General features: G+C 46.7%; 2 protein-coding genes and 1 long non-coding RNA gene across 7 annotated transcripts; 1 reads left to right on the top strand and 2 right to left on the bottom strand.

Moving 5' to 3' along the window:
• Positions 1-40,670: 40,670 nt before the first annotated feature.
• On the bottom strand, positions 40,671-41,656 carry LOC123096272 (uncharacterized). Its single transcript, XM_044517961.1, has one exon. The coding sequence runs from the start codon at positions 41,434-41,436 to the stop codon at positions 41,203-41,205; it is 234 nt and encodes a 77-aa protein (XP_044373896.1). The 5' UTR covers positions 41,437-41,656; the 3' UTR covers positions 40,671-41,202.
• A 114-nt stretch (positions 41,657-41,770) lies between these two features.
• On the top strand, positions 41,771-44,115 carry LOC123096273 (uncharacterized). Of its 4 annotated transcripts, none has more exons than XR_006446536.1 (4): positions 41,771-42,124; positions 42,206-43,153; positions 43,232-43,285; positions 43,667-44,115. It is a non-coding gene; the product is annotated as an uncharacterized lncRNA (long non-coding RNA). The 4 variants fall into 4 exon arrangements; XR_006446534.1 differs by having other exon boundaries at positions 43,660-44,115; XR_006446535.1 differs by having other exon boundaries at positions 41,791-42,124; positions 42,206-42,364.
• Positions 44,116-46,764: 2,649 nt separating this feature from the next.
• LOC123096271 (protein ZINC INDUCED FACILITATOR-LIKE 1) lies at positions 46,765-64,648 on the bottom strand. Of its 2 annotated transcripts, none has more exons than XM_044517959.1 (17): positions 64,333-64,648; positions 50,942-50,982; positions 50,691-50,751; positions 50,471-50,573; positions 50,278-50,380; positions 50,158-50,211; positions 49,965-50,027; positions 49,835-49,884; positions 49,678-49,753; positions 49,037-49,237; positions 48,668-48,755; positions 48,270-48,355; positions 48,082-48,189; positions 47,785-47,829; positions 47,614-47,702; positions 47,414-47,457; positions 46,765-47,229 (listed from the first exon to the last, which is right to left on the bottom strand). In XM_044517959.1, the coding sequence occupies exons 1-17, from the start codon at positions 64,529-64,531 to the stop codon at positions 47,126-47,128; spliced, it is 1,515 nt and encodes a 504-aa protein (XP_044373894.1). In that variant the 5' UTR covers positions 64,532-64,648; the 3' UTR covers positions 46,765-47,125. The 2 variants fall into 2 exon arrangements, with proteins under 2 accessions (XP_044373894.1, XP_044373895.1); XM_044517960.1 differs by lacking the exon at positions 64,333-64,648 and adding an exon at positions 60,986-61,132.
• Positions 64,649-65,130: the final 482 nt, after the last annotated feature.

Genomic DNA, 65,130 nt, shown 5'->3' with positions numbered 1-65,130 from the left:
CACACACACAATTTCGATGGCTCTCTTCATCGATCTCGCACCCACCCACTTGATCCTCTCTTCGACTCTATCGATAGCTATGACCCCTCCCTCTCTTCTCGTGGATTGCCCGACCCTCTATGTATGATATGGATAGGCCTCCATTTCACACACATTGCATGCAAAATTTTGTTTGAGATGTCATCGACACATATTCCCACAAATAATTCACGAAATCAACCCCCCACCCCACCCCCACCCCAAAACAAAAAACACTCACGAACGCGGTTTGTATCTCTCACACACACCCACGTAGGTGGGGGACGTGCACGAAGAGAAGAGGTGCATGCACGGTGCACGTACTCCCGTCTCTTTCCCAACCACACCCGCGCGGTACACGGTGGAGCTCATTTCGGTACGAAGCCCACGTGGTAATTTGGCACGTGTACTGGTTGTCCACTTGGTGGAGGGAGGATTGTCTACCACGGGTGAACAAACAAATTGCGACTTGACGTGTTATGTTAAAAAAGAGGCAAACCATGTGGGGCCTACCTTAGAGGCAAGGCTCTATACACTGGAGTACTTTTGATGTGTCCCGTCAACTCACAGAACGAGGAGAAGCTTGCTTAGTACGCCGTCTCCCTCGACCACGGGTGCAATGGCTCGCAGGATGAGGTGAAGCTTGCTCCGCCTTACGCCCGCTCCCTCGCCCATGCGCGCGGTGGCTCGCAGGACGAGGAGAAAATTTACTACTCCCTCCATTTACTCCTCGTCCCTACTACCTTGGTTATAGAGATTATATCATATTGTTTGGAATATATATGTCCTTTAGTAGATTTCAATATGAACTACTAGTACATACTCCAAACACTGATGTATATAGACGTATTTTAGAGTGTAGATTCACTCATTTTGCTCCGTATGTAGCACTCTCCCTCGCCCCTCGACCCTCGCCCACGTGGTGGATGTGCAGCAATTCATTCGGTCTCATATAGCCAGAACGATATATACTGCACTACCATTATTGCTCGACTTCCCGAAGAGGCGAAGAGCCAATCGCAAGGTTAATATTTTGGAGATGCCAAGCGCAAGGTTATAGGAGAACGAGTAGTAGGTGCCACGTCATTTATAAATAAAGTTTTTTTTCTTCAGTGGCACGTATGCAATATGATAGGTTCATATGGAGAGAAAAGGAAACCGCTCCACTATATACATAGTCAGGACGGGCCAGCCTACTCGGTTGCTTGTTGGGGTTGCTCTCTTCACACTCTCTCGCCCAAAACGACTGTGGCCACATCTCTAACATCCTGGCGGATCACGTCCGCTTGGGGAAGGGGTGGATTCTTAGTGTAGATGTGGTGGCCGTCATCGACGGTGAAAACCCACTGTCGGCACGTCCCGATCAGGGGTCCCCGCCGTTCTCTCTCACAAAGCCGGTGAGGTTGCCTTCATCCCTTGCTCACTGCCGCGGCGTGGGCAGTTGCCGCCTCCCGCCGCCCTCCTCAAGGTTGTGCTACGTCCCTCAGGTACAACTCCCTTTACAGCCAGCTTGCACCACTGCTCCAGCTGCCCACATCACTCCCTGTGGATATTTCTCTACTTCTTTGCCCCGCACATACCTCTACTGGCTTCTATGTACTGTATTTGTGATGAGTTTATGTCTCATCAACTAGTCCCAGTAATCTTATTCTAATCACGCTTCTTCAATTTCTTTGCCACAGGGATGCTCATCTCGATTTTGGTGAAACTGCACAAAATGATCCGATGGTCAAAAGGTTGCAAACTTCATTTATTAGGAAGCTCGAACGTTGCCAGCAAATTGAAGCCTGGTCAGGGTTCACGGTTCAAGGGCTAGGGACTGCATGGATCGTTTTTCTCTTTAGCTGCCTCTGTTCCAAAATAAGTGTCAACTTTAGTAGTAGTACAACTTTGTACTAAAGTTTGCACAAAGTTGAGACACTTATTTTGGAATGGAGGGAGTACATATTTGCTATGATCTGTCAATCATTGAGATGCAATAGCATGCATGTTAGTCTCCTTTGTATTTGATGAAATGTTGCAACGGGCAACCTTGGACGCAAGATACATGTAACAGAAGCTGGAAGCTTCATAGCATTGTACAAATTTATCTCGCTGATAAATTACAGTACGTACTATACTAGTACTTCCTCCGTTCCTAAATATAAGTCTTTGTAGAGATTTCACCATGAACCACATGCGGATGTATATAGATGCATTTTAAGTGTAGATTCATTCATTTTGTTCCGTATGTAGTGGAATCTCTACAAAGACTTATCTACTAGTAATAGCTAGCCCCCACTACTAGGAATTCTCTATCCTCTCCTTGAGCCACATCATCAAAATTGATGTAGCCGTTAGATGAAGTAAATCAGTCCATAATAGCCGTCTGATCTAGACGTTGAGAGGCTCCGCACTAAGCCACATGCAAGCATGCAGAAATACCGTGGCACATGCATGTGAGTGGGTTTTAAATCACATCAACATGTCTGCATGCAAGCATGCACCGGTAGCATGCATGTAAGTGAGCTTTTAAGTCCCATTAACATGTCAAAAAGAAAAATATAATCCCATTATGCAGTAGGAGTTGGCTGATCTTTTTTCCTTACGTGGGATGATCTAAATAATGATGGGAGTTTATTTAGTTTGGCTACCACATTTGTCATGCGGTTATAGAGTTTTTTTTAGTTCTACGAAATCGATAATTTTGCGCGGAGAGATATACCGCTGTTCCGCGGCAACGCGCGGGGACTCATCTAGTAATATTTAGGAACGGAGGGAGTACTATGCAAAGAGTTAGGTGTCGCACGGTGATAGTGTGAGGTGGGCCATGTAATCACTGAGCCTGCGTGTTTTCACTGCTCTTGCACGCCTCCGCTGTAAGAATGGAGAAAATTGTAATCTAGTAGTAGTACCTCCTTTCGCCGAAAGCGTGGGACATCCAACAGTCCTACCACCTCAGTAATAAAGACCAATGAGCCGTCAAATCACATAGACCCAGCAGTAAGTTGGACGGACTAAGCAACCATCACTCTTGTGCCAGTGAGAGGTCGCGTCCGCTCTGCCCGGGCATGAATGCGGCACCGATTCTTTGGAGCGGCGCTGACCGTTTCGGGCGGGAAGCGCGCGCGGGCGATGGAGGGGCTTTGGGTGGGCCAGGCTGGTCAGGAGCGGGCGTGGCAGCTGAGTGGAGGGACGGACGTGTGGCGCCGGAGTAGCCGCCTCGGCAACCGCATATCATTAATGTGGGCGGCAGATGGACGGACGGACGGCACTTGTGTCGTTTGAAGGCGGAGCAATCGCCTGCACCAGGAAGCGGGGTGGGCGGCGCTGACTGTTTCGAGCGGAAAGCGCGCGCGGGCAAGGAGATGACTTTACTTGGAGAGGATGACAATGGGGACCCACCAGGTCCATAGCCTCACGTACGCAAGTGCCTCCTTATTATATATATAACTATAATTTATTTTGCTTCCTCCTGGTTTCCTGACATCACGGTCCCACACAATTGTCAACCTATGTTGTAGTCAATAAACGAGAGAATTGCACAAGAAGCGGCCGACAGCTGGGACCAAGCAGCTCGAGCAGTATTTGTGTTTTTGAGGTGTGAGCACTGTAGAGTTTTTCGATGTTTAGCCCAGATATTAATTTTTCTCCTCTGAGCAACAACGAAAACATCGCTGCAGGTATTAACTGGGCGGGCTGTGGCCCGTCTAGCCCAGGCCAGATATCCAGCCCAGATATTAATTTTTTCAAGCTGAAAATGGCTAGCCCAGCTATACTTTTTTTTAGGAATACCCAGGCAAGGTCAAATTGTTATTCTCCGCCCCGCTGGGCTGCAAATCTTTCCTAGGAGGGATGCATTAGGCTTAACAAGAAAATGGGCTTTAAGAAATAATAAATGGGATTTAATTATAAAAACTGGGCACTAACTATAAAAAAATGCACCAAACACGTGATTACTTTATAAAATATTATTTTTGGATATTGAAAATTTTAATTTCATTAATTGTTGCGAGCGCAATGTTTCATTGGATTTTTACGTAATATAAATTTATATTGAAATTGTATTTAATCTGACTAGAAATTTCGGGATAAAAATATTTCGGATCCCATCAAAATGTGGGAAATTTTATTGAATTCTGTTTTGAACGGTTGGTTGAAATGGGATGTACTTTTAACAAACTATAAATGGGTTGTAGTAAATTCCATTAGAATTCAAAAATGGGCTACACATTCTTACAAATCTCAAATGGGCTATAAGTTCTCTGCCACACACTTCTGGCCTTACTAAGTTGACGCGTCCCCTAAAAAAACAGAGTTGACGTGTATGCAAGGCTTTGTCAACTTATAGTCAACACACGGTTCTAGCAGCAGTGGTCGTTAGATGTCCATCCAACGGATGCCGTGCTTCTTCTTCAATCTCGGATATTCTAGCTTCACCCGCCCAAAAAATAATTCCTCCCCCTGACATCTGGGGCGCACCGTTTCGGAAGCTGACCTGTGGTCCTACTAAGCTGATCTGCATGCATTCAAAAAAAAGTTGACGTACCAAGGGCTTTGTCCACTTAGTCAATATAAACGATTCTAGCTGCAGTGACCGTACGATGTCCATCCAACGGCCGTCGTGCTTCTTCAACCTTTGGTCTTCTTGCTCCAGCCGCCCAAAGCAGCGCCGGTCGTGCCAGCCTCCCGTGGCCACCTGTGCTGCCGCGGAGGCCTCACCGCCCCCTACTACTCCCACCGCTGGCCAAGCCATCCCTCCACTCACCCACACCCCCTGTTATTCTGCGGTGACGGCAGCCTCACACCGCAGCCGAACCAGTGAACGCTCGTACTCCTCTCCGCGTGGGCATCCACTGCCGCGTCTTACCCGGCTCCGCGTCGTCCCCTTCCTAGGCCTCGCCGTCGTCCACCGCCATGGTGCTCTCGGCGCGGCGTGGTCAATGTGGTCAACGACCGACTTCCATCGGAAGAGTACTGTACGTGGAGAGGCTGACAGCTGGGTCCACGGCAGCCGCAAGGAAGTGCCTCCTTATTACGCGAAAAATAATTATTCCTCCACCTGACAGCGGGGACCCACCGGACGGGCCACCAGTATTTTGCGAAAAAAATCGTTTCCCCCTGACTGCTGGGACCCATCGGACGGGCCACCGTATTTTGCGAAAAAAGTTCCCCCGCTGTCAGCTTGGACCCACCGGAAGTGCCTCCTTATTACGCACACAAAAATGAATACTCCCCCGGCTAGCTGGGACCCACCTTGGTGGGAGGCTGACTTGTGGGCCTACTAAGTTGACGGGGACGAAGGGCTTTGTCAACTTAGTCAATATGAACGATTCTAGCTCCAGTGACCGTACGATGTCCATCCAACGGCCGTAGTGCTTCTTCAACCTCTGGTCTTCTTGCTCCAGCCGCCCAAAGCAGCGCCGGTCGTGCCGCATGCTCCTGCCTCCCATGGCCGGCTGTGCTGCCGCAGAGGCCTCACCACCCCCTACTATTCCCACCGCTGGCCAGGCCCTGCGGCGACGGCAGCCTCACACCGCAGCCGAACCAGTGAACGCTCGTACTCCTCTCCGCGCGGGCTTCCACTGCCGCGTCTTCCCCGGCTCTATGTCGTCCCCTTCCTAGGCCTCGCCGTCGTCCACCGCCGTGGTGCTCTCCGTGCTGCGTGGTCAACGTGGTCAAGGAACGACTTCCACTGGAAGAGTACTGTACGTGGAGAGGCTGACAGCTGGGTCCACGGCCACAGCCCAGTTTTTTTGTGATTTGCCAAGTAAGTCGCTTTGTCAGGACTGTTGGGCTGCAAATCTTTCAAGACGAGGAGAGCTTTCATTCGGCTGGCCGAGAAAATGGCCCATCAGTAATGAGAAATGGGTTGTACATTTTTAAAACACATCAAACCGGCAATTAGTTTCAAATATCTTTTTTTTATTTCAAGATTTTAAATTACATTAATTTTTATGCGTGGAGAATTTGTTGGATTTTATATTGATATACATTTATTTTGAAAATCAGTTTGAATGTGAGTCGAAATTTCGGGATTAAAAACAGTTCGGACCGCACCGAAATATGCAAAATTTCGTATAATTTTTTAACCGTGGCCACAATATGGGCTGTAATGCTAAAAAAAGAATATGGGCTCCAAAAAAACCTTAAGAATTAGCAAATGGGCAGTAAATTATCAGAAATAATGGCAGATGGGCTGTATGCTGTTTTCCACAGATTTGAGGCCTTCCTAAAAAAAGGTTGACGCACAAGCACTGACTGTTGGATGTCCATCCAACGGCCGTCGTGCTTCTTCAATCTCTGCTCTTCCTGCTCCAGCCGCTCAAACAAGCGCCGGCGGGACTGCCTGCTCCCTCCTCCCCGCGGCCGGCTGTGCTGCCGCGCAGGCCTCACCGCCCCACCGTACTCCCATCGCTGGCCCAGCCATCCCTCTACTCACCCACACCTGCTGTTATTCTCCGGCGACGGCAGACGAACCAGTAAACCCTCGTATAGTCGTACTCCCCTCCGCGTGGGAAAAACTGCCGAGTCTTCCCTGCCTCCGTGTCGTCCCCTTCCTAGGCCTCGCCGTCGTCCACCGCCGTGGTGCTCTCGGCGCGGCGTGGTCAATGTGGTCAACGACCGACTTCCATCGAAAGAGTACTGTGCGTGGAGACGCTGACAGCTGGGTCCACGGCCGCAGCAAGGAAGTGCCTCCTTATTATGCGCAAAATAATTATTCCTCCACCTTACAGTGGGGACCCACCGGACGGGCCACCGTATTTCACAAAAAAAACGTTTCCCCCCTGACTGCTGGGACCCACCAGCTACACCTTCGCACGCAAGGAAGTGCCTCCGGGCAAAAAACCGATTTGCCCCCCTGACTGCTGGGACCCACCAGCTACATCTTCGCACGCAAGGAAGTGCCTGACAGTCGGGACCCACCTGGTCGAAGCGTACGTAGCGTTGTCATTCTGGTCGCGAACGTGTACGTACATATATACTGGTGGATGTAGAGGGGCGCACGTGTCGTAGTAGAGGCGCGTACGTGTCGTAGTAGAGGCGCGCACGTAGCATGTACACGTACGTACAGCGGCCAAGGTGCAAGAAAGAAAATACGGCCACGTATGTGTACATAAGGGCGGGGTCTCGAACGCCTACTCGCGCCTACGTACGGCCAGGGCTCGTGTACATGGCTGGGTCGGAACGGAGAAACAACATCGTCATCGTGTTCATGGGGAGGCAACAGAATGCGTCGTGTTCATGGGGAGGCAACGGAATGCGTCGTGTTCATCGGGAGGCAACGGAACGCGTGGGAGCCAACCGGCTGGGTCGGAACGGAATGCGTGGTCGTGTTCATCGGGAGGGCTTGGATGGAACAGGCGATGGAAACGAGGCCTGGCGTACCGCACAACGGAGGAAACGGACCTCCTACGTTCGGAACGGGGTCCTGTTGATCGGGAGGGGTCTGGCGTACCGCAAAACGGAGGAAACGGACCTCCTACGGTCGAAACGGCGGTCCTGTTGATAGGGAAGGGTGTGGCGTACCGCAAAACGGATGAAACGGACCTCCTACGGTCGAAATGGGGGTCCTGTTCATCGGGAGGGGTGTGGCGTACCGCAAAACGGGACTCCACGGGATACTGTTCATCTCCACCGTCAACCTCCTCCAGCCTCCACGGGCTACCGTCGACCTCCTCCAGCCTCCACGGGCTCCTGTTCATCCAGCCTCCACCGCGCGCTACTCCACCGGCTACTGTTCAACCACCCCTCGACCGTCTACTATTCATCCAGCCCTCCACACCACGGGGTCCTGTTCAACCACCCCTCCACGGGCACCCCTCCACCATCTACTGTTCATCCAGCCCTCCACACCACGGGGTCCTGTTCAACCACCCCTCCACGGGCACCCCTCCACCATCTACTATTCATCCAGCCCTCCACCACACCACGGGGTCCTGTTCATCCAGCCCTCCACCACACCACGGGGTCCTGTTCATCCAGAGGCAACGCCACCGCTCACTGTTCATCCAACCCCCCCCCCCGCCCCGCAACGCTCACTGTTCATCCCAGAGGCAGCATCGATTGGCTTCAGTTAGCAGCAGTAGCGAAGGAATCGCTCGATCGGGTTCAGTTAACAGCCATCGATCGATCGCTCGGGTTCAGTTAGAGCCCAACGCCTCGCTCGGGTTTAGTTAGAGCCAACGCCTCGCACACACGCGCGTACGTGTACGAGAGAAACGCGCATCGCTCGGCCCCCGACCTCCCACCGTAATCGGGAACTCCCCGAAATTTTCCTCGCCCTCGCTTCTACCACGGGTTTTTCCGTCATGGACGGCCCAAAGAATGTCATGCAGCTGCGTCTCCGGCCCGCCCAGGACAAAAAGCCCATTTTCTGTCATGATTTTTTGTCATAGAAGTAGGAGCCCACCACATCTATGATGATACCGGGTTTTGTCACAATTATCGTCATAGAAGTGTCATATGTATGACAGGAAATTTTTTCGTTCGGCCCAAAATGTCACGGATGTGTCTTTTTTTGTAGTGATGCTATGGCTATTGCTCACAAGCTTCTTTGCTCTTTCTCTTTTGCTTAAAATCTTATTTTTTTTTGTAAGGCCACTTTTGCACAATGCACAAACCAAGATAGCAATAGTGTATATGCGGGAACAAACTTGTGACACAAGAGATGATATGATGATACCAAGATGATACCAATATGATATGGTATATATGCAATGGAAGGTGTATCGATGATCACTAATGTGCACAAGTAATGTTGCCGGCAATACTCAAATGGCTAGTCTCAATAGGCAAGTGACGCAAAATGGGCTAGAGGTTATCAATGCAATTGCAAGGGTGATATACAATGGTATCGTTGAGGTTACCATCCTTGGCGATGATGAGTGGCGGTGTTCTTGATGTAGATACCAAGATGATGGAGACTCGTCCCTAAGTAGCCGAAACACCTTAAGAAACGGAAAAACCGCGAACTCAAGATCTCCAAAGGCAAATGTCAAATGGTGGTAACGAAAAGCGGTGGTAGTTTTGCACTTGGCAATGCGGAAGTGGAATGATGGGTTATGCGAGTCAATGTTGAAGTTGCCATCCCTAAGTAGCCGAAACACCTTAGGAGACGCAAGCCACAACTCAAACAAGCTCAAACAAAATTTGGTTAAGTTGGGGTGGAAGTGTATGGTGGGTAAGCCTATGCGGAAGTTGGTGGTGGTGGTTGATGAAGAAGCAACCGTCCCTAAGTAGCTGAAACACCTTAGGAGACTCGAATCACTACTCAAGCAACCACATATGCAATGGGGAACAAAATGGGTTAGGTTGCGGAAGTCGGTGGTGGCTATGCGGATGATATGGTGTAAGCCCTGGGCAAAGATGCCAAAGTTCCAAAATTTGATGGAGTCAAATGATGTTGATGGTATTTTTGTGGGAAGGGGGATGTTAAGGGCTTCAAAACGAGCTAAAGAAGGTCAAAATTGGAGTTCGGATGAATTAGTTATGGACAAAACAAAAATCAGCCGAAGGTGATATCTACAGGTTACGGATGTCCGGTCGTCGGACGTCTGGTCGGGCTCGGAAATCCGTAAATTTCGTTATGTTGGCAGGTTCTGGTCGTCTGGTGGATGACGGACGTCCGGTGCTTCGTGGGGGGTCCGTACGTCCGTACAACGTCGGTCGTCCGGTGGGTCGGGGTCAACGCGAGATGCGAGTTTCGGGACGCGATCTTGGGCGGAAAATGGGGATTTGGGGGTCAAAATTGAAGAGATTTCGTGGATGAAAGATGGGGAAAATAGGGGAAATGCTAGATCCACTCGAAACCAAGCAAATCCATGGATCAAAATCAAAAAAAACTTCTTCATACCAACAAATCACAAAAAAAATTGGGGCTATTTTTGGTGGGGATTTTTGAAATTGGGGAAGAACACAACAAAATCAAGCTAGAAAACACAATGGGGGGCTCCGAAATCGTGATCAACGTGGCTCATGAAACCAAGATGATGTAGGGTGGAACCCTATACGGCTGATCTTTCACGAAAGGAGCGGATCCCGCGATGAACACGAAGAACACGAGGGGAAAACACAAGGGAATAACGAGGGAAACACGAGAGAAATCACTCAACCAACAAGAATAGATCACACATGCGCTAGATCCACGAACACAAAGGGGGATACACGATCCAAAGTAAACAAGGGACGATACATAGGTAACCGGTTCTTATCCGTGAGTAGGTCTTGATGGGGCCACCCAAGAGGGGGTCTTGAATCTGCTTGGAAGGATCTTCTCCGAGGAGGCGCGATCTCCGAGGAGAAGGTAACCAAGTGGATGAGCAAAGCTCTCAAAACAAACATGAGCTAATCCTTTGCTGCCCTAACTAGGAGGAGGTGGAGGAGTATATATAGTCTAGTGCCACGAAGGGGTAAGTGAGAGGCGAAGGGGTACATGGGCCTCGGGCCCAATACACTGTGCGCAGACAGGCGTCGGACGTTCGGTGGGTGTCGGACGTCCGGAGGCTCGGGACGGTCCGGACGTCCGGAAGTCTTCGAACTTCCGTAAATAGCGTTCTGTCGCCGTGGCACCAGTTGTCCGGTGGCGCTCGGTCGTCCGGGGCCTGGAGTGTGTCGGACGTCTGGTACTTGCCGGTCGTCCCGCCGCTATAGCTTTCGTCGGCTGGCCCTTCTGGCTGGCTGAGTGCACAGGCGTCGGACGTCCGGTCGTCCGGGGGGTGAAGCTTCCGAGCAGCTCCTTCTCTTGCTCCTCGCGCTTGGTGTACTCGCCGTCTTGTCCATGATCTCCCTCTTGGCTCCTGGTCATGCACAGCACATATGTTTGAGGTAGTAGCCATGTCTCACATGTAGAAAGTGAAGGTTCCGAGAGGAGCGAGTTCACCTTGTGTCCAATGGCGTATGTTCGAGGTCTCGTCATATGTATCCTTGGGGCTTGGAGAGTAGTTGGAGTGTGCATGGGGATGAACATGGGATGCTCCGCATCAGTAGATATACCCATATCTGCTCAAATCTATGAAGGTCAGAAAATAACGATACCAGCCGCGAGCCTTAACACTCATCGGACCGCATACATCGGATGTATTATTTCCAATAAGTCAGTAGCTCGCTCCATTGTTCCGAAGAACGGAGTTTTAGTCATCTTGCCCATGAGGCATGGTTCGCAAGCATCAAATGATTCATAATCAAGTGATTCCAAAAAGCCCATCAGCATGGAGTTTCTTCATGCGCTTTACACCAATATGACCTAAACGGCAGTGCCACAAATAAGTTGCACTATCATTATTAACTTTGCATCTTTTGGCTTCAATATTATGAATATGTGTATCACTACGATCGAGATCCAACAAACTATTTTCATTGCGTGTATTACCATCAAAGGTTTTATTCATGTAAACAGAACAACAATTATTCTATGACTTTAAATGAATAAACGCATTCCAATAAACATGATCAAATCATATTCATGCTCAACGCAAACACCAAATAACATTTATTTAGGTTCAACACTAATCCCGAAAGTATAGGGGGTGTGTGATGATGATCATATCAATCTTGGAACCACTTCCAACACACATCGTCACTTCACCCTTAACTAGTCTCTGTTCATTCTGCAACTCCTGTTTCGAGTTACTACTCTTAACAACTGAACCAGTATCAAATACCGAGGGGGTGTTATAAACACTAGTAAAGTACACATCAATAACATGTATATCAAATATAGCTTTGTTCACTTTGCCATCCTTCTTATCCACCAAGTATCTAGGGAGGGACCTCATGCCTTGACTTTGCAACTGTTGATCTGGAGTACGATCTGCTAGATGATTTTGTCTATCCGCTTGGCATTGGGTGTGTGGTTTTTGCGGATATGGAAAGCAGAGATGCTGCGATTCGGGAGGGACCTCATGCCTTGACCGATGATTCCACGTTCTCTTTAGTCTCGCATGATGAAGGTCTTAATATGCGCATGCCTGCTTTTGAGTATGAAGTTTGGATTATGTTTCTTGCTTTCCCTATGGATTATCAGACAGAGCATTACATTCATAAGGTTGTCTCCAACTTTGGTAAACAGCTTGTGTGGCCGCGCCCAGGACAGAACAAAGCTCGTGTTCTAGTTAAGTGTCTTATTAAGGATGTTGCTGAGGTTCCGCACAGTCTTTTGATGACTTGTGTTGGTTTGCTGCCGGGGCTTGGCCGTTCGTGGTCTGTCCTAGTGTATGTTCTTAATGGCAGAAACACCATCCCCAATCTAGTTGGTACAGAAGAAGCTCCTCCTCTCCTCAATGCATCACCGCACCCGTATCAGCTCCCGTTTTACACTCTTATGCAGCAGGCCAGGCTAGATGAGATGGCTGCACAAGAGGCGCTGAATGAGGCTGCTTGGAATGCCCATGCACAAGAACAGGAACAGGTTCAGGAAAATGGTTGGCGTGCTTGGCCAGTTGTTCCTCCTCCTTATTCAGGTTTCAGTTTCCGAACCTTTTTCCAGTATGATGGGCCATCGCTGATGGATGGTGTTGATCCAGAACATAACATTCATGATAATTTGTCTGATGTCTGGGCGTCTGAGGAGGAAATTGAGGAGGTTGAAGCTCTGGCTGATGGTTTTGTTCTTGGGAACTCACGGGCACGTTCAGCTTTTTTCAGAGCTGGTGGTGGGTCAGTTAATCTCATGGTTGTTCTTGATCAGGATTTTCTGCTTTGGATTGGAGATATGCTCAAACACATGTATACTCGGGCACTTTCTGATGCGCAGTCTGAGCATGTCATGCTTCCTCTCAACCCCTTCAGGGTTATTCAGAATCACCTGAACTCTGTATGCGCAGTGTGGCTGTGAAATATGGTACCTGAGCAGGATTTCATGTCTATGGTCTTTGGTGCATCTTTCCAGTTGGGAGCCAACATTATTCCTCGCAGTCTGCTGCAAGAGGACACACCTGACACTGCTAGGGTGGTTGAGGAGGAGTGGATCCTGGCTGATCGATCTCCTGGACTTAAGGCTATCACGGCACATTTCACTTCTGAACCTGATGATTCTCAGCCAGCCCATGTCGATGTACCTGCTCATGGAACTGCTCTCCAGCAACTTGCGTCTTCGTCCCTCTTTGTGGTCACCAACTCGCGTAATGCTCATGTGCCTCTTGACACCACTGCAGTCAGAAGGAGCACCAGGTCAACAAGTATGATGGCTTCAAAGTCAATCAGGCCAATGACATCAAGCAGACTAGATCGAGGGTGAGATCTCGTGTGATGCCTTCTGTTCAGGCCATCTCCATGGCTGCTGCTCCTACACAGGTGGCCTCTGTTCCTTGCCCGCCTCCTACTTCTATCGAGGAAATCCAACAGGTGGGTGGCCGTTGTGGGATTGCTCCTGAAGATCTTTCTGTGGAAAAGCTGCTGGATGGCCAGCATATGGCTTGCTCTTCGGACGACTGATCTTCTCGGCCGTCATGAATAAATCTTGGAACGTGTTATCATGGAATGTCAGAGGCATTAACTCTGAGAACAAACTTTTGGCCCTTAGAAATGCGATCGATACTAGTGGTTGTTCTATGCTATGTGTCCAGGAAACTAAGCGCGAATCGTTCGATTTAGCTTTTATTAAAACTTTCTGTCCCAAGCGTTTTGATAAGTTTGCGTTTGCACCTTCCATGGGTGCTTCGGGTGGCATATCACAATTTGGAACAGCTCTCTGTTTGTGGGCACGCCGTGGTTTACTGATTCCTTTATTGTGGGTGTTTCTTTTGTTTCAACGCAATCTAATGAGGCTTGGAACTTAGTCAATGTTTATGGCCCTTGCTCTGGCCAGCGTCGGGCGGATTTTAGTTCCTGGCTTTTCGATCTCAATATACCCAGCAATGAAAATTGGTTGTTATTGGGAGACTTCAACTTCATTCGTTCCACAGCTAATAGAAACAAACCTAGTGGTGATGCTGCTGATATGCTCCTGTTCAATGAAATCATTCGTGCACAATCTCTGATGGAGCTCCCTGTCAAGGGCAGATCATATACTTGGAGCAACATGCAGGATGACCCCTTGCTTGAGCAGCTTGATTGGTTCTTCTCGTCATCTAATTGGACTACTGTCTTCCCGAACACGATGGTCTTACCTCTTGGCAAGCCAGTATCTGATCACATCCCGTGTGTTGTAACCATTGAGTCCAAAATCCCCAAGTCCAAGCTCTTCCGATTTGAAAATTACCGGGTCAATCATGAGGGCTTCTCTGACGTAGTTCAACGGTCCTGGTCCAAGCCATGCCATGCTCCCAACTCCGCGGCGCTTATCTGCAAAAAGATGAAAAATCTGCGCTATGAACTTAAGCGTTGGAGTCGAGGGATCTCCAAGCTAAAAATCATGATTCAGAACAGCAACGAAGCTCTCGCTCAGTTGGATCTTCTTGAAGACAAACGTGCTCTATTCATACAGGAAAAGAACCTCAGGCGAATCTTGAAAATGCACCTCAATATGCTGCTGAAATATCAAAATGATTATTGGAGGAAACGATGCACTGTTAGATATTTCAGATTTGCGGATGAAAATACTAAACTCTTTCAATCCCTAGCGACTGAGAGGTTTAGGCAGAATTCGATTACCAATTTAAGGGACGGAGACGTGGTGGTGAGTGATAACATTGGCAAAGAAGGGGTTTTGTACAGCACATATAAGGAACGATTGGGCACCTCCAAGCCAACTACCATGCGCTTCGACCTGCCCCGGATCATCAGACGGATCCCTGGTTTGGAAGAGCTGTCAGTTCCCTTTTCTAAGGAGGAAATTGATGTAGTGATAAAGGAGATGCCGACAGACCGGGCTCCGGGCCCCGATGGTTTTAATGGTTGTTTTCTTAAGAGTTACTGGCAAATTATTAAGGAGGACTTCTACAAGATGTGTCAGGATTTCCATGAGGGCACCCTTGATATCACCAGCATTAGCGAGGGATACATTACCTTGATACCAAAGACCTCATCTCCGGAAACCGCAAATGACTACAAGCCAATAACCTTGCTAAACTGTTGTCTGAAAATTGTCACAAAGATCTTGGCCAATCGTCTGCAGAAAGTTATTCTGAAAATCATACACAGGAACCAGTATGGGTTCATTAAGGGGAGAGCCATCCAAGACTGTCTTGCATGGTCGTTTGAATATATTCACCAATGCCAGAGGTCGTCACGTGAGATTATTTTGCTCAAGCTGGACTTCGCCAAAGCTTTCGACACCATAGAGCACATCCCAATGATGGAGATCATGAGACACATGGGGTTCGATGACAAATGGCTGGGATGGATGGAAACAATCTTTGGATCTGGAGTGTCGTCTGTCCTCCTTAATGGGGTCCCTGGCAGAAAGTTTTAGTGTAAATGTGGGGTGCCTTAAAATTTGTTTCTGTCCGGAAGCGATTCGGACCTGCATTTGTTATAGCTTAAAATTTGTTTCTGCCCGGAATGTCCGTTCGGAATAGGAAGCAAGCCCAACGACGGACTTGGGCCTCTCGGGGAGGACCGAGTCAGTTGTTGGTTTGTCAGCTAGATCCGGCACAGGACAGGGCGACCCCCTCTCTCCACTGATTTTTGTCCTCGCTGATGATCTCCTACAAGCCGCGGTCAATGACACGTATGCTCGTGGGATGCTTGAGCTGCCCATCCCATGCAATCGTGACAGTGACTACTCGGTGGTGCAATCGCGGACGACACCATCCTGGTGATGCCAGCCTGCCCTGATCAAGTTGCCCGCATGAAAACAATCCTTGAGGACTACGCAACATCGGTTGGTCTGAAGATCAACTTTCACAAATCCACCCTCATCCTTATCAATCTTGATCAACAGCGTGCATTGCAACTGGCTCAAGTTCTTGGTTGCTCGGTTGGCTCAATGCCGTTCACCTATCTTGGCCTCCCCATGGGCACGACCAGACCGACATTGCTTGAGCTCATGCCACTTGTGCATGGGGTGGAGAGGAAAATGTCCACGGCTCTGTCTTTGTTGTCCTCTGGGGAAAAGCTCACTCTGGTTAACTCAGCAGTGATGTCGATGTTAATTTATGCCATGTGTACAATCAAACTCCACCCCAAAGTGATTGAGCACCTTGATAAGCTGCGCAGGTACTGTCTTTGGGCGAAGAACTCTGAAGATGGTGTCAAAAACAACTCCCTAGCAGCCTGGGAGTTGGTCTGTAGACCAAAATGCAAAGGTGGGCTTGGGGTCATCTATATAAAGACTCAGAATGTTGCGGTTCTGAAGCATCTGTTTAAGTTTTACAATCACCATGACGTCCCCTGGGTGACTATGGTCTGGGATAATTACTACACGGATAGAGTTCCGCATGCGATGGACCCTGTTGGCTCTTTCTGGTGGCGTGACGTAATGCAGCTCAGTGATATTTTCTGTGGGATCACCAAAGTCACTCTGGGCAATGGATCTTCCTCCCTGTTCTGGAAAGACGTCTGGTTTGACGACCGTGACACATCATTAATGGAGATTTGTCCCAGAGCTTTCTCTTTTTTCTTAAATGAAGATGAGCCAGTTGCAAAAATTCTCACTGCTACGGACCCGAGCTTGATCTTCCACCTGCCGCTGTCCACACAAGCTCGAGAGGAAGTTAGAGAAATCTAGCAAGGAACGATGCATGCGATTCTTGATGAGGGGTGCACTGATGCCTGGGAATGCAACCTTGGTGGGGATTTCTCCTCCAAGCGATATTACGATCATTGCTTCAGAGATACAGCTGCTGATGATGCCTTCCGCTGGCTATGGAAAGCTAAAAGCCCGATCAAATTCAAAATGTTTGGCTGGCTATTGTTTGTTGATCGTCTAAACACTAGGAACATGCTGAGACGCACGCACTTTGTCGTGGCGGGCAACACTTACACTTGCATGCTTTGCCAGAACCCCCCTGAGGAAATGGTGGAACACCTCTTCTTCACTTGCCCGTTCAGCCAACAATGCTGGGCTAAGGTTGGGATGCTCTGGCCAAGCAATGGGAACAGGCTCGCTCTGATGCATGCTGGCAGAGAACACTGGCGGCGACCACTGTTTATGGACATCTTCTTGATGGCTGCATGGAGCTTGTGGAAGGAGAGAAACAATCAACACTTTAGAGGGGTTCCACACTCTTTTGGTTCATGGCTGGCTAGATTCAAAGAGCTTCTGACCCTATTGGTTCATAGTTGTAGGGAGGAGTTGCGTCCTTTCCTAGACTCATACATACAACAATTGTAATACTTGCCTTCGTAGCCTCATAGAGTTTTTGGCCGGGAGGCCACAAAACCCACTTGTAACAATGATGTAACTAGTTTCTTTGTGAGTAATACAAAAGTCAGTGGGAGCCTCTCCCACTGTCGTTGACCCTCAAAAAAAACCAAGTATCTAGGGTAGTTCCACTTCCAGGGACAATTCCCTTTGTAGTAGAAGCACTCAGTTTCAGGCTTGGGTCTAGCTTTGGGTTTCTTCATGGGAGTGGCAACTTGCTTGCCATTCTTCTTGAAGTTCCCTTTCTTTGCCCTTTTACTTGAAACTAGTGGTCTTGTCAACCATCAACACCTGATGCTTTTTCTTGATTTCTACTTTCGCTGATTTCAGCATCGCGAAGAGCTTGGGAATCGTTTTTGTCATCCCTTGCATATTATAGTTCATCACGAAGTTCTAGTAGCTTGGTGATAGTGACTAGAGAATACTATCAATCACTATATTATCTAAAAGATAAACTCCCACTTGATTCAAGTGATTGTAGTACCCAGAAAATCTGAGCACATGCTCACTGGTTGAGCTATTCTCCTCCATCTTGTAGGCAAAGTACTGTCAGAGATCTCATACCTCTCGACACGGGCATGAGTCCGAAACACTAATTTCAACCCTTGGAACATCTTATATGCTCCATGACGTTCAAAACGTTTTTGAAGTCCCGGTTCTAAGCCGTAAAGCATGGTGCACTAAACTATCAAGTAGTCATCATACCGAGCTTTGCCAAACGTTCATAACGTCTGTATCTGCTCCTGCAATAGATCCGTCACCTAGCGGTGCATCAAGGACATGATACTTCTATGCAGCAATGACGATAATGCTCAGATCATGGACCTAGTCTGCATCATCGCTACTATCATTTTTCAACTTATCTTTCTCTAGGAACATATAAAAAATAAATGGGGAGCTACTTCGCAAGCTATTGATCTACAACATAGATATGCAAATACTATCACGACTAAGTTCATGATAAATTAAGGTTCAATTAATCATGTTACTTAAGAACTCCCACTTAGATAGACATCCCTCTAATCATCTAAGTGAGCACGTGATCCAAATCAACTAAACCATGTCCAATCATCACGTGAGATGGAGTAGTTTTCAATGGGGAACATCACTATGTTGATCATATCTACTATATGATTCACGCTCGACCTTTCAGTCTTAGTGTTCCGAGGCCATATCTGCATATGCTAGGCTCATCAAGTTTAACCCGAGTATTCTGCATGTGCAAAACTGGCTTGCACCCGTTGTATGTGAATGTAGAGCTTATCACACCCGATCATCACGTGGTGTCTCAGCACGAAGAACTGTCGCAACGGTGCATACTCAGGGAGAACACTTATACCTTGAAATTTAGTGAGAGATCATCTTATAATGCTATCGCCGAACTAAGCAAAATAAGATGCATAAAGGATAAACATCACATGCAATCAATATAAGTGATATGATATGGCCATCATCATCTTGTGCCTTTGATCTCCATCTCCAAAGCACCGTCATGATCACCATTGTCACCGGCGCGACACCTTGATCTCCATCGTAGCATCGTTGTCGTCTCGCCAACTACTGCTTCTACGACTATCGCTACCGCTTAGTGATGAAGTAAAAACAATTACATGGCGATTGCATTGCATACAATAAAGCGACAACCGTATGGCTCCTGCCAGTTGCCGATAACTCAGTTACAAAACATGATCATCTCATACAATAAAATATAGCATCATGTCTTGACCATATCACATCATAACATGCCCTGCAAAAACAAGTTAGTCGTCCTCTACTTTGTTGTTGCAAGTTTTACGTGGCTGCTACGGGCTTAGCAAGAACCGTTCTTACCTACGCATCAAAAACCACAATGATTTTTCGTCAAGTGTGCTGTTTTAACCTTCAACAAGGACCAGGCGTAGCCACACTCGATTCAACTAAAGTTGGAGAAACAGACACCCACCAGCCACCTGTGTGCGAAGCACGTCGGTAGAACCAGTCTCGCGTAAGCGTACGCGTAATGTCAGTCTGGGCCGCTTCATCCAACAATACCGCCGAATCAAAGTCTGACATGCTGGTAAGCAGTATGACTATTATCGCCCACAACTCTTTGTGTTCTACTCATGCATATAACATATACGCATAGACCTGGCTCGGATGCCACTGTTGGGGAACCCAGTAATTTCAAAAAAAAATTCCTACGATCACTTAAGATCTATCTAGGTGATGCATAGCACTGAGAAGGGAGAGTGTTATCTACGTACCCTCGTAGACCGGAAGCGGAAGCGTTATGACAACGCGTTTGATGTAGTCGTACGTCTTCACGATCCGACCGGTCCTAGCACCGATGGTACGACACCTCCGCGATCTGCACACGTTCAGCTCCGTGACATCCCATGAGCTCTAGATTCAGCTGAGGTCGAGGGAGAGTTTCGTCAGCACGGCGGCGTGATGATGGTGATGATGAAGTTACCGACGCAGGCCTTCGCCCAAGAACTACAACGATATGACCAAGGTGGAAATCTATGAAGGGGGCACCGCACACGGCTAAACGATCAACTTGTGTGTCTATGGGGTGCCCCCCATCCCCGTATAAAAAGGAGTGGAGGAGGGGAGGGCCGGCCCTCTCATGGCGTGATACGTCTCCAACGTATCTATAATTTTTGATTGTTCCATGCTATTATATTATCCATCTAGGATGTTTTATATGCATTTATATGATGTTTTATATGATTTTTGGGACTAACCTATTAACCTAGAGCCCAGTGCCAGTTTCTGTTTTTTCCTTGTTTTTGAGTATCGCAGAAAAGGAATACCAAACGGAGTCCAATTGACGTGCCAATTTTTGATGATTTTTGATGGACCAAAAGAAGCCCCCGAAGTAAAAGAGTTGGGACAGAAGAATCCCGAGTTGTCCAAGAGGGTGGAGGGCGCGCCCTACCACCCTGGGCATGGGCCCCTTGTGGATGACTCAGAGACCCCCCTGATGTGAGACCTATGCCAAAAATTCCTATAAATATAGAATCCTCCAGAAAATAACCTAGATTAGGAGTTCCACTGCCGCAAGCCTTTGTAGCCACCAAAAACCAATCGGGACCCTGTTCCGACACCCTGCCGGAGGGGGGATCCCTCACCGGTGGCCATCTTCATCATCCCGGCGCTCTCCATGACGAGGAGGGAGTAGTTCACCCTCTGGGCTGAGGGTATGTACCAGTAGCTATGTGTTTGATCTCTCTCTCTCTCATGTTCTTGATTTGGCACGATCTTAATGTATCGCGAGCTTTGCTATTACAGTTGGATCTTATGATGTTTCTCCCCCTCTACTCTCTTGTAATGGATTGAGTTTTCCCTTCGAAGTTATCATATTGGATTGAGTCTTTAAGGATTTGAGAACACTTGATGTATGTCTTGCATGTGCTTATCTGTGGTGACAATGGGATATTCATGTGATCTACTTGATGTATGTTTTGGTGATCAACTTGCGGGTTCAGTGACCTTGTGAACTTGTGCATAGGGGTTGGCACACGTTTTCATCTTGACTCTCCGGTAGAAACTTTGGGGCACTCTTTGAAGTTCTTTGTGTTGGTTGAATAGATGAATCTGAGATTGTGTGATGCATATCGTATAATCATACCCACGGATACTTGAGGTGACATTGGAGTATCTAGGTGACATTAGGGTTTTGGTTGATTTGTGTCTTAAGGTGTTATTCTAGTACGAAATCTATGATAGATCGAACGGAAAGAATAGCTTCGTGTTATTTTACTACAGACTCTTGAATAGATCGATCAGAAAGGATAACTTTGAGGTGGTTTCGTACCCTACAATAATCTCTTTGTTTGTTCTCCGCTATTAGTGACTTTGGAGTGACTCTTTGTTGCATGTTGAGGGATAGTTATATAATCCAGTTAGTTATTATTGTTGAGAGAACTTGCACTAGCGAAAGTATGAACCCTATGGAGTGCTACCTCTTGAGCACTGCATTGGTTTTCCCTTGAAGAGGAAAGGGTGATGCAGTAAAGTAAAGTAAGTATTTCCCTCAGTTTTTGAGAACCAAGGTATCAATCCAGTAGGAGACCACGCGCGAGTCCCACGCACCTACACAAACAAATAAGAACCTCACAACCAACGCGATAAAGGGGTTGTCAATCCTTCACGGACACTTACGAGAGTGAGATCTGATAGAGATGATAAGATAATATTTTTGGTATTTTTATGATAAAGATTAAAAGTAAAGATTGCAAAGTAAACAAAGATAGAAATAGCTTTTTGATGGGAGATTAATATGATGGAGAATAGACCCGGGGCCATAGGTTTCACTAGTGGCTTCTCTCAAGATAGCATAAGTATTACGGTGGGTAAACGAATTACTGTCGAGCAATTGATAGAATTGAGCATAGTTATGAGAATATCTAGGTATGATCATGTATATAGGCATCACGTCCGTGACAAGTAGACCGAGTCCTGCCTTCATCTACTACTATTACTCCACACATCGACCGCTCTCCAGCATGCATCTAGAGTATTAAGTTCATAAGAACAGAGTAATGCTTTAAGCAAGATGACATCATGTAGAGGGATAAACTCACGCAATATGATATAAACCCCATCTTTTTATCCTCGATGGCAACAATACAATACGTGTCGTTTCCCCTACTGTCACTGGGATCGAGCACCGCAAGATTGAACCCAAAGCTAAGCACTTCTCCCATTGCAATAAAGATCAATCTAGTAGGTCAAACCAAACTGATAATTCGAAGAGACTTGCAAAGATAACCAATCATACATAAAAGAATTCAGAGGAGATTCAAATATTGTTCATAGGTAATCTTGATCATAAACCCACAATTCATCGGATCTCGACAAACACACCGCAAAAGAAGAGTTACATCAAATAGATCTCCAAGAGAATCAAGGAGAACTTTGTATTGAGATCCAAAGAGAGAGAAGAAGCCATCTAGCTAATAACTATGGACCTGAAGGTCTGGGGTAAACTACTCACACATCATCGGAGAGCCTATGGTGTTGATGTAGAAGCCCTCCGTGATCAATGCCCCCTCCGGCAGAATGCCGGAAAAGGCCCCAAGATGGGATCTCACGGGTACAGAAGGTTGCGGTGGTGGAAATAGGGTTTTGGCTCCGTCTCTGATGGTTTCGGGGTACGTAGGTATACATAGGAGGAAGAAGTAGGTCGGTGGAGCTACGAGGGGCCCACGAGGGTGGAGGGCGCCCCCCTGCCTCGTGGCCTCCTCAGTGATTTCTTGACGTCCACTCCAAGTCCTCTGGATCACGTTTGTTCAAAAAATAACTCTCCCGAAGGTTTCATTCCGTTTGGACTCCGTTTGATATTCCTTTTCTGTGAAACACTGAAATAGGCAAAAAAACAGCAATTTGGGCTGGGCCTCCGGTTAATAGGTTAGTCCCAAAAATAATATAAAAGTGTATAAATAAGCCCATTAAATATCCAAAACATAATATATAATAGCATGGAGCAATCAAAAATTGTAGATACGTTTGAGACGTATCAGGGAGTAGCGCCAGTTCTCTTGCACAGTTCTCTTGCACCATGCTCTCTTGACAACGAAGGCCGGTGATTGCTGCCATTGCGGCAAGCTGGACGGCACGCTCGGGAGTAGCGCCGTAACCACCGTGGAAACTATAGGTGCGCTTACCAACAGGAATCGGGGCTGACAGATGGACATGAGCAACATACTCCAGGATTCTTCCTCCGGCAGAAGACTGGAATACTTGATAATGAGGTGGATCTCCGACTGGATAAATACTACGCCACATAACACCAAGGAGGGTGGCAAAGCTGAGAGGTGCAGGAGTGGGACTGAACGCAATAGGAACAACACTGGGAGCTATGGGGATGGCACGGAACCCATGGAAGTTGACCGCCATCTACACATGAAGCAGGGGTTAGGGTAACCGAGATAAGACTATATGCAGCAAACAAATGCAACAACCAAATGCAGCAAGCAAGGGCAACAACCAGACCCTATACTACCGTTTTTCTAACGTTCCAGCCGACTAGGACGCTCTACAGCCAGACCTGCTCTGATACCAAGCCTGTGGCACCCCGGCTCAGAGAAAATCGGAACGCCCCGTATTCCAGCCCAGAGATCGAGATGAAGTCTTCTGGAATACGGCACTGCTTAGCATAGAACAAATTAGCTCTTAATTACAATCTATTTGGGTACAAGTGTTACATCGGCACGGCGACACTACGCCTGCCACTGTTGCTCTATGCAAGCAGCAGACAACTCGAAGCAGCGGAATAATCTAGCAGCGGAACAACGACGACGGTGGTGAACTCCACTCCGCAGGGACTCTGGCTGGAATGCTTATCCTAGCTCGCAAACAAGGAATCCACGGCAAACAAGCAACCAAATCTGGCATGACCTGCAAACTGGCATGACACGCCAGGTCAGTACATTGAATGTACTTGCAAGCTCACAATAATCCAGAAGCATTCAAGACAAACAACAGCATGGCAATTACAGGTTAATCAGGGATTATCATGGTATCATCAGAACAACATAGCATGAACAACATAAACATGGTACAACTAGAACAACATGAACATGGCATGAACATATGAATCTGACGATACTAGCATGCAACATGATGACACTATCATGCACCATTTATTCTGTTCGGGTTACCTCATGACCATCACAAGCACAAACTTACCAACCTCGAACATCACACGGTCATCTCAGGATCAAATCAAGCTTGGTATAAACAATACCGCAGTAGTCATTACATGACCACAAGGAGCTTGATCTTTACCCACGATTCTCACACAACATCATGAATATCCAACAACTCGGTATCCTCGATACCACGGTGATCGTTCATAGATCACCAACGGAACTACACTTGGTTCAATGGGTTACCTCGTAACCAAACGGTGATCATTCACGGATCACATAACCAACATATCTCATCATCGAACCGGGGTTGTAATTGAGCACATCATTATTATTATTACTGTTGACCCATAGTGTGACTGACACGAACTAGGCCCTTATCCGCAGGCATGGCTATCGATAGATTTAATACACACTCTGCAGAGGTTAGCACACTGTACCCACACCACGGAACCCATGGCCTCTCGCTCCCATTCGGGTGGACCAACGGCGTTCCTACAAAACCGTCCTACTGCCATGACACTCTCCCGGCCACTCCGAGTCACTCCCCACTGGGCTAAGTCCTGGGTGGCCCCGTGCCTACCAAAGGCACCAACGGCCACCGTCGTGGCAAAACAGCCACCATCGTGGCAAAACGGTCCCAAACGGGGACAATCCGGATATAACTACAGCGGGCACACAAGGCTTATGTACGCCTACCTGATCAGGGTAGCGCGCGCCCATAACCTTCCCTCGTGGGAGGCACCGGCGAGAGGCACAACAATAGACCCAGTTAGGGCCTTCCCATAAAGGCAAGCGTGGTTGCACTGGTCAGCTCGATATGGTGGCACCATGACTCAGCCAACAGTTGTTCAAGTGCAGTTAAGTCCCATTAAACTTGAATGCAATATGCTGAGCCATGATAAAATAACATGATGCAATTACAATACATGAGCATGATATCAACATAAGCAAGGAAGTACAACATAATCATCGAGCATAACCATAATGAAACATTTAACCAAATGAGCATGGCAAACTGACAAGCATAACAGTACACATGAGCATATCATGATTAATAGCATCAAAATAAATAACATGCAAGAACTCATCTAGAGTATTACAAGTAAGCATATACCCAATGGAATACATAGTAACATACATAGCTACGGCACCAGATAACCGATCGTAAACATGCAGCAGAAAGAACACACTGCCACTACTAGCAAACAAGACATAAAACAATAATACCAGTAATAAGTCCAAGATAACAAGATGTTGAAGAGCATAGCATGAAAGGGAACACAAATGTATAAGCATCACCGAACAATGATAATCGTATCAAACAAGCAAACATTTATTAAATATTCAAGTTGAAAACCATGTCTACTACATGACTATCATGCAAGTGGTTGTTGTGGCTTGCCTGGGGGTGACGGAGACTCCGGGAAGAAGTGCGGTGAAGCCGCGGAATGAAACGTCGGGTGGTTCACTCTCGAAGGCGGCTGATTAGAGGCAAGGGCATAATGGTCATTTTCATAGTGAGAAAACCTTATGAAAATGGTACCAATAGAAAGATCTCGACGAGACAAAGAAGTGAGCATTGGTTTCACCTCAATCGGAGTTACGGTTGCGGAGTTATGAGGTGTAGAAGATCAGGGACCTATCGGTGATTTTTTTAGCAAACAGGCCCCTGGAGGAAAAACGGAAGGCGCCTTCGATCCGAATACGTCTTCTGCACAGAGAAACGTATTTTGAGCCGAAGTGCAAAGTGAATACGCTTTCATAACTGAGAAAGCGCATTTCAGATAAAAGGGGAAGGAAATACGCTTTCATAAAACGAAAACGCATTTCAAGAAAACGTTTCCACTTACAAACGCAGGCCCGGGGCGGGCTCAACGCCAAGACACTGCCAGGTGGGGTCAGGGAAGGCGCGGGGCCCACCTGGCCTCGTCTTCTTCCTCCTCTCCCTGCCCCCGATGGAAACAGAGGAGGGAGCAGGGGAGGGCGCTGCCGGCGACGGCCGGCCGGCTCAGGCGGTCTCCGGCCGAACGGAGAGCACCGGTGGGCTCGGGGAAGAGCACTGGGCGCCGGGGAGGGATGGGACGGCAGCGCACGGCGAAGGCAGAGAGCCAGGCGCGACGGTGGGTGCGTTGCTCGTCGAAGCAGGGCACTTCGGCGAGGGCTATGGGGTCCGGAAGGCTCGCCGGGATGAGGGGAGGACGGTGGAGGTGGTGGAGCGGAGCGAGGATGCTCGGGTCGACCGGACGAAGAGACGGCTGAGAGACAGGGGCAACGGCCATGCGTGGGGCACGCGTCCAGGGTGGACTCCGGCGAGGGGCGAGGTGAGGTGGTGGGGCGAACCGCGGGGATGAGAGGCTCTAGTGGACAGCTCGGGAGGAGGAGAGGAGCGCTGTGGTGGTCGGAACCGAGACCAACTCCGTCGAGGTCACGGCGATCCGAGGAAGAAACAGCGAGGGCGAGCTGCTCCGGTGGGCAAAAGAGGCGGGGGAGGAGTGAGTGAGTTGCGCGAGGGCTCGGGGCACGCTTATTTAGCCGAGGGAAGGGCTCTAGAGCAACGCTAGCGAGCTTGTGCGGTGCTCTAATGGTGGACAGAGGCTGGGCATGGCACAGGCATGGCGTTTGCGACGCATTTAAGGCAAACCACGACGAGGCAGCGATGCAGGGCGACGCAGACGAGCACAGGGGAGCTCATGGACAATGTTTGAGGTCGAGACGAGGAGGGAGACGATGAGCACAGGGGCGGGAAGACTCCAGAGCACGCAATTAGGCATGACATCAGCATGATCACCACGCGCACTGGAGCAAACACCTCGTTTTGGCTGGACAGACCATGTCCAGTGGATAGACCGATGTGCCTTTAGTCAAAATGAGGAAATTAATCGGTCCAGGGGCAAAGAAGTGATTTGCACCTAGTGCCACAGTAAATCAACAGGAAGGTGTTTGTAACTTTGTAAACACCCATGATGCGACTATATCTCCCACGTGTCGAGGCACAACTTAGAGGCATAACCGCATTGTGGTTTTGTCGCAAGAAGGGTCATCTTCACACAATCCCATGTAATGAACAAGAATGGGATAAAGAGTTGGCTTACAATCGCCACTTCACACAATACATAAATAAATCATACATCAATCAGAGTACACACATAGGTCCCACTACGGAACCAAAAGAAAAGAAGACAACCCAACTGCTAGATCCCCGATCGTCCCAACTGGGCTCCACTACTGATCAACAGGAAAAGAAACATAGTAACGACCAAGGTCCACGTCGAACTCCCACTTGAGTTCGGTAGCATCGCCTGAACGAAGGATATTCCTTCTCCCGGGAAGACCCGATCAGTCTCGGAATCCCGGTTTACAAGACATTTCGACAATGGTAAAACAAGACCAGCAAGACCACCCGCTGTGCCGACAAATCCCGATAGGAGCTGCACATATCTCGTTCTCAGGGCACACCGGATAAGCTAAGCATACAGGTACCCCATGAAGAATAACTTGTAACGCCCATGATGCGGCTATATCTTCCACGTGTCGAGGCATGACTTAGAGACATAACCGCATTGTGGTATTGTCGCAAGAAGGGTTATCTTCACACAATCCCATGTAATGAACAAGAATGGGATAACGAGAGTTGGCGTACAATCGCCACTTCACACAATAGATAAATATAATTCATACATCATCCAGAATCCACACATAGACCGACTACGGTCAAATCCAAATGAAAATAAGATAACCCCAAATGCTAGATCCCCGATCGTCCCAACTGGGCTCCACTACTAATCATCCGGAAATGAAACATAGTAACGACCACGTTCCTCGTCGAACTCCCACTTGAGCTCAGTTGCGTCATCTGCACTGGTATCATCGGCACCTGCAACTGTTTTGGTAGAATCTGTGAGTCACGAGGACTCAGCAATCTCACACCCGCGAGATCAAGACTATTTAAGCTTATAGGAAAGGGTGGAGTAATGAGGTGGAGCTGCAGCAATCACTAAGCATATATGGTGGCTAACATACGCAATTGAGAGCGAGAAGAGAAGCAACGCAACGGTCGCGAAGCTAGAAATGATCAAGAAGTGATCCTGAAACTACTTATGTTCATTCATAACTCCAACCGTGTTCACTTCCCGGACTCCGCCGAGAAGAGACCATCACGGCTACACACGCGGTTGATGTATTTTAATTGAGTCAAGTGTCATGTACTCTACAACCGGACATTAACAAATTCCCATCTGCCTCATAACCACGGGCACGGCTTTCGAAAGATAATACCCTGCAGGGGTGTCCCAACTTAGCCCATTATAAGCTCTCACGGTCAACGAAGGATAAACCTTCTCCCGAGAAGACCCGATCAGTCTCGGAATCCCGGTTTACAAGAGATTTCGACAATGGTAAAACAAGACCAGCAAAGCCGCCCGATGTGCCGATAAATCCCGATAAGAGCTGCACATATCTCGTTCTCAGGGCACACCGGATGAACACTACGTACAACTAAAACCAGCCCTCGAGTTTCCCCAAGGTGGCGCTGCAAGTGGCTCTAGTTTGGACCAGCACTCAGAGGAACACTGGCACGGGGGTTTAAATAAAGATGACCCTCGGGCTCGCGAAAACCCAAGGGAAAAAGGCTTAGGTGGCAAATGGTAAAACCAAGGTTGGGCCTTGCTGGAGGAGTTTTATTCAAGGCGAACTGTCAAGGGGGTCCCATAAATCACCCAACCGCGTAAGGAACGCAAACTCAAGGAACATAATACCGGTATGACGGAAACTAGGGCGGCAAGAGTGGAACAAAACACCAGGCATAAGGCCGAGCCTTCCACCCTTTACCAAGTATATAGATGCATTAATTAAATAAGAGATATTGTGATATTCCAAAATATCCATGTTCCAACATGGAACCAACTTCAACTTCACCTGCAACTAGCAACGCTATAAGAAGGGCTGAGCAAAAGCGGTAACTTAGCCAAATAACGGTTTGCTAGGAAAGGATGGTTAGAGACTTGACATGGCAATATGGGAGGCATGATATAGCAAGTGGTAGGTACCGCAGCATAGCAATAGAACGAACAACTAGCAAAGCAAAGATAGAAGTGATTTCGAGGGTATGGTCATCTTGCCTGCAAGGTTCTCAGAGTTGTTGAAAGCTTGATCCTCGTAAGCGTACTCAACAGGTTCCTCGTTCACGAACTCGTCTCCCGGCTCTACCCACAGCAAGAACACAAGCAATGGAACCACAATCAATCACGAGAAATGCACAATCAACATGATGCAATACATGCATGATATGCGAGATATGATATGCGATGCGTTTGCGTGCTCCGGGAGAAAAAGGATGAACAAGGCAGTAACTGTAACATCCCAAATTTTCAATTTGGAATGTTATACATAGATCATCATTTCATATCATGTTTTGTTGCATTTTGACAAAATCCTCGATAAATCCTAAGCAACTCAAGGACCCTCGGAGAGAGTTGGGGATTTTCTCGAATTTTCTTATTTGATTTTTCAAACGAGGATTGGGATTTTTAATTATTTTTCTCTCCGGGAAAATATTTCAATTTTAAATAAACGAGAGGAGAAAATATGACTTCTCCAAAACAATTGAAATACCAGAGGAAAAATGTTAAAAACATTATTTGGAATTTATTGGATTTTATTTGCAATTTTTATTGCATTTAAAAATATGCATGTTTTCAAAATATTTATTTTTGATTTTAAAAACGTTCACCCTATTCTAGATTTTCTAACTAGACGGGGAAAATTTATTTCATATTTTTCTGATTTTTATTTATTTTTCTACGCAATTTTTCCCGCGGAACTTATTTAAAAAAAAATACGCGCCCGCGCGGACTGGGCCAAAGGCCCAGCCGACGGCCCGCCTCGCGGCTTCCTCTCCCCGCACGGGAGCACGCCCGCCGGAGTCCGAGCTCGCCACGGGAGCCGCCGCCGCCTCAGTGCCCCCTTCCCCAAGCCCCCTAGCCCCCCCTCCATATATACCCCCCTCCGTTTTCGCCACCATCGCCGCAGGAGGAGCCGCCCGCCGCCGCCGCATCTAGCCGCGCCGCCGCCTTTGCCTCGCCGCCCGCCGCCGGGAGCCCCGAGCCCCGCACCCCCCCCCCCCCCGCCGCCCGAGCCCCGCCCGCCGGAGTCCCACCGAGGTACTGCTGCCGCCGGCCGTTTTGCTATTGACCGGTTTTCTGTAAAAAAAACCCTAGATCGGTTTTTTTCGGTTTTCTTATTTTACGAGCGTTCACCGAACCGTTCGTTTTAACGAACGCGTTCATCGGTTTTTCTCTGTTAACGAACGTCCGTTATTTAACCGTTCGTCCATTTTTTCTTTTTCGTCGGATTTTCTCGTTATTTTCTCAGATTCGATTTCCGATCGAAATTTCGAATCTGTTTAACTTTTCGCTCGTTTATCGGAATCAGGTGATTCAAGCGCCTAGAGTTTCGTCTCGAAATTCTCTTTCCGTTTAACCTACTCAAACAAGTTTTTGCTACAGTAAAATTTGACCTAGATCCAGATTAGCAAACGAAGTTTCTTTCTTTCGCCGTTTGACTTTCGTTGCTTCTCTCGAGTTGATTCTTTTTGCAAACCGGAGTTCTTAAGTTGAACTTTCTGGTTGGATATTTCTTTCGAGTTTTACCTGTGCATTAGATGAGTACTGATTGTATGCTTGTTTGTTTGCGATAGAGTATCCGGAGTGTGCCGCTTGTTACTTCGACTCGCTAGGTTTTGCAGATCATCAGCAAGGCAAGTAACACTTTGATCATACCCCGTTCATACCCAGTTTTTTTTTGCATTAGATCTATTTCCTCAAACACATTGCATGATTAGGATCTAATTAAACTGTGGGTATTGGGAAGTAGTTGAGGTAGTACCTATTACCTGTTATATATCGAACCCTTGGGAGTTACTTCTACGTTGCTTTATATTGCCATGCTATGCTCGTAGACGTGGATTGGGTTTGAGAGATATTCATGACAGATGTGAGTGTTTAATAATGGTTCAACTTAAGGTGGCAACTAAAACTCACATCTGGGTGGATTGAGGCACCTGGAGAACCCAGTGTTGTCTGTTTGTATAAGGTCCGCCACCCAGGCTCAAAGGGATCATAAGATTATTCATGCTAGAAACTTCCGTGTGCAGCCGCAAGCTATTATGGGCTCTAGCATAGCTGAGTAGGTTACAGGATCTCTTGAAGAGGTGGACTAGCAGATGTAGGGGAAAGTAGGTGTACCGGTCCATCCAGAGTAGAGAGTGACTGTTTCTGAAAGACTGTGTCTCGGTCATCCGTTTCTCAAACATCATGCAGTGCGAGAATCAAAGCGGAGGCGATCGAGTCTTGTGGGAAAAGTGCACAAACCTCTGCAGAGTGTACAAACTGATCATGATTAGCCGTGTCCCCGGTTATGGACAACTTGAGTATCTAGTACCTGGATTATCATTTGAATCTCATCACCGTGATACTTATAATTAATTTTGTTGGGTTAATGATGTTACTTAATTGGGATTGAGTTGGAGGTACCTTCTCAATGTTTCAACCACCATGATAGTTAAATAAAATTTATTCCTTTGCAGTAGGATAAAATTGGCTTTTCGCAAAAACTGTAACCATAGAGCTTTCCACCAGCCATATATGCATATAGTATAGCATTATCATTGTTCATTGTTCTCTATGTGTTGCTTTGCCAGCATATTCTATGTGCTGACCCGTTTTTGGGCTGCAACGTTTCATGTTGCAGACTTTTCAGACGACGAGTAAGGTGCCTTAGGTCGTGGTCTTATACTCAGTGATGCCGCTGGAGTTGATGGACTCACTTATCTTCCAAGTCTTCCGCTGTTATCGTTTTTAGATGGCCTTAAGACATGTTTATTCTTAATCTCTTTGGAGATATTCGATGTAATAAGTGTGTGATTGCTACTCTGTTATAAATCCTTCATTTGTACTGTGCGTGTCAGCATTACTGATCCAGGGATGACACTGGTGCACAGCAGCACAGGCCATTTGAGGTCTGGTCGCTATAGTAACTTGGCAAACCAAGTATGCCACTGGAAAAATGAGATGATTTCGGTCGAATACGATATAAAGATCACCGGAAACGGATGCACGGTTTGCAAATGGCAAGCAAAACAAGGATGACACGATTCTGCGATTAACAGCATGATAGCACTTAGAATTCAACAAGTAACTATGCTACAGCAACCCTAACATATTATATATGTTTTTGGGGTAGAAAAATCTCACCAATCCAGTGGTGGCATTAGTTTCTGCATTTGAGCAAGTTCATGAACATGTCATTTTACATCATGTTGCTGTTTGTATTTTATGTGTATATTCATGCAAATATGCTATGTGGTTGTTTTGCACATGAATAGCTTCATTTTCATGTATACTTCATGCTAGAATTTGTTCCATGCCATGACATTCCTGGTAGTGAGTTAAACAAGCTTCTCGCTCTTATTTGCGTATGTTAGCCACCATATATGCTAGTGCTTGCTGCAGCTCCACCTCATTACCCCATCCTTTCCTATAAGCTTAAATAGTCTTGATCTCGCGGGTGTGAGATTGCTGAGTCCTCGTGACTCACAGATACTTCCAAAATAGTTGCAGGTGCCGAGGATACCAGTGCAGGTGATGCTACCGAACTCAAGTGGGAGTTCGACGAGGACCTTGGTTGTTACTATGTTTCTTTTCCTGTTGATCAGTAGTGGAGCCCAGTTGGGACGATCGGGGATCTAGCAGTTGGGTTGTCTTCTTTTCTTTTGGTTCCGTAGTCGGACCTATGTGTGTACTCTGATTGATGTATGATTTATTTATGTATTGTGTTAAGTGGCGATTGTAAGCCAACTCTTTATCCCATTCTTGTTCATTACATGGGATTGTGTGAAGATGACCCTTCTTGCGACAAAACCACAATGCGGTTATACCTCTAAGTCGTGCCTCGACACGTGGGAGACATAGTCGCATCGTGGGTGTTTACAAGTTTCCATGTTCCAACATATTCATGTTCCAACATGGAACAAACTTCATCTTCACCTGCAACTAGCAACGCTATAAGAGCTGAGCAAAAGCGGTAACATAGCCAAACAACGGCTTGCTGGGAAAGGTGGGTTAAAGGCTTGACATGGCAATATGGGAGGCATGATATAGCAAGTGGTAGGTAGCGCGGCATAGCAATAGAACGGACCACTAGCAAGCAAAGATAGAAGTGATTTGGAGGGTATGGTCATCTTGCCTGAGATCCCGCAAGGAAGAAGAACGAGTCCACGAAGAAGACAAACGGATGTAGTCGAACGAATCATCACAACTCCGGAACGAAACCGAAGCTAACGAGAGAAGCAACCCGGAAAGAAACAAACAACATAGTAAACACACAATCACATAAGCATGGCATGATGCAAAATCAAGTATATGATGCATGTCCGCTGTAAATGAGGCATGGCATGGCAAAATGCAACAAACAATACTACAAATTAAGTGGAGCTCAATATGTAACAAGTTGCATATTGACAAAATAGCACATTCAAGTTATTTAGTTAGCTCTTGTTTATGTACCCAACAATATTAAATGTTATTAAACATGGCAAGGGGTGAATCATAAGTAAACTAACTATTTAAGCAAGTTAAATGAGGCCGGAAATAACAAACAACAATTCCGGAAAATCCTCATGTCCATATTTTAGATTTGGTACTGTTCTGCCCTAAACACAATTTTAATGTTGTTAAACAGCAAAATGAAGTGCACCATGTTAAACTAGGCATTTATCTACCCCATTTACATATAAAGTTTATTAAAATCGGAGCTACGGTTAATTAGTTATGAAATAAAGCATTTTAGCATGGCATTTATGCAAAATTAAACAAACAACATTTTAAACAAGGATGTAAGCAGCATATTATGAAACTAGATGAAATTCTGAGCATTTATCATATATAATGTTTTTACAAATGATGCATGGTTATTAAGTTATTATATGCATGACAAAGAGGGTTTTTCTGCAAAACAGTAAATCCTGGGAAAATAGTTAAAATCGCAGAACCTAAAAAAACCTATGCGGGCCGAATCTGGCTAGCCCAACAGGAGCACAGGGGAGGACTGGGGCTGCTCACCCATGGGCCAAGGCCCAGGTCGGTGGAGAGGGAGGCCTGCAAGGGCACGTTGGACCGCAGTGCGGGAGGTTGGGCCAGGAGGCGCGGACGAGGCCGCGTCCCACGCAGCAGGACGACGCGTCCACGGCGCGGCGAGCGGGCGGTCAACGCGGGCTTGACCCGATGGCTGGCGCTGGTCTCGCTCGATGCAGAGGAAGCAGACAGGGGGACTTGGCCCTAGCGTCTCCCGGGGATGGCCGGCAGCGAGCGGAGCTTGGCAAAGCGGCGACCGAGGCGACAAACTGGAGGAGGTGCTCGGGCGGCTCGGCGGCTTGGCGAGGGGAGAGGTCAACGCGGGCATGCGGGCGCGCTCGATCCCGAACTGCTGCTCGAAGCAGGGGAAGCAGAGGCCGCGGCAGGCGAACTTGGCGGCAGCAGCAGGTCCAGGAGGGGTCGCCAGGGCTTGGACGCGGGGCTCTGGTGACGTGGGAGGGGCGAGGGAGGCCAGAGTTGGGCGGATCCGGGCGAGGAAGGCCTTGGACGGGCGCGGAGCAACGGATCCAGGCGATGGGACGGTGGTGAAACTCCGAAGGCATGGCGGCCTCCAGCGGTTCCCTGTCCAAAACGAGACAGAGAGAAAGAGAGTTGAGAACGGGGAAGGGGAAGAAGGCAGAGAGAGAAAGGGGAGCACGAGGGTCCTACTGGTGCTCCAGAAGTGGCGCGCCGGCGACAGTCGGACTGAGGCTCGGGCTGTGCTGCTGCCATTGCGCGGACGCAGGCAAGGCAGGGAGATGGCGAGGCGTCCATGCTCAGGCATGAGCAGAGGCGCACGGGAGGCGGCGAAGGGCACGGGACTCGGGGCTCCGAGGGAAGAATCCATGGCGGCGGAGGGCCATCCGGTGGCCATGGCGAGGCTCCTGTTCGTCCTGAAGAACAAGAGACGGCGAGGTGAGGTGGAGAAGAGGGTAAACAGAGGGAAAAAGGAAGGAGAGGGCGACGGCGGTCCTGCTCGCGGACGAGCTCCGGCGAGGTACGGTTGCCGGTGGTGGCGCCCGAGGAGCAGCGGCAGTCGGGCACGAGTTGCTCGAGGAGGGATCCAGCGGGAGGAGCTCGGGGCCTCGGTTGCGGGATTGGGTGGATCGAGGGAAGGAGGTGGTTGGCCCGATCGGGAAATCGAGGGAGAGAGGGTGGATCTGGAGGGATCCCGATGAAGATGCTGAGTGGGTGGCGGCGCGGCTAGGGATGGATGGGACAAGGGGGCTAGATTTTAGGGATTGGTCTAGGGCTGGACTATTTATATAGGTAGGGGATTAGGGTAGGGGTTAATCCGGTCCGTCCGATTATAATCGGGCGGTCGTAAATAAATAGGTTAGGAAGCCCGAATAATAAAACGGAGATGTTTTATAGATGTTAGGAGATGATCTGAATGCAACGGTGATGACTGAGCGGGTCGGGTTCGGGACAGGTTTCGGACGCGCGCGAGAAGGGGTTTTGTGCATTGTGCAGAGAGGCTCAGACGGTCGGACAACAAAAGAATGGTTGGTCTCGAAGGGACAACGAAGGCAACAGGGAGAAGCGGGAACTACAAACGGACCACGAGTTTAAGAAAACATGCGGATGCAAGCGTATGATGTGATGATGAATGCAACAAACAAATAAATACACGCGACGATAATGAAAAACAAGGAAGGCATCTGGTGCGTCGGTCTCGGGGCATTACAAACTTGTTGTGGTGACACCAGCTTGGTAACGTGGTAAATAATTTGTCTGGTGACGATCACACACTAAGGTGACGTAGAACACCAAAATTTAGCTTAAGAGGAGGAGTTTAGATGAGGGTTGTTGTAGAAAGTGCAAAAGTGGCCAGATTTGAACATTATGAAGTGGCACTCACATACTTGATTGTAATGAGCTAAAATTTGGCATGGAGGGGTTATATGATGATATGAAGCTGCTGTAAAATTTGCATGCCATTTGGAAATACCAAAGTGGCACTTGCTTTACAAAGCTTCATTCTGGGCAGAAACTTGGAAGAATTGCACAGGGCAAATGGTGTAATGGATTGAGCCAAATTTTGGTGGAGGGATTTTATATGGATAGGAGAATGCCCTGAAAAATTTTCAGCTTAATTGAAGCAATATAAAACATAGTTGCTTCACAAACTGAAAATCTGACCAGAAACTAAGATTGGGAGGTGGGCTCACATAGATGAGTTACATGAGCTCAAATTTGGTGAAGAGTCATGATTTGATCATATGAAGGACCTTGCAAAATTTCAACTCATTTGGATATGCCTAGAATATAGCTCCTTCACAAAGTTCCTTCCTAGACAGAAACTTTGGAAAATTGCTGAAAAATATTTAATAGGAAAATTGAGTTGAATTTTGGCATGGGGCAATGATATGGACAGGAAAAAGTGTCCAAGAGGTTTGGGGTCAATCAAGAAAATATAAATAACACTTACTTTGCAAAGTGCCATTTAGGGCAGAATAGGAAAAGAATTATTGGAGGATTATTTTTGAACATGGCAATGAAATGTTTTACCATATTTGAGGAAGATATGACCCCAAAAAATTATGAGAATTATTTGGGAATTTTGGGAGTGACAGAAATATAGGTTGCTTCACAACCTAGGGTTTTAAGGGTTATTCCTTTATCAGAAAAGGAATATTCCCAACAAAAGAATATTGGGATTAGGTCAGGATGAAAATTACATGATCTTGGGATGATGATGAGGGTGACAAGCCACTATAAAACCTAGGAAGACATGATCTTCCCAAGTTTCAGAACCACATAGCCACGGAAGAGCAAATCAAATCAGAAATTCAAGAAAATCAAAGGAAAAAGAAAAGGGCAGAAATCCAGGTTGTTACACATCGTCACTTCGCCCATAACTAGTCTCTGTTCATTTTGCAACTCCTGATTTGAGTTACTAATCTTAGCAACTAAACCGGTATCAAATACCCAGGGGTTACTATGAACACCAGTAAAGTACACATCAATAACATGTATATCACATATACCTTTGTTCACTTTGCCATCCTTATTATCCGCCAAGTATTTGGGATAGTTCCGCTTCCAGTGACCATTTTCTTTGCAGTAGAAGCACTCAGTTTCAGGCTTGGGTTCAGCTTTGGGCTTCTTCACGGGAGTGACAACTTGCTTGTCATTCTTCTTGAAGTTCCCTTTGTTTTCCTTTGCCCTTTTCTTGAAACTAGTGGTTTTGTTAACCATCAACAATTGATGCTCTTTCTTGATTTCTACCTTCGTCGATTTCAGCATGACGAAGAGCTCGGGAATCATTTTCTTCATCCCTTGCATATTATAGTTCATCACGAAGTTCCAGTAACTTGGTGACAGTGACTAGAGAACTTTGTCAATCACTATCTTATCTGCAAGATTAACTCCCACTTGATTCAAGCGATTGTAGTACTCTGACATTCTGAGCACATGCTCACTGGTTGAGCTATTCTCCTCCATCTTGTAGGCAAAGTACTTGTCAGAGGTCTCATACCTCTCGACTCGGGCATGAGTCTGAAATACTAATTTCAGCTCTTGGAACATCTCATATGCTCCGTGGCGTTCAAAACGTTTTTGAAGTCCTGGTTCTAAGCCGTAAAGCATGGTGCACTAAACTATCAAGTAGTCATCATACCGAGCTTTGTCAAACGTTCATAACATCTGCATCTGCTCCTGCAATAGGTCTGTCACCTAGCGGTGCATCAAGGACATAATTTTTCTGTGCAGCAATGAGGAAAATCCTCAGATCACGGACCAAGTCCGCATCTTTGCTACTATCATCTTTCAACATATTTTTCTCTAGGAACATATCAAAAATAAACGGGGAGTTATATCGCGAGCTATTGATCTACAACATAATTTGCAAATACTATCAAGACTAAGTTCATGATAAATTAAAGTTCAATTAATCATATTACTTAAAACTCCCACTTAGATAGACATCCCTCTAGTTATCTAAATGATCACGTGATCCATATCAACTAAACCATGTCCGATCATCACGTGAGATGGAGTAGTTTTCAATGGTGAACATCACTATGTTGATCATATCTATTATATGATTCACGTTCGATCTTTCGATCTTAGTGTTCCGAGGCCATATCTGCATATGCTACGCTCGTCAAGTTTAACCCGAGTATTCTGCGTGTGCAAAACTGGCTTGCACCCGTTGCATGTGAACGTAGAGCTTATCACACCCGATCATCACATGGTGTCTCGGCACAACGAACTGTAGCAACGGTGCATACTCAGGGAGAACACTTATACCTTGAAATTTAGTGAGGGATCATCTTATAATGCTACCGCCGTACTAAGAAAAATAAGATGCATAAAGGATAAACATCACATGCAATCAAAATATGTGACATGATATGGCCATCATCATCTTGTGCCTTTGATCTCCATCTTCAAAGCACCGTCATGATCTCCATCGTCACCGGCTTGACACCTTGATCTCCATCGTAGCATCGTTGTAGTCTCGCCAACTATTGCTTCTACGACTATCGCTACCGCTTAGTGATAAAGTAAAGCAATTACATGGCGATTGCATTTCATACAATAAAGAGACAACCATAAGGCTCCTGCCAGTTGCCGATAACTTTTACAAAACATGATCATCTCATACAACAATTTATATCTCATCACGTCTTGACCATATCACATCACAACATGCCCTGCAAAAACAAGTTAGACGTCCTCTACTTTGTTGTTGCAAGTTTTACGTGGCTGCTACGAGCTTCTAGCAAGAACCGTTCTTACCTACGCATCAAAACTACAACGATTTTTCGTCAAGTGTGCTGTTTTAACCTTCAACAAGGACCGGACGTAGTCAAACTCGATTAAACTAAAGTTGGAGAAACAGACACCCGCCAGCCACCTGTGTGCGAAGCACGAACCAGTCTCATGAACGTGGTCATGTAATGTCGGACCGGACCGCTTCATCCAACAATACCGCCGAATCAAAGTAAGACGTTGGTGGTAAGCAGTATGACTATTATCATCCACAACTCATTGTGTTCTACTTATGCATATAACATTTACGCATAGACCTGGCTCAGATGCCACTGTTGGGGAATGTAGTAATTCAAAGGGGAGAGTGTGTCCACGTACCCTCGTAGACCGAAAGCAGAAGCGTTTAGTAACGCAGTTGATCTAGTCGAACGTCTTCACGATACAACCGATCCAAGTACCGAACGTACGGCACCTCCGTGTTCAGCACACGTTCAGCTCGATGACGTCCCTCGAGCTCTTGATCCAGTTGAGGACGAGGGAGAGTTTCGTCAGCACGACGGTGTGGTGACGGTGATGATGAAGTTACCGGCGCAGGGCTTCGCCTAAGCACTACGACGATATGACCGAGGTGTGTAACTTTGGAGGGGGCACCGCACACGGCTAAGACAAATCTTTTGAGTGCCTTTGGGGTGCCCCGCCCACGTATATAAAGAAGGGAGGGAGAGAGGCCGGCCCCCTAGGGTGCGCCAAGAGTATGGAGTCCTACTAGGACTTCCAAATCCTAATAGGAATCCCTTTCCTTTTCGGAGTAGGAGAGAAGGAAAGAGGGAAAGAGAGAGGTAGTAGGAAAGGGCAAGGGGGGCACCGCCCCTTCCCCTAGTCTAATTCGGACCCATGGGGGGCGCCACCTCCCCTTTGGCCTGACTCCTCTTTTCCCGTATGGCCCAATAAGGCCCATTACTTCTCCCGATGAATTCCCGTAACTCCTCGGTACTTAAAAAAATACCCGAATCATTCGGAACCTTTCCGATGTCCGAATATAGCCTTTCAATATATGAATCTTTACCTCTCGACCATTTCGAGACTCCTCGTCATGTCCGTGATCTCATCCGGGACTCCGAACAAACTTCAGTCATCAAATCACATAACTCATAATACAAATCGTCATCGAACGTTAAGCGTGCGGACCCTACGGGTTCGAGAACTATGTAGACATGACCGAGACACATCTTCGGTCAATAACCAATAGCGGAACCTGGATGCTCATATTGGCTCCTACATATTCTACGAAGATCTTTATCGGTCAAACCGCATAACAACATACGTTGTTCCCTTTGTCATCGTATGTTATTTGCCCGAAATTCGATCGTCGGTATCATCATACCTAGTTCAATCTCGTTACTGGCAGGTCTCTTTACTCGTTCCGTAATGTATCATCCTGTAACTAACTCATTAGTTACATTGCTTGCAAGGCTTATAGTGATGAGCATTACCGAGAGGGCCCAGAGATACCTCTCCGATACACGGAGTGACAAATCATAATCTCGATCTATGCCAACTCAACAAACACCTTCGGAGACACCTGTAGAGCTTGTTTATAATCACCCAGTTACATTGTGATGTTTGATAGCACACAAGGTGTTCCTCCGGTATTCGGGAGTTGCATAATCTCATAGTCAGAGGTGTCATGAAAGCAGTAGCAATAAAACTAAACAATCATTATACTAAGCTAACGGATGGGTCTTGTCCATCACATCATTCTCCTAATGATGTGATCCCGTTCATCAAATGACAACACATGTCCATGACTAGGAAACTTGACCATCTTTGATTAACGAGCTAGTCTAGTAAAGGCTTACTATGGACACTTATTTTGTCTATGTATCCACACATCTATCAAATTTCCGGTTAATACAAATCTGAATAATAAACATTTATCATGGATTAAGGAAATATAAATAACAACTTTATTATTACCTCTAGGGCATATTTCCTTCCTAGGGCATATTTCCTTCATAGGGCATATTTCCTTCATGAGATTGATCCGCACTCACGCAAACCTCCTCACGTTTATCTCCGATTTGCGGAAGAAATCGCGTCCGGATCGCTTCACGGACTGATATAAATCGGCGTTGGGTGGCCTCCGATGTCCACGGGCATCCGGACAGCCCGGTTCAGACGGTTGCGGAAGGTTTACGGTCCGCTTTGGAGATGCTGTCTTGAGTTTTTGAAAAATAAAATCTAATAAGATTACAAAACGCACTTAACTTCCTCTTTTCGAACGGAAACACGGATATGTTTTTCTTTTACAAACAACACGTGGATACAGCCCCCGCAAAAGAAAAAAAATACACGTGGATACAGGATCTACAAAGTTAAACATACAATTTGTGATGCGCAGCTACGACGAAGACTCGCAGCCGCTAGCTGCAACACTGTCGGCGCCCGGACGGCGGCCGTGCGCGTCCCAGACCGATCAGTACCGGCGCGCTGCGCGCGCAGCCATCCTCCCTTTGCCATGGCCGCGGACGCAGGAGAACACCCGGAACGCGCGCGAGAGCGACCCGATCTTGCTCTTCTTGGTCTTGGTCTTTTTGGTCTTGCCGCCGCGGGCCGGCCCGACCACGCGCCGCCACAGCGCCTCTAGCGACGTCGGCGCCCTCCTCCTGGCCGCCGGCCTCGTCGTCGCCGCCTTCTTCCTCATCCACATCTTGCGGCCGGTCGAACGTATACAACGCAAAGCTTCTTGAGGCGATGAGAACAAGCAGATGGAAAGATGGTGTGTCGATGGTGTCGTGTGCTGTTAACTTTAGCGCATGGTGGCCATCTTATACCACGCTGGGGCGGTGGGTGCGTCGCGCCACATCACGTACGTGGCGTCGGGATGGGACGGCTTGTCGGCGTGTGAGCGCAGCCGACTTGCTGCCACGTGCCCACTGAGCGGCTAGAGCATCTTGGGGAACGATGCACGGGCGTCGGCTTGTTGGATGGTTGACGGTAGGGTAGATATCTGATGATAGGAGACCTGAGGTGCTCCCGTGATACAAGACTAGGTGGGCCGTTCGATCTGGACTGGTGGTACAGGATTGAGAGGGTCCCTTGGCGTTGCAGTGTATGCAGAAAACACCCTGCTTTATTCCCTAATTCAGCGACGAAGTGAATATCCATCTTCTCTGTTCGCTTCTTCCCTGATACAATTCGCCGCCGCCGCTGCCTAGGGCATATTCCCCCATCCACTGTTGCTAGCCCAGATCCAGCGCAACCTATAAGGCTCGCGCGCCTGCGGATTCCTTGGCTCAGATCCGGTCAGTTTCATAGGAGTCGAGATGGACCTTCCCCCGCCGTCGCTGGAGCCAAACGCGTCGCGGGAGCCGGAGACCCTCGGCAAGGACGATCAGGTAAGAGGCAGCGCCTCCTTCGCCATACGCATGTGGTCATTTCTCGCACTTGATTTTTTTATTTTGCTCATTTGATTTTAGGATTGGATGTCCGCGCTGCGGGAGTCGGTGTCGTTCGGTCGATTTCTCCAATTGTAGTGAGATGCATGCATTAGCGATTCTGGAGCAGGCGTGAGTTGTAGTCCGTACTTGCCTGCTGCACGTTCCTCAACAAATATTGAAGGAGCTGCACTGCATTTGGTTAGTTCATCCTCCAATTTCATAGTATCGTGTATTGCTATCCATAATGCAGTCCTTGAAGTCTGCTATGATGTGCCTAAAATTATGAACTGAAAGTAGCTGTTGCAACTGTATGACAACAAACAAAAGAAGCGGAAAGTACAACTACATCTAATGTTAGTTGTGGTTATGGAAATTTCATGTCTCGCCATGCAGTACCAGCAGATGTTTAAGTTAGTTCAGAGCAAATATATGCATCAATATTTTAATCTTTGCAGAATTAGAAGAATGCTTGCTATGCGGACAAAAGTTCTTGTTCAGTCACTCTGTTACAACATATTGCTAAGCATGAAAATCTAGCAGTGTTTAAATGTTGTCTGCTGCTTCCTCTCTTAATATTTCTAGCTGAATTATACACATAATCTTTCTTATAGAGTGTAATAGAATCTTTCTTACATATAGTATAGTTGAAAATCACATGTACAGACTAGCGCAAGTTCAGACCAAAATGTATTTTTAGTCGAGTAAGTGACATTTAGACTATTTCGAAGTACTGTCTATAGATTGAGTGATTCACTAAATTCATACCAGACGAGGCCCAAGAATGTTTGACTAACAAAAATCCCAGTTGAATTCTATGTCAGGCTGGGACAACTGAGTACTAGAAATGTATGCAGCTGTAATAAACTAGCTTACTGACCATTAATGTTGAGCTGAGATTTAACAAATGTTATGGGTAAATACACTATTAGCACAAAGAGGAAGCAGGGTTCACACCCGACAACAAACGGAAAAAGGGGGAAAAAATAGGTGAATATAACTCAATTGTTTGTGAGCATGTCATGGTCTCGTAGTTCAACAAATGATTTTTTTTACATGGTCTTATAGGTCAAGAAGCTTGAAAATAGATCAGGGGGATAAGAAGGTGCACCAGTCTCGAAGGTTATTTGCCATTTCCCATATTTAATGTCGTATTGTTTTCTTCAAAGTTTTTTAGGTCCTAGTTCTTTATTTTATCCTGTAGGTGTGCTTTTGTGCCTACCATGGGATGATGTAGGAATCTGAACTCATCAAGTGATCTGTAGCAATATTGTTTCATTTAGCTATGTTAATTTGTGAACTATATTAAGGCCATGTTAATTCCAAGACAAAGATGCTAGTGTTTAAAGCCGCTCAATTTTCTTGAAGGTATATGTTGATGTTCCTTTGATATGAATTTTTACGAGATGATATGCAAGTATGCAAATACACTATTTTTGCTAGGGACATCTTAACTTTTCATGTAACCAGCTCGCACTAATTTGGACATGTTTCAGAATGCAGGATAAAACCATTGCTTATCTAGGTGGCTCTTTAAGGAGGCAGATGTTCCAATCGATGATGTGCATGCTTTCAACATCCAGGAAACATGCAAAACGACCAAATGGCTGGTCTAACGATTCCGGAGCAGAAACATCTTCATGCTTTTGGTGTTCTTGCTGTGTAATTAGGGGAATCGTCTGTGTTAGCAGTTGACAAGAGTTGTAATATATGCCTTTTAGATTTAGGAGTAGCACCCTGTTTAGTTTAGCAAATCTGAACTGTTACATATATGTGCAATTTCTTGGCAAGCAATGCATTGTGCTTTGTCAATCTGGTAGATTGTACCGCTCTGGTTTGCTTCATTGCACAACAACATGCTTTTATATCTGAAGGTGTTACTAGTATTGTGGAATCTTTTATTCTGCCATGTTTTGTTGCTTATATCTGGAGCCAGCACAATTTGTTTTGCTTCACTTTGTAATAGAAGAAACTGTAGAATGTGGCAAAGGGATGTTTGTTCTATTGTTTTGGAACTTTGGAAAAAATAAGGAGTGCTGCTTGCTTGTAGGAATATGTGCTGAAAGTGCCTATATTTGATTTCACTGGTTATCTGTATATGTTCTGATAATCATTCTGACCCGGGGTTGCTGATTGCATTCTTAAACGGCATGTTTCCTGAGAAACGAGGACTTGAAGGAGAAACATGTGACAGGAGTTTTGACCAACACATACTTGTTTTGGGGGCCAAGATGCAAATGTTACTGGGGGCATATGTAAACAGCTGAGTGAACTGATCCAGTCCGTTCCTCTATATCTAACGCTCCATATAGTCTTGTATCACCGTATCACCTATCAGATGATAGCACTGGATATTTTCCCCTGTCCTGATTGATCTGCGAGGAGATGTGTACGTGTTGTCGACCGTGTGCCACGGGTGTTGGTTTAGGTGGATGCCGACATGCGTATGCTTTGCGCGGTTAGGTGTCCATGCCACCTTCATGGATAGTAGATCGACAAACAAACAATGGGACACTTGGTCGGCCATACTTTTATGGTCCGCGTCCGCAACTGTACGTTATCTTCAACGCGGATCCGCAAACCTTTCAATGACCGTACTGTCTAGATCGTGAAAATCATCCAACGCGGCTTTATATCAGTCCACGAAGCGGTCCGGACGTGATTTCTCCCACAAATCAAAGACAAACGTGAGGAGATTTGCGGGAGTCAGGACCGACCACACACGTTTCTGGCCTGCTCTGGCCCATCAAAAACCCGTCACCCGCCCCTCCTGCGCTTTCCTTCCGATGCACGCACCGCTTACCGAGCTGCATTCATGCCAGCCCAGAGCACCCAGAGGTCGGCATTGATGTTGCGATGTGACCAGGCAGGAAAGGAGGACAGCGCTGACCGACACGACCTCTCGACAATCGTTGCTTCAATGCGGACGCAGATTCCCGAGGAACCAACTTTGGACGCTGTGCCGCATTTAAGCGGCTAATCGGCCCTTCGCATGGCCTGGCCGCGGCTATTTAAGCCGTGCTCCGGCGCCGTCCACATCGTATACTCCTCCTCCCCTCCCCGCCCATCTCTCTCCACATCTCCGGCGATGTGCAAGTCCTGGGCGCCGGCAAGCGGTTCTGAGGCAGGATCTAGCAGATTGTGGTGACACTGCCCTCGAACGCCGGGGTCATCATCCTCATCGGCTGATGGCGACTCGACGCGGGCGGAGATCGTCATCTCCTCCGGCGACGACGAGGACCAGCAGCCGTAGCTGCCGCAGTCCGCGCAGGCGGTGTCGTGCGAGGTCTATGCTGCCACCGACGCGGAGTTCGAGGAGCAGATGAAGCTGATGACGTGTCGCTTCGTCGCCCACATCAACGGCCCGGCTCCTTCCCATGAAGCCGGAGCCGGCATCCCCTCCACGCTCTCTGCCGCTGCACAATTTGGATGTCGCGTGAAAGAAGAGCGGCTCTCGCCGCTGCCCCGGCGCGTCGTGAAGGAGGAGCATCGCTCGCCGCCGCCCCGGCGCTTCATCAAGGAGGAGTGGCGCTCGCCGCCGCCCCGGCGCGTCGTCAAGGAGGAGCTCGTGCACCGCAGCCCCTTCCCAAGGCGTGTGGTCGCCTTCTCCATAACCTCGGCAGCGGCAGCAACTCCCCCTCGTTGTCCCGGAGCGCCATGACGGCGCAGGAGTACGCCGACCGGGAGCAGCGCCGACGGGACAGGCGCAGCGTCACGCGCCGGTCCAAGTTCGTGGACTCGGATGTCCCCCTGCCACACATCGCGGTGGACCCATACCTGGCGTACGCCTGGGCCCTGGACCACTCGGTGACGACGTCGGAGACGGCCAAGCATCGTCTCCGCCGCCTCGACGGGGAGATGGCCAGGTACGGCGAGGAAATGGTCAATCGCCGATATCGGCGCCACCAATGACACCTACTCCAACGACCGCCACCCTCTCCCCCAGTCCATGTCCTCGGTGGACGCGACCGCACTGCGCACAAGCAGGACGAAATGGAGAGGATCATCCGCGAGCGTCAGGCGGCCGCCGGGAAGCCCTGCCGCGACGCCGCCACCTTCCGTCGCCCCAAGCACGACGACGACGATGACGGATCGGGCACCGGTGACAAAGGAGGATCCGCCGGCCAGCCCGGCAGCGTGGCCTACGAGGTCACGGTCAAGTATAGTAGGATAGTTTAGGGTTTTATTTTAGGGTTTTTAGTTGACCGGACGAAAATCGTCCGGTTTTATGTACAAATTATCCTAATTTCAATGAAATATGCCGTGTTTATATCAAAATTCGTCCTGTTTGATTGAATTTCTTCCGGTTAGTTTCAGTTATTGTAAAAATATATGCGGCTACGGTTAGATGGCGTACTCACGCATCCCTGTCCGTGGATTGGTCCTCTCTGTCCGCGGACGGATCCGGAAGGTTTTTTACGGATTGTTGTTAAAGATGCCCTAAAAGAACTACTCCCCATATTTTCACTGTAGTTAATTTTTATAAAGTTTGGCCAAGTTTATGGATTACCTCTACCCAAATGTTGCTACAACGCATATGTTACATTTTTCTAAGTAGGTTGAAACCCCGAGTCTCTGCATTATTGTGATGCATACATTCATCTATGCTAAAGCTGATGTAACACAATGATGCCAAATACATCAGCAAGTAGAGTACAAAATATGAACAACTACGGCAGACCCATTATAAGCTGTGAAATTAAGACCAACAACTACGTCTGACTTCTTCCACAACAACGCCTTAAGAATGGATAAACGCCCTTGCGTCGTTGTGGCACGTCCGCCCGGAGATGGCCAGGATATTCTTCCGGCTTGCCGACACATATGTTACATACAAAATAAAGGTGGTACTTAATCACCTCTATCCTGGTGCAAGGTCGCCTTAAGCCTTGCGGGTGCCGGACCCATCAGTAATCAACATCTGAGTTATAATCCGGAACTTCTAGAATAATAACTGAAAAGCTAGTTTCTATCGTTGTGCTCTGGCACGGCGAGGAAGGGTTTGAACGTGAGGACAAGTCCCAGGAGCTCTATCATGTTCAGCAAAAAGAACACCATATGATCACCTGTATGAGACGAATGTGGAGAAAAATTATACAGCAGTAAAAACATCACAAGATCTATCAAGTCTCAACTAGTTAAAATGTTAAAAATAATATCTAAAGCAGACCAAGGATTGAAGGATAGCTGCATTTGGCAATAAAATGTATGTTATGTGAAATTTCCTCAAAAAAGGACAACAATGTTTACCTGGAAGGAAGAAAGTATGTTGGCGTGTCTGCGCCCATGAGAACCTGCATACATAAAAGACATGTGAACTTCTGAGCTTCAAATACATTCAGTTTGCATTTTAGTTGCCAACGTAGCAGTGTGAGATAGTATTAAGTTTATTTTTCCCTTGTAACATATAAAATATTTTGCAAAAGCAATGAGGAACAAAGAATACTCACACAATGCCGGCGCCTGCAGGAGCAACTGCCTTGAAAAGGGACATTGCAGTCATGGCTAATCCATTTGCTGCTCCTCTTTGGTCCTGAGACTGTTAGTAATTGCATGGTCATTAGTGCAACAGATATCTAATATAAATGCATTGAATAAAGATTAATTTACGGTTTCCATACCACAGCGTTGTTTTGAAGGATGAAGATGCTTGTAATGATGGTAGCCTGATGTAGTAATCATGAGGAACATTATTAACATGAGATAGTAACTTTTAGTGACCGCTGGACAAATGATACACATTATCTGGTTTTCTCTTCTTAAAATCAAAATGTTACAAGCCACAAACATGTACAACTCGTAAGAGGCGGCCAAGCACTAATGTAAAATTTTCATATTGTATATAATTGCCATCTAGTGAATCAATTCTGAAACTTAAGGTAATAAGGATTCTGAAGTGAGATAAAAGGAATACTCACAGCAATATCATTTTTTAAGACTGATGCAATAGTCAGAATGACTGATAATGCAGGTCCTGACAGGTATGTCATATAGGGATAGGCGAATAGAATAGGTATGCACAGAGCCTGCAAGGTTACACTAGTTAAGATATGCAATCAGAGGATAGAAGAACTTCAGAAATTAAACAATAGCAGGTTTTACTCACGGCTGCGATTTGACAACATTTGATCGGTCCAAGAACTTTATTGATGCGTGGGTATATGAACATTTGATACACAAGCAAACTGCCACCTGAAATGGGCGTACGATACTGACAGTGTTGTTATCACGGAAGGCTGGTTCTACTGAAACGGAAAATTAATACTCCTACCAAGGAATGTTGTTATCACAGCCGAGAGTAATCAACTCAATTAAAAGTACTGAAAACCATGTCTAACTGGATTTCTAAACGCTTTAGTGTTGAAACTGAAAAGCAAAATAAAGATACGGGATTATTTTGTACTTTAATTATTGAATATTAATATACACCCCAGTGGAGTTCTTCCCTACTGTTCCGAAGTGATAAGAAAATAGATAGTTGTCAAAGCACAAACAAAATTATACCTGTTATTCCGAGCGTTTGGCCTACATCTTCGGACGATAAACCCAGTCCACCATACTTCTTGTCACTTTCAGCCCATAGAGAGAACACCTGAAATTGATTTCAAATACCATGGTTTCTCAAAAACAAGCTGAAGTTTATTTAAAATAGGTTGTGTAATCGCTATCAGGAAACTAGAAAAACCTTTGTTAGCAACCAATTATATAGCTACCATACATACATAGATATACTACAGAGAACACATTGATTCTGCTCCTACTAATTATTCTCATTTTTTACCATTCACCACAAGTTTATTTAAAGCATAAAAGGCTGTAAGTTTTTCTCTTGGAATGCTTCAATTCCATGAACTAAAAAATAGAAAATAATACCTCTGTATAGGCCATGTCATGATAGGAGAAGATGCAATAAACAATTATGGAAGACATCAATGGCCAATTCTTGAATAAGCTCTTCTTGGTATCTACACTGGCACTTTCTTCGACCTTTTCTTGCGGATCAATCAGATGGCCCTCCACAGCTTCAACACTTTGTTTGCCATTTTCACTGGCTTTATGCTTGTGTAATGTTTCCTGGAATATGTTTCAAGATATATTACAACAAACACGGGAATAATCAACATTAACTACAAAGAGCATCATCTTTTCTACAGTATCATGTCAGATTCAATGTACTTTTTACTCCTGCCACTAGTTACTGCAAGGAAAGAACAGAAAAGAGACGCGGACTTGGTTGTAGAACCACATTCAGAAAATGTCGAAGGTCAATTATATTATATATGGCCTCTGAACAAGACAGTTGAAAATATTTGGTTCTAAGATTGCCCAGAAAAGTATGCGAAGAAGGTGCAGCAGGACATATTTATAAATATAGAACATATGTGTTCAGGCCGACAATATAAGGTTTCCTACGGGCCTCATGAAGCGGTGAAAACATAGCAAATGTAATTACGAAGGGGCAATTAGACTGACTGCATAACCAAGGAAGCTAACACCATTGAAATATCACATACCGGCATCCATAGGCAGCCTATCAGAACAACGGCAGCAAAGACTGATGTGCATAAGCATGGTAAGAAGTACGGGAACCTGACAAGTTTCACCAAAAGTAAGTATCTGCAGGACAATTATCTATCTAGGATAATCTAATTTAGCAACACAAAAGGATACCTTCCAAAGAATGAGTCAGGCGAAAAGATATTTGGATACTTTTCTGCAGGCTGCCATAAAAACAACCAGGTTAGTATACTAACAGGATGACAGTTAAGTATATCATGAAGTTAAATTTTCTCTTTCATACCAGTGCAAGGTAGCCTCCAAGAGCAGGACCAATGATGAGACCTATTGCCCATGATGTGCTAACCTAAATTAAAATAAAGTGATGTCAAAACCAAAAGTAGTGAAAGTAGATACTCCATTGTGTCAAAAAACGTCTTATATTAAGTTACAGAGGGAGTATCTTATAAGTGCATGGGCACACATGACTATCTTACAAGTGATAGTGCTAGAGCTTCATGTTCGGGTCGGCAAACTTCAATAGAATAAGCCTGCAAAAATCAGGCACAAATTCATAACACGAATCTGACATAAAAAGGGTTTGAAATTCGACATACCTTTATTGGTCCGAGTAAGCCATTCAATGCACCCATGAGAAACCTTGTAGCTATCGCCATCCAATAGGTGACACTAAGCCCAAACAAAGTATTAAATACTACCCTGAGATGTTAACAAGAATCAAGTTGGAGACCCAGCTAATAAAATAGGAGTTGAAATTGAGGAATAAACAAGTGGCTAAATGTTACAAACACGGAGAAAACGCTGAACAGAATAACTGGCTTCCTCCCAATACGGTCTGCTGCTATTCCCCAAATAGTTGCCGTCAAAAATCTTCCGAACATAAAAGAAGCACCTGAAATTTTCCAATGAAAACAGAAAATATCACATCTAGTAATCATGCAGTTTTAATCATTGAATCATGACGCTCAAGTAATTAATCATATAATAAGAATTTGGTAAGAGAACTCACCTACAAACCCAGCATAGAACCCAATATCTTCTGTTCTTTTTGCAACATGCAAGTCTCTTATCTGTAAAGAAGTAGGAGAGAGTATGAAGACTACTAGCATTTAGCAACAGATACATCAGAGATGGGCATATGCATCAATAAGAAAAGATAAGTGAACAAATTCAAATATTGAAAAAATCAAGAGTGCTATTTCTTCCTAAATAGTGGCCATCTAAGTATCTACGCCAAAAAAGTTGGATTATAATACATACCATGAAGTACAAGTAGGGGAACAGTGAAGATATTGGTAAAGCTGGAAAGCCAGAGGAAATATTAGAACCAGAAATTATGTCCAGAAAGAACAGTACAATCACGTGAATGGTTTTTTTTTTTTTGCGATGGAAGATACTATAGACAGTAACATTAACTGAGTTAGTTCATGCTGATTTAGAACTACTATTCTCTCCGTCCGGAAATACTTGTCAGAGGAATGGATGTATCTAGACGTATTTTAGTTCTAGAGACATCTATTTTTATCCATTTCTTCAACAAGTTTTTCTGGACGGAGGGAGTACTTGATATCAATAAAATTCGTGTAACAACAGTTAAGCGAAACTGAACCATTCAGTAGTGTAAAAGACAGCTTATACAGTTTTTCATTATTACATATTTTGACAACAGGTGCTACTGGCGCCCCTTCTTCTACGGTAACGGCAAACTCGCCTCTTCCTCCCCCGCCATTGCTGGCACACAAGTACCCAACCAACCGATTCATCCTCACCACTCTCACTAACCACACCAGGACCGAGATCAGTGGCCGCCCAGTGCCACCTTTATCTGCCCAAATTGTTGCCTCCAGAACTGAACCCAATCGAACGGAATGGGCAAACGCCGAAGCGAAATGGGCTTCACCTGGACTCGTGGCATTTCCGCCCGCGTGCGCAGACATTGCCCAGAAAGAGGACAAGGAGGAGGAAGGAATCCAAGACGAATTAGTGAGCATCGGTCATCGACCACGCCGCGCCAAGCAGAAACCTTTCGGGCGTCACTGCATCTTTGTTAGCACCCCAAATGTAGTGCCAGCTCAAACCGCTGATGGCAGCCAACGCGGATGACAGCGAAGGGAGAAACTCTGCCATGGGACAAACCGTGAGGGGAGGCATGCCATCACAAGGCCAGCTCGGCTGGTGTAACCCAATAGGAAATACATTGGGTCCAACTCGGACTAACACATCATCTACTTAAGGAGAAGAGGAGCGAAGGGAAAAGGCATCCAGTGGATCAGGCTCAGACGGCAGCGACTTTTCTCTTTTATTTTCCTTTCTTCTTCCTCAATAACTACCTACCAAATCATGTGATCTATATGAACCCGAGAACGTGTATCTATGAGTGAATAGATCAAGTTGATACTTAGCATCATGGTATCAGAGCCCACCTACCATCCTTCCTCTCCTCACCAGATTCATCTTGGACAACCAACGACATGTCCACGCTCGCCCGATCTTCATCAGCACCATGGATCTGGCTCTGAAGGACTACCTCGTCAAGGTTCACTAGGATTCCAAGGCGGACACCGCCAACGTCATGAAGTAGCTCAACGCGAAGTATCCCAACTTTGCACCTAGTCGATCTGCACCACTCGAAGGCAGATCGGGAAGCTCCCTTCGCCAAGCTCGAGTCATCGGTCACGACGCTTTAGGCGACGACTCCAGGAGCCCCGTCCTTCTTGAGTGAAACGACAACTCTGTCACTACCGCTCACTGCGTGGGAGGCATTCGACAGGCAAATCGGTCATGGCGACGCACATCTTACCGGAGGCTTCCGTTGGTGACCCCAGCGTCACCGATGGCACTCCTAGTCACAGGTACGCATCCACTACCCATCTCTTCCTCTGTTCTCCCCACCATAGGCCAGACCACACCTTCCATGAGCTTCCCCGTCTTCACAGGTCGATAATCTACATCTCTGGAAAACACTATGTGAACAATATTTCCAAATGTGTCTTCACCAGTGATGATCCATAGCTGTAGAAAACGCTACACAAACAATATTTCCAAAGGTTCACACTGCACGAATCCTACTGGGTACCTATGGCTGTTTTGGGTTTTTTTTGGCCGTGCTGGTATTTGGCTTACGTTTGTGCAGAAACGCATAGTGGCCATGGGTTGGGAATCCTTCACATCTTAACTCTGCACCAGATTCAGGAGAGATAAGCACTAGATGTTGATTCACCAATTTTATGCCATTAAACAACACACTATTGTTGCCGATTTCATCGAGCGTTTTGAAACTATGATGAACCACCTGATATCCTATTCTGAATGTACTCACCCATACTTTTTCCTCACTCCTTTTCCAAAAAATACTTTTTCCTCACTCACTTTGTGGAGGGTCTCTGATCGGATATTCCGGCGGTGATCTTGGTGCAACGGCTACTGGATCTCAACACTGCATGCTCGTTGGCCCTACTTTAGGCGGAGCTGGCCAATGACGAACTTGTGCATGCTACGATACTATTAAAATTCAGACAATTGAGTAGTCGCCTACCACAGTAATAACGAAGGAAGTTCGCAGTTTTCTAGATCTCAGAGGATACTACAGGAGATTCATTAAACACTTTGAAATTACAGCAAGACCCCTATTCAACCTTCTGAAGAAACATTCATTTGAACTGCTCAAGCAGAAACTCATCTCTGCACCTATCCTGCAAGTCGCTGACCTCACTAAACCTTTCGCCGTCAACACTGATGCGTGTGATTCTTTTTAAGAGATCCAGCAATCGTTGGCTTTTCATTGACAGATAGTGAGCAGTATGTACAGAGAAGTGTTCAAGAACCACAAGGGAAGAAATGAAAAATAAGCAGAAAAAGGTGGCCTAAGAGCTAATGGAGATATTTCACCGGGGGCGGGGGGGGGGGGGGGGGGGGGTCCCCAAAGGGTTGCATCATGTCTTTTGCTCCGACGGTCCTCCATGCCTCCATGGTCGTCCTGATGGAGTTGACTATCAGGTGTACCGTAAGGTATTTGTTTTTGAAGATCCCGCCGTTTCTCTCTGTCCACAACTCCCAAACAATGAGCTGGAGCATGGATTAGATGCCCTTTCTTTCTGGAGCTGGTCCTTGGCTACTGATCTTGCTCTAGATCGCCATGCTATTGTCTTCACCTTCCCAACTGGCAGGAGCCAGCGACTAACAACTTCTCCAGGTTGAGACAGAGCACCAAATCTGCTTGGCAACACTGCACTCCCAGAATAGGTGGAAAGAGCTTTCCATATTACGGATGCATAGAGGGCAGAAGTAGCAATTATCCCAGCCGCAGCGCTGAAGCCGATCAGCACACCATATTCTGTCATGGAGCATTAGCTAGACGAAGGATTTGCATCGGGGTGGCACCCACACCTTCCAAATCATAGCCGGGAAAGGTGAGTCGGTCTGTCCGAGGAATTGCATCCTGTACACCGAAGTCATGATATAGTTGCCTGATGCCGATACTTTCCAAGTGATCTCGTTGCTGGTTGTTGGCTCTAGGGTGAGGGGTGATGCTCTAATCAAGTTCCAAAGCACAAGGAATTCTTCAACGAATGGTTGCGATAGGTTGCGGTGACAAGTGTCCTTTACCCAAGTGTTGTTAGCAAGGGCGTCCTTGACTGATCTTCTCTTCTCGCGAAATCTACCAGAACAGGTGGGAGCAACCATGCGTAGGGGGAATGAGCAGAGCCATGGAGCGCCCCCAGAACTTTGTTGTTTCCCCATTGCCAATTATTACTGATGTCGCCGCGGCGAAGAGATCAATGTCCTTATGATTGCATGGCAGCTCAGTGCCCACCCATGGCCGATCTGGAGATTTCCACGTCTGGCATAGCCACCGCAGTCTCAATGCTTTGGCGAACTTGGTAGTGTCTAGGATGCCCAGCCCGCCTTTGTCCATCGTTATGCACACGTTACTCCACTTGAAGTTACACTTCCTACCGGTGAGCTGCTCGTCTTGGCACCACAAAAACCGTGTGCACATCTTGTCAATTTCAGCAAGGAAACTTTTTGCCACCTGGATGGCCGTCATAGCAAAAATCGGGATCGCCCAGAGGACCGACCTCACTAGAGCCCTCCTTCCTGCCAGTGTCAATAGCTTCCCCTTCCAGGCCGCAAGCTTGGCCTTGATTCTTTCAAAAACAAACTGCAGATGCACCCTACAGATCTAGGCCAGAGTGACTGGCAAGCTGAGGTACGTGATCGGGAATCCAGCGTGCTGATCACCAAAATTCAGTAGGATGTCGTCGAGGTTTAGATCAGTGCAGTGCAATGGATGGGCACGACCGAGGATTTCGCGGGGTTTATGCACAAGCCCGTGGCCTGCCCAAAATCTTCCATGATCTGCAACAGAGAGTCCACATCAGTCCTCAGAGGTTTGAGAATATGATCACATCGTCGGCGTAGAGGCTGACATGCAGCTGGGATTCCCTTCCCGGGAGGGGCGTGAGCTGGCCACGCTCAGTGGAGAGGCATAAGATGTGCTACAGTGGATCAATTGCCAGAATGAATAGTAAGGGCGGCAATGGTTCTCCTTGATGGAGCCCCCTATGGTGAGAAATGTTGGTGCCGTTCAGACTGATCATTGACGATGCTGAGCCAAGCAGATTGCCAATCCAATTTCGTCATCTCAGACTGAAGCCATATACCTGAAGCAGGTCCAGCAGATACTCCCATGAAACAGAGTCAAAAGCGATGGCAATGTCCATTTTGAAAAGCAGTAGAGGCTTCTTCCTGGAGTGCATGGCCCTGACCATGTTGCAGATGTGAAGGTAGCTATTGTGGATGCATCTCGAGCGGAGGAAAGCACTTTTGGCACTGAAGATCAACCCATGCATCTTTTCTGCGAGACGCAAGGACAGAACTTTGGAGATGAGCTTTGCCATAGAGGGCACAAAGCTGATGGGTCTGAATTGTCCAAGCTCCTCAGCATTTTCCCATGCGTGTGATTATGAAGTTGGTGTTGTTCTGCAACAAGGTGGGCACCCCATTGCTAGCCATTGGGGCCACGAAACAGAGGTCTATCTACATACAAAAAAGAATGCATGGCCATCCTCATGGTTGTTGAACAGTTGCAGCCATACCTTCATGCAGAGGAGTTTGTGATAGAACACACCAAATAAGCATGCTCCACCTTGATGATCAATAAGTGTAAAACCATGGCAACTAAAAGCATTTACTAAACTACTTGGCTAGCGCTACAAAATCTGCTACCGCTAGGGTTGTTCCAACAATGCCTCTGATGCTCTCTCGCATCGTGCCCCAGCTGAAGCCAATTTGGTCGTTGTATCTGGCTGCCAACCAGTCTGGCTCAAAGACGTATCCACCAGTTACACAACAAACCCATAGGCAACCAAAATCATTACTAGCAGTTCGCCCTGATCCTAAGAAGTGCTTCACCACTCTGATGGGCTTCTTTATTTTCACGGCTGCCTCTAGCTCGGGGGCACCTGTTCTTCAGAGGTGCATACTCAGTGCTTTCCATGACATCACAATAGGGGGTCATTCAGGCTTTCCAGTCACATATCGTCGGATATGTGATTCTTTGCATAGCCTAAAAATGAAAGCACAAGTGTGCCAGTATGTTCATTCTTGTCAGGTTTTCCGGCAAGCAAAGCCAGAACGGGTGAAATATGCTGGCCTTCTAGAACTAATTCCAATCCATGACAGCGCCTTGAAAGTTTTCACTGTGGAATTCATTGATGGTCTACTGCAGTCAGCTAGCACGGATCTCTCAACTCCTACATCAACACTAGTGAAGTCGGTCGAGATCCTTCATAAGAGATGGCATCGCACCGCAATAGGCCGACGCAAGCAAATCCTGATCAACTGGTTTGATCCGTCAGTCTTTGACGCAACTTGGGAAGACACCGCCAACCCGTTCGAACACCACCCGAAACTCCTGACTCGGGGAGAAGTCATCTCTCAAGGACCAGGGATGTTATGACCCCATATGCAGCGCCAGCTCAAACTATTGCCATGGCAGCCGCGCGGATGACAGCGAAGCGAGACACACTCCCATGGTAGCCAAAACCGCTACTATGGAAGCCACCGGGGCAAACCGTGAGGGGGTGCGTCATCACAAGACCAGCTTGGCTGGTGCAACCCAATAAGAAATACATTGGGTTCAACTGGGTCAACTACAAGACTCGAGCTAACATGTCATCTGCAACTACTTAAGGAGAAGAGGATCAAAGGGAAAAGGCATCCAGTGAATCAGGCTTGAACGGTGACGACTTTTATCTTTTATTTGCCTTTATTCATCAAGAATTACTTACCAAATCCTATGATTTGTATGAACTTGAGAAAGTGTAATTGTGAGTGAATAGTTCGAGTTGGTACCTAACAATCTTATTCCCTCGTTTCCCATCTCTAGATTCTCTTTCTTTGGTAAGTCCTGATGCCATCAACAGACCAGTCATGAACACGAGATCTGCATAGGGCCCCGCAGCCACGTTATGAGCACACAGGCGGAGCCACATTATGCACTAAAGATATCTTTATTCACGTCTGTGTCGTACAAATCATGCTTCTTTTATATGCGAGTTATTCGCGACCGACAAAGGGAAAAGAAATAGAGTATATAAGAAGAGACTATTTAGGGCTCAAGTCACAAAAGCACGACATCATCTTCAACCAAACCCCACAACCATCCTCGTGTGTCCGAGCAGATAGCCGGACGACACCCGGACAAAACACCAACGATGCTTCCCATACCTAGTCCATTTGTTTAGACTATCCAGCGCCCCCAAAGCTAGTCTATACGTGGGGCGGAGTTGGCTCCATCCAGAATCGTCCGCCACATCGGGCACGACGCACCAAAAGCACCCCAAATCCTCTCAAATCGGCCCCCACTGCCTCGCCCTCGGCCTATCCTCTTCCTTTCCTGTGTGTTGACGCAGTGCCCTCCCCATCTTGCACCCGCCCGTAGGTTCGTTGTCTAGGCGGACAAAAGGGAAGGGGGAAATGGGGGAACATTATTGCTCGACTGAACAAATGAGGCTCGTCCGTCTCCTATCTATGAACCCATCTAGACATGTCCGTTAACATATCGAGGGCCAAATTCGTCACTACAACCGGAGATGCTCTAATTTCCAAAAGTTATACTGTTCATCACCCAGGGTGCAGAATAAATTATTCTTCATCCGAGGTAATTTTATGATCATTTCATAAATAAATTACATTTGTAATACAAATAGTTACATTCATATTGATTCACTACGTAAAATTTGGCATAAGGAAACAAAAATTTAGGCATAAAACAAAAAAAAATATGTACATTTTACACTATGTTTTTACATTAGTAATTTTACTTAACATAAAATATTTTTTACGGTGATTATATGTATATTACATTCCCTTTTATGTATGAAATAAGACAAAACTCACAAAACACAAAATTATGGTGCATTAATGTCAGAATAAAGGAGGTGAAGAATAACTATTCCTCACCCAGGGTGACTATTCACAATAGAATTACTTCTCTTCATATTGCTCGTTTTGGTGTTGCATCCTGTCGCGTCTTGGCATGGTCGCACATGTTTTTCTAAACAGGGGAAAAAACTTTGCCTCATCATATTAATTAAGGATTTTTACAGCAAAGAAAACAAGGGCACACGTGCCAAACAAACGGGACTACTCTCGTGGAGTCAAAGTTCTCAAGTGCTTAGCATCGACCAAAATCCAAAGGGAATCATCCTGCTTGATTTTTGGAAAGACCGTGGAAGGCATGGAGGAGACACCACGAAAGACACGAGCATTGCGCTCGTTCCAGATTTCTCACCCCGCGAGAAAGAGAAGGGAGGACATATCTCGGTTTTGTTTGCCTCTCGAGAGGCACAAAGAGGTCCACTACTCCTTTACCGTAGTGAAAACGCTCTAGGATGTGAGGTCCAAACCTTCTAAGCCGAGCGGGGACTGGATCATCCTCCAAATGCGCATAGAGTACTGACATTTGAAGAGGAGGTGAGCAACCGACTCCCCCTCAACTTTGCAAAGTTGACAATCTCAACAATTTGGCCAACCTCGACGTTGCAATCTATCGGTCGTCCAGATTTTATCTTGAAGCACAAGCCATGCAAACATCTTGCATTTAGGAGGGTCCCAATGTTTCCACACCAACGGATTCATAGTAGTATGAGATAGATCGTCAAACTGGCTCGGTAGGCCGAGTTGGCGTCATAGACCCTGGAGGCATTGAGCATGCAGACAATCTTGTCCGGAGTGTGATTTTGTAGGTGATGGTGGCCAACCTCTCCCAAAGAACCACAAAATCAAGAGTGTGTTTCAGGAGGGTCACTTTTGTTGTATTAATGAGGCAAACCCAATCATCATTTTGCAAAACTTTTTGGACGCAGCCTTTGGTGAACCGGAAGACGCTGAAGATGGTGGGCGCAATATCCTTAGGCTTGATCCACCGAGCAATGGCGAGTGCCAGAACTTGTTCGTCTTCCCGTCACCAAGGGTTATTGAAGTGACCTTGTAAAACAGGTCCATGTCTTTGTTGTCAGAAGGTGAGCCTAACCCAACCCAGGCTCTACCTGGGTCCTTCCACTCCCACCATGGTCAATACAACCTAAGGGCACGAGAGAACTTGTCCAAGTCCAGGATGCCCATCCCACCCAGGGATGTTGGCCAGCACACGATCTCCCACTTAACTTTGCAGTTTTCCACCATTAACCTTGTCAGTCCCAGCCCCCAGGAATGCCCTCATGATCGTACTGATACCAATAAGAACTCCTTTCTTTATATGCAGAGGGATGAGGTGATGGATAGCTTGGCAGGTGAGCACCGACTTGATGTAAGTATTCCGACCGGCTAGAGTGATATTGGCCCCCCTTCCAGCAATAAGCTTGGCACGCATTTTGGCAAGCAACGTCTGAAAATCCATGGCTCTAAGGCATTGGACGGAGAGAGGCAATCCCAAATATTTCATCGGGAAAGATGATCGGCCTGTCAGAAAGTTAGCCAACACAACATCAAGGTCAATCTGGGAGCATCCAATAGGGGCAATCAAGCACTTTTGAACATTTGTGAGCAGGCCAGTGACATCTCCAAACTCTTTGAGGATGTGTTCTAGGATATCAACATTGTCCTTGATGGGCGCCAAGAAGATGGTGACATCATCGGCATAGAGCGAGGTGCGCAAGAAAGGACCGCGCCCGCATAGCCGATGCAAGTCTCCATTGTGGGTGGTAGTCTCTAGGATATGTTGCAGGGGTTGATGGCGAGCACAAAGAGGAGATGCGGCAGAGGCTCTGATGCCACCCACGACCGTAAGCGAATGGGTGACCTGGACCCCATTAAGGATGACTTTGGACGATGCAGAAGACCAAAGTGCAGCCAACCAATTTCTAAAACGTGAAGGCAAACCGAGTTGCTGCAGCAGGTCAAACATGTACTCCTAGCTGACAGAGTCGAAGGCTTTCTTGATGTCAAGCTTGCACAATAGGGTTGGGGTTTTGGTGCATTAGAGCCTTCTAGCATAGTTGTGAACAAAAAAATTTGTCATGGATGCTCCTCATCTTAATAAAAGCACTCCGGGCTTGGGAGGTAAGCTTGTTCATGAAAGGAGCAAGCCGGGAAGCCAACATCTTAGCCATGATTTTTGCAACAGCATGGATGAGTTTAATGGGGCGGAATCCTCTGATAGCCTGGGCACCATCTTTCTTTAGCAAGAGGGTAGTATTGGCCGAGTTGAGCCAGTGCAAGAGCAAAGTGCAAATTGGAGAAAGCATGAATTAATTCCATGATGCCATCTTTTATAACAAACCAATAAGACTTGAAGAACGCCCCGAAGAAACCATCTGAACCGATGGCTTTGTCGTTGGGCATTGCCTTGTCGCCCTTCAAGGCCTCAAACTCGCTGAACGACTCATCAAGGGAGGAAAGGTCCATAGAAGGCGGCGGCAAAACTACCCAATTAAAATCGCCCTTCATGGTCGGCCCCTTTGCAAAAGAGGAGGCGAAGTGCTATTGGATAACTTGCACCTTTTCTTCATGTTGGGTAGCCCATTCGAGGCCAGCACACAAACGGTGAATGAAGTTTTTCCGCCTCCTAGCATTGACTCTCAGATGGAAGTACTTAGTGTGTGCGTCGCTCTCCTTAAGGTTGGTAATTCTCATCCAACACAGCCAGACTGATCTCCCGCCGCTTAAGTCTACGGTGGATGTCGGCCTCCTCATGGGAGAGAGGACAAATATCTTGGGTTTTGCCGAGCTGGAGGATGACTGAAAGGGCCATATGCAGTTGCAATTTTCCCTCAGAGAAACTCGCAAAAGAAACTTTACCTCACAGGAGAAGCCGCGACTCCAATTGCCAAACTTTTTCCCGGTATTTTGTGAGCTTGTGAAAGAACTTATGGCAAGGTTCAGCATGAGGTACAGGGAGACCAGGAAGCATGATCACGTGCATTTGGAAAACTGTAAAGCTGCTGCTTTTGCAGCTATGCGAAGAAATGTTAAGGTGGGTTTTGCCCGGCGATCTTTTTGGTCCCAGGGAATTTCTATTTGATTGTTGTGTGATTGTGTCGTGGTAGTGCTCATCTACCAAAAATATAATGAAGTTGGGATGATTTCTTCAAGTGCTCCCATGACATGAAAGCACCATCGTGATAGAATATGTTCTCGATAGACTTAATAAAGATATCTTATGATGCCATAGACTTAATAAAGATATCTTATGATGCCAATGACACCCTTAGATGCTATTCTGTACTGCCATTGGGTAACCAAAAGATTAAAAGAAAAGTAAAGAACTTTATTGACACTTATTTTTTTATAAATGGCGATTTTATTAACTTAGAATGTAGCATCACACATGTGCAATCATGATAAGCAATACTTTAGTCTCTGCATATTTAGAATGCACATAACCAAAAAAGGCTAAAATAAAAATTCGACATATTGACAACAGTAAAGTCCTAAGCGACCGACACTATGCCTACATCGGGGGAGATGAAACACCGTGCACGTTCATCTTAAGAGATAAAAGAGATGAATCACGCGAAAGTGCTCTTGTGAGCTTGAGCTCACATGCACCCTTTGCTACAGTAAAATTTAAAAAAATGTTTAAGAAAATCTGATTTTTTTACAACAAACATTGATGTCTTTTTCACATGCGTGCAAAATTTCATGACAAAATGACATCCATACATGTCTCGGTGAAAAAAACAAAATCGATGTTTCAAAATGCTTCCAAAAACAGTTTTTTTTCAAGCATGATTTTATCTTTTTTGCTGAGGCCTCCACAAATGTCATTTCATCACGAAAATTGGCACGCATGTGTAACACACATCAATGTTTGTTGCAAAAAAATTCATAACTTTTTGAAAATTTTAAATATTTTTTTCAATTTTACTGTAGCAAAGGGTGCATGTGAGCTCGAGCTCACATACTCTATGTCCACGTCGTTAATAGTAGCTAAAAATACTGTTCACAGCGAAAATCTGAATTAGCTCATACATAGTGAAGCTTATTTTGTTGTTATTCCTCGACGTATACATTAAATTTATATTTAAAATTTTGTGGTATGACTGATGCACATGCACATGCCACCACGGCTAAGCGTTGACCACCAAGTACGACTAAGATGGGATTATGAGAATGTGAATTGTTACACGTGTTTTGTCATTTCCGCAGATAGATTCATTTCTTCGCACAGGACAAACAAATCATAGTACGTGATATGGTATGATACCGACTAGTTACTCGTTTACCATTGGACAGGCTAGCGAGCGAATACTTAGCTGCAATTATTGCATGCATCTTTTACAACAAAGGGTGAATTTTTTTACCGACTCATGGTGCAGTACAATCAAAACGAGTACACATCGGGTTTGTGTATACCTAAGAGCATCTCCAACGGTGGCGGTAAAAAACACGCGCGCGGAGCGGTTTCGCATGCTCCAGCGGTCACGGGATATTCAGGCGTGCGGGAAAAGGTCGCCCGCGTGAAAAAGCAGCCGGGCGCGCGCCAGTTTTGGCGCGCGGCGTCCCGCGTGCTTTATAAATTCAACGCCCTCCCACCGCCCTGTGCCTCGCCACGCGCCCTCTACCGCTCTCTCCCCGCTCTTTCTTGCATCTTTTCTCGCCTCGCCGCCGTCGCGCCGCCGGGGAAGTTCGGGCTACCGCGGTGTCCGCGGGCGCCCCTCCGGCGCCTTCTCCGCCGAGATCCGGTCCGGCGAGATGCGCCACGGCCTCGGCACTTTCGACACCGCCCACGAGGCCGCTCGCGCGTATGACGCGGCGGCGTGGCGCCTCCGGCGGCCTCGTAGGGAGATGAACTTCCCCGAGGTGGTGATGCGGGAGCAGGCGTAGGAGCTCGCGCCTCCCCCGCGGCTTGTCACCGACGAGGACCGTCGCGACAACCGGAGGCGGGAGTGCTGCCTCAGCATCACTGAGTTGGACGAGGAGGCCATGGCGGTGTGGCGCCAACGCTTCCAGGAGGACGTCGTGAACGAGCGCGAATTCTACACGCAAAGAAGGACGGAGAGGGCGGAGAGGAGGGCGGAGCGAGCCGCCTATCGCGAGGACAGGCGTACGCGAAAGGCGGCCGCGCTCTTCAACGTCGAGTTTGGAGAAGCACTCCAACGATGACCAGCATATTGACGCCTTCATTACGACGGCGGAGGAGGACATCACCGAGTCGGAGTCGGAGGAGGAGGAGGACATCACCAAGTCGGAGTCGGAGGAGGAGGAGGACGACGAGTAGTTGAACTATGCAACTATCTATGTTGACCTATCTTCTTTTTGCGTACGTATGTGTATCACACGCTTCTGCTGGGGCGGCGTGCGCGCAATTTTTTGCAGCGGCTGCTGGAGCCAGCACTCTGCGGCACGTAAAAAGTTGCTATTCTGGCGCTGTAAACTTATTTAGCGCCCCGCACGGTTGCGCGCCTGTTGAAGATGCTCTAAGATATATATAGCCATCAGAACATGCAAATTCAATTCGGCTACGGGAAGCACGTGCTCCTAGGTCAAAAATAAATTTTAAAATGTCAAAAATATCAAGACAAAATTTTTATGTATTCTTAGTCACATCCAAATGCTACTTGCAAATTTTAAGGCAAAAAAGTTAAGTATTTTGGCTTGTGCAAAAAAAATGAATACCAAATGTTATCCTAAATGTAACCCCAAATTTGTTTATTTCACTGATGAAAAACTGTTGCTCCGTTTTGAATGAAAATTGTCAAACATGCTTGCAACACTAACACAAACATCCACATAAAAACTCGGAATTTTTTGAAAACATTTATTATTTTTTCGTCTTACTGTTTACGCGTGTGCTCCGGGGAGCTAAAACGCCTCCACCCATTTTAGTGTTGTTTATTCATTCATTTTAGTCCGTTAGGTAGTCCATAGTAATGAAATATCTAAAATATTTTATATTTCCTTTATAGCCAATAAAAAACGTCTTACAATTTAGGACGGATATATTATTTATGAATAGGAGGATTATGTGCTACCAGTTCATGTATATGCAGCGTGCGTGATAGATTAATTGATGAATGCTAGATATATTTCAGAATCAAATCAAGCAAATAATCAGAAGAGGTACTTTGAATCAATGAATCAAGATGCAGACGGGGATCTAAATTAGCTGTGTTGATCGATGGAGTCGTAGTAGTAGCACTCACCGGTGCTTAGGGTGATGACCCATACGTACAGGAAGCTGCTGTAGGGGATGCCCGGGTTCTCCGCCTTCCTCCGGTCAATCGCGCACCCGGGGCACCCCTCCACGTACAACAAGCCGCCGGCCTTCTTCTCCAGCAACGGCACCGACGACTCTGCTGCCGCCTCATGATGTCGCAGCCCGTCGTGATCTTGCTCCTCCATATTCACGATGATCTTGGATGGAGCTCGCGCCGTGTAGAGATGCAAAGATTACCAGCTGTAGCCTCTGCTAGGGGCCGGCGGGGGAGTAGTTCTCTCGTCGCAGTGGTGGGAACCAGACAATGGTTTCGTATATATAAACTGCACGTGCTCGGGGTGGGTGGGAAAGAGGTTGAATGATGTTTGTTTTTCAGGGGATTTCTTTCTTAGGGAAAAGAAGGTTGATTGATGTTTCCATAACTAGGGCAACATCATTTTCAAAAATCTTTGAACAATCACGGGGGAGAATCTTCACTTGATGCATTACTCAAAAGGACCACAAATAGCGAGATTACAAGGTTGCGTAGTGCTTGGAGAGAGGCATTACCACCATGACATAGCATCGACCTTCTGGTGTTGTAACCTAAGGTGATCAGTTTAGAGAATGAAGTCAAAAATAATGTTCCTCAGAATTACAATGGGTGTGTAGAACTGGTTCCTAAAAATGCGGGGCATTCCGAGTGTCCAAAGTCTTCAAAGAACGGTAAGTGCAACTGAGACTAAATGTCGTTGAGGAGGCCATGAGGAGGTGGAATGTCTCATATGTGGTCGATGGAGATGGG

Source organism: Triticum aestivum, chromosome 4D (genome assembly GCF_018294505.1).
Source record: "Triticum aestivum cultivar Chinese Spring chromosome 4D, IWGSC CS RefSeq v2.1, whole genome shotgun sequence".
Classification (NCBI taxonomy): Eukaryota; Viridiplantae; Streptophyta; class Magnoliopsida; order Poales; family Poaceae; genus Triticum; species Triticum aestivum.
The sequence above is the reverse complement of the archived record's forward strand: the minus strand, read 5'-3'. Positions and strand labels throughout refer to the sequence as shown.

Bases quoted from the DNA above. Each gene is read 5' to 3' on its own strand.
- LOC123096272 (XM_044517961.1), bottom strand. From the start codon at position 41,436: ATGTGGATGAGGAAGAAGGCGGCGACGACGAGGCCGGCGGCCAGGAGG.
- LOC123096271 (XM_044517959.1), bottom strand. From the start codon at position 64,531: ATGGAGGAGCAAGATCACGACGGGCTGCGACATCATGAGGCGGCAGCA. The intron at 50,752-50,941 runs GTATGTATTATA...ACTTCTTTACAG, and splicing joins TCCCCTACTTGTACTTCATG to ATAAGAGACTTGCATGTTGC. The intron at 48,756-49,036 runs GTATTATTTTCT...AATCAATTTCAG, and splicing joins ATGACATGGCCTATACAGAG to GTGTTCTCTCTATGGGCTGA.